General features: G+C 34.7%; 1 protein-coding gene across 2 annotated transcripts; it reads left to right on the top strand.

Moving 5' to 3' along the window:
• The first annotated feature begins 25,019 nt into the window (after positions 1–25,019).
• Spase12 (Signal peptidase complex subunit Spase12) lies at positions 25,020–50,387 on the top strand. 2 transcript variants are annotated; one of them, XM_089093818.1, is made up of 4 exons: positions 25,020–25,095; positions 37,796–37,855; positions 42,861–42,947; positions 50,191–50,387. In XM_089093818.1, exons 1-4 carry the CDS (start codon positions 25,072–25,074, stop codon positions 50,326–50,328), a joined length of 309 nt encoding a protein of 102 aa, XP_088949944.1. In that variant the 5' UTR covers positions 25,020–25,071; the 3' UTR covers positions 50,329–50,387. The 2 variants fall into 2 exon arrangements, with proteins under 2 accessions (XP_088949944.1, XP_088949953.1); XM_089093827.1 differs by lacking the exon at positions 25,020–25,095 and adding an exon at positions 30,917–30,958.
• The last annotated feature ends 21,702 nt before the right edge of the window (positions 50,388–72,089 follow it).

Here is a 72,089-nt window from a genome sequence, read left to right on the forward strand (position 1 = left end):
TTCCAGACAAAGCCGTGATCCTTTCGTGATTTCCACCGCAATATTTGGTGCTCTTGTATTATTATCATCAACTCCACTATCAACTTCTAATAGGGTAGACATTCCACTCGCCATCAACAAAAATATATATCCAAATGAGTAAAGTCAAAACTGTTCTTCTCACTCCTTTGAATTCTATTCACAGACTAATAAAAACTATAGCAAAAATCCTTTCCTTATATTCACTCCGCCGCTAATATGTAAGCAAGCCCTCTGATTGGCTGAGAAGGAAACACGTGATCTAACTGTTTCCTATTTCTAGAAACTCATAACATTTGCCTCGAGCATACACTTACAACAACAACAACAACAAATACTGTTTCCTATTTCTGGATCATAACATTTGCCTCGAGCATGCACTTACAACAACAAATACTGTTTCCTATTTCTGGATCATAACATTCTCCCCTAGCGGGCAATTGGCCAAAAACAACAACACCCCTGGAGAAACAGGTCATTGACTCTGTCCCTGTTAGACATAAACTATGTAAAAAAGTTGTAGGTGGCAGCAGGGTGTTCTCGTGGGAGTATTACCTCCCTCTCTACTAACATATGTGAACTGTAAATACCAGTAACAATTTTCTATTAAGTCATTGATCTCTGAAATCCATTAATAATATTTAAAAACAAAAACAAATATTGTTTGCGGTTTCTATACAAGTAAATTAAATAGACAAATTCAACCTATAAGTACGGGGTAATATCAGAACTTAAAACAAATAAGAACTAAACTAAACAAGTAAATTTAAACTTAAATTAAGGGATTTTTGACGACAATTGAGACATTATTGGTTTTTCAGGCTGCTTCTAAGGACTTAGGTGTTTACCCCCCCCCCCCCAAAAAAGAAAAATAAAATCCTCCCACGGATAAACGGAAAATACCCCACCCCTCCTCAAAAAAATATACCCTACAGAAAATGCTCCCATTCTGAAAATACTCGCCACGGAAAGTACCCCCGCGGAAAATATCCATCGTGAAAAATACCCTCAGAAAATACCCACCCCCGTGCGGAAAATACCCCTTAGGAACATAGATTTTTTTTCATTGTTCATTTCTACTATGCTTTCCTTTCCTTTGGTTACCTCATAATTACTATAGAGTCACCAATTAGCCCCCAACCCTCTCACCAACCCCGCGGCCATTCATTTTCCAAATATAATACTTATTGCAGTCTCATTTTTATATCAGCCCATCTAATGCCTGGACATGATAGCTGTAGGCTACAAATCTTATAAAATTTACTAGTTCTTTTACTTCGCACTAGCATTATTTGGCATTATTTACCCTTTCAGACCTGAACCAAGAAGGAGTTGCGTAAAAATTCTGAAAACAGCAGAGAGTGATCCTGGAGGTTCAACTAGAACATATTTATTAAAAAAAAAATTATTTCATTCCAAATCCAAACTGTGAATGCTTACCATATGGTCACGTCAGGTATATACAGATGCTATTCTAGGTGAAAATTTGTGAAACAGTTGCGATCTGAGTTCAAACACTGTCAAACTTTGCATTTCGAACACATGATTCGACTGGTTCCACCCCTAACGCACTTCTCATAGCGACACCTTCCCTTTTCAGTCGTATCAGGAAAATGCGAGGTCTGGTCAAACCTCATTGATTCCGAAGGCATCCCGTCTCGCGAGGTAGACGTATTGCGCTTCGTCACTAATAAGGATGGTCTTCCAACTCGAGGACTTTGAGATACACCAGTAAGAACCAACCCACGAGCAATGTCCATTTTGAAGTACAGTAGAGACATATGCTGAACATTGGTCGGCTTACACTGTCGGCGGTGTATCAGCCAGGTGTTGTTCACAGCCATGTCAAAGAAGTAGTACACAATCCTCATATACCATTTCTTCGAGAAAATGTCAGTCCTGTAACACTCCAGGAACATGTCAGCAAGATCTACACCCCCCATTGATTTGTTGTAGTCAAGCACGATTCCGAGGCAATCAGCTTTGACGTATTTCCATGTTGTGTCATCCTATTCCTGACACTTATCAATTGGGGTGACTGCACAGTATGACGAAGCCAAATTGACTGGTTTGTTGTCATACCATTTTACTACTGATACTTCTGAATGTATTTCAAAACGGGAGTCTACTGACCCTCGTCCATTCTTCTTCATGTTGACGTCAGTATCTAGAACAGCGCCCCTCATTCTGTTGTTGCGTATCGTACCACATGACTCGATGCCATATTCAACCCGAAGCTTGTGAATGAGATCGATGCCAGTATAGAAGTTATCAAAGAACAGCTTGAAGTTCATGAACCTTGGCAGATTTTCTACAAGCCGAAGGAAAACGTCAGTACCTTGGCCAAGTTCAGAAATTTCAACAGATCCTTTTCCTGTATATATCTATATGTCAAACACTATTCCGCTGATGCCGGCTCTCGTGAAAACCTTTACACCCCACGAGTGGGGCATGTCCTTCAAGTACTATCGAAATCCAATTCTTCCTTTGAACGGGATCATCTGTTCATCAATACTTTGGATCTATTCAGGGTCTATTTTTTTTCAGATTCTCCCTGAATGCGTCGTATAGTCTTCTGATCTTGAACAGTTTATCATGACCACTCTCCCCTTTCGGTATCATTAAGGTGTCATCGCAAATGTGGAAGAAAGATCTCAAGCTGATGAACCTATCTCTGCTCATGGTATCAGCCACCGGGGAATATCGTATTCTATTCTCCCAGTACATTCTCATAGCCGGAAGTTTGACAATGCTCATAAGCATTTGAACTCCAAGAAATCTGTGCAGCTCTTCAAGAGAAAGTTTCAGAACAAGGTTCTTCTTTCTCATGGCATTCAGGCTCGTTTGGTCCACAATGCTTGAAAAAATGTCTTCTGTGATAAACATTCGGAAGAGATCAAGGGGCGTTTGTACCTCGTCATAGTTTGGCATAGAACCATTCCAGGTAATATCTCGAGGTTCGGGCTCCGTTTTTATCCACTTGTATTGCTTTGCCTCCTTTGCTACTGGTTTTACCGTGACCTGAGGAGCATCAGTTGGAGTTAATAGACCGGCCACTGCTTGGGAAGGAGCATTTTTCATAGCTATTGTAAGGACAAAGGGTTCAGCAGGTGCAATAACTGTTGCTGACTGCATTGCAGAAGAAGTTGTCACTGGTGCTGATGATGTGCTTGAAGAACTGTTTGACGCTGCTGTGTCATTCAAGCCCGGGAGAGGCAAATCGAATTGATCTGTGTCATCACCATTGTCTAACTCGAACCTGCCAAGCATTGATAAAGGGATGTCGTCTGTGTGGTCAATATCCTCTCCATTACTTCTGTCTTCATTGCCATAACAGTTGAGAGAACGTAGAGGTTGAAATTCTTGATCTGGATTGTCTGTTTCCCAGTTTGGGTCGTCGTCGTCGGACGAGATATCGAGATCTGAATCACAATCAGGTATGAATAAAAGCCTTCCTGCTTCTTCTGCAGTCATTTTCTTGGTAGCTCTTCTACTTCTTTCCTTGATCAGTCTCTCTTCCAAGGGCTTAGGACCATGACCTCTCATGGAGTCAGAGCTCGTGCTTGGGCCAGCTGAAATGAAATTCAAGGTAAGTGCATCACTTAATAATAATAATATAATGCAATAAAATAGGCCATTGGCCTCTACACCTGCTTGAGGCATCACACAAATTAGCTCTTTTACCCTTGTTACCAGTAAAAAGGAGGAACAGAAAGAAAATGTGCCTATTCCTGATCATAAGAAGGACTTGCTGCCTCGTTTGCTGTACAAATCTGCCCAGGTGTGGTTTGGCAATGAATGCCTGACGTCAACTTTTGGTAACCAAGCGTTGGGAATCCTGTTTGGGTATAAACTACAGTTAATAATTATACTTGATATATCGCGTTCGAAATATTAAATTCTTAGGTACAAAATAATATCATAATTCGGATCTGACCGGGCAAGACACATCAAGGTCCTCGAGTTCAAAATCTCTACCTTTCCGCTTTTTCGACATTTTATGTTTTGTCTAAACTTGGACGCTCGCTCGACCGCTCGGGTAAAGCCTTGAGGGATAATAAATTCAAACACGATAGAGCCAAGCAACGCTATCTAGTGGAAAAGAAAATCACGGTTGTAACTTTGACGAGTCGAGAGAAAAAAAAATAGCGGGCGAGGGGTATCCGTATGGTGACCACAGGCATGAAAGGGTTAACCAACTGTTTATGATAAATATGTCCGAAAATATTTAAAACTTGACAAGAAGACAATATGAGCCTAATACCCAAATTTTTACTTTAAGCTGTGTTGTAAATTTTCTTATGGATAATATTTTTGGGGTTACTTCCGTTTGAATCCTCTATTCCTCGACCTTTACATAGTCTGTAGCTAACTTTGGTCTCAATAGAAGGGGGAGGGAGTTTTGCATTTTTTGAAAAATTATGGTATGTAAAGTAATGTTTGCTAGGGATAGTCACTAGGGGTGAAACCGTAGTTGAGTGATTTTCGGGGATTCGGGGAAGCATAAAATTTTTCGGGGAGACACCTAGATTTTCGGAGAAATCCCCGAAAATTCGGGGACAGTGGAAGCCCTGGTTTGATTATTTTGCGTTTAACCCGAAAAGAGATAACTGTCTTCCGGCTACTACTTCGTTCGTCGCGAAGATCTGGCCTCTTTCGCGACTAGCCAATCAGGAGAATCTTCCTTCGGGCTGTTCTTTCCAGATTCTTGTGTACCGGGTTTTTAACCAGGGTTGCCACCGGTGACACTTTACTGTCACTTTTGACACTTTTTTTTTAAATGGCACTTTTCGGGACACCTGAAACTATTAGGACACTTTTTAGCAAAAGTGGCACTTTTTTTCTAAGTAGCACTATTTTACAAATAAAAAAAATTTCAGACAAAAAACCGGAAGGAAAACTGTCAATATAGATATGCATTGATATCCTTTTTCTGTCAGTTAAGATTCTTATCTTAACTTCGCGTTCGGCAATTGTTGGATGCATGAATTTTTCTACGCGGTCAAAAACGTAAACGTGTTTGTCTCTATCTGTGTGTGAGAAATTTTTATATTCTTATTCTCATCACTGATAAGCAAAGATCATCCAATGATCTTAGGTTCGAAATACTTGGCAATGAAGAGGACAGAGATAGACATTTAACTGCAATGTGGTGGAGAAGCCTTCAGTTGTTTAGTTCAACTATTTTGTGTTGTTGCAATAATTTGTAGGCTCATAAACGATAAGTCAGTCAAGCAGTTTGCAATTCTTGAGTGGGTCCGAATTCAATTTTTATGTTTTATTAGTTGAGGGTTGACTACAATTCAAAGAAGAAAAGAGCAAGAAAAGCTAAGAGTGTGTTTTTGCGCCACTATGTTAATAGATGTTACTATGTTAACCAGTCACTGGGCCAGTGACTGCTTAACTCTGTGCATCTTCACATCGATTTCCGCGACTGGAGCTCTTGAAGCCCAGTGACTGAAAAACTCACTGGTGACATTACATAACGACTCAGCCACGCAAAAACATCCACCGAGCTCACTGGTGTCCCACAAGAATATCTAGCGACCTCTTCAGTGACTGGGCCAGTGACGCAAAAATGCGCTCTAACATTTCCGTTCATATTTTTCATATTTTTTCTTTGAACTCTTGGCAATGGACAAATGAATATTCATACATAACCATCATTCTGAAAAAAATTTATACCAAAACTTCCATTATCTTTAATCCTACGCAATCATTAGCAAAATCACAATCTAATTTCACTTTTTTTCTTACTTAAATTTATGTTACATCATTACATAAATTGAACTTGGACGCACTTCCTAATTTTAGTTATTTTATTCCCACTGATATTTGATTGTAAATGTGCTTTCACGCTGATACACTAAATGCTCGTTTTTTATTATAAAGGTGCTTTCATATTGACACCTAAAATGCTATTTGACTGTTCCTATGCACTTGTCCCTGGAGACATCGTAAAGAAAAATTTACTGGGAGTGGCGAGAGTTCTCGTGAAACTTATTCTATTCAAGTTGTGATAAATAGATTAGATGATACGGCTGTCTTATTGTTTTTTCACTAGTTTTTGCCAAATAAATTATTTGGAAGAGTTAGAGTCTGAACCACTGTTAGTTGTGTTTATCATAGGGCCATCAATAGCTACGATCTATGTTCGTGGCATTCTCTTCAGCATTTTCGGAGAAAAGAAAAGATTCAAGCACCTGAATGCACTGTAATAATCCAGATAATCCATTTTATGGAAAAACTGGATGAAAAACTCTAAATGTAAACGAATATTGCTGTCCCTTTTTTCTGTTTTCTCAAAAGAAAAAAAAACTGACGGTTTTTCCTCTTTTCTTTTTTCGTTCCTTTTTCACGATAAGAATAAAGACTGCTCAGAAAAAAAAGAGAAGGAAATACTCTTTGGGACAAGTTCCCATTTTATACAGTAAGCACCATTTGCCTTTTAGTGGGTTTTTAGGAGGGGGGCTGAAAAGTTGACAAGAGTGGAAGTGCTGCGTAAAGCCGAAAATCAGCACCGACTAAGTAAAATCAAAATTTCTTTTTTATAGTTGATAGATGGCAACCACACGGGGATGATCCCAAGCGGATTGGCAAATATTTTCAATATTAAAAGTTTTAAAAGTTTGTTGGTATGAGCGCAAGTGACGCGAAGCGTCGCGAGCGGCAAGTTTTTGCAAAATGACACTTTTTATACAAAATTGACACTATTTTGCCACCCAGAGTGGCACCAAAAAAACCGGCCGAGTGGCAACCCTGTTTTTAACTTCCGTCTCTTTGAAGCAATTTATTGTTTTGTAGGGAAATTAAACGAAAGTTAAAAAAAATAGACATGTTTGTCCGCACAAGTTCCCTTAATCATTTGCGAATGTTTAAAAACTGTTACCAAAGCTACAGTTTAGTTTTCCAGTTACGAGACATGAAGGGGTATATTTACTAGAACTCGTGTTTTGGAAATCCAAGTTACAATATGTCTGGACTTCGATAACTAATCTATGTATTTTGCATGAATAATATGCGACTGGTTTCTAAATTGCAAGCAATACATGACGAAACAATTTTATTTAAGGGGCGAAAGCAGTCCTCATTTTACCACCAGGCACTCATTTTACACCAAGATACCAAGGGGGCAGCCTCTCGTCAAGATTTTGTTTCCACATCTACATGATTGAATGCCCAAAGCAAAGTTCTTGGGCTACTGCCCAAAGTTGGGCTTTAGCCCCTCTTCCCCTCCGCCAAGTTGAAACGTATAGGTAGTTTCCAGTTTTAGACACATGTCAATTCAGAAATTTTTCAAGGAATCGTTTTCAGAATAATTTTATTTAAGGGGCGAAAGCAGTCCTCATTTTACCACCAGGCACTCATTTTACACCAAGATACCAAGCGGGCAAATTTGTTCAATTCAGAACAATTTTATTTAAGGGGCGAAAGCAGTCCTCATTTTACCACCAGGCACTCATTTTACACCAAGATACCAAGCGGGCAAGATTGTTCAATTCAGAACAATTTTATTTAAGGGGCGAAAAAAGTCCTCATTTTACCACCAGGCACTCATTTTACACCAAGATACGAAGAGGGCAAAATTGTTCAATTCAGAACAATTTTATTTAAGGGGCGAAAGCAGTCCTCATTTTACCACCAGGCACTCATTTTACACCAAGATACCAAGAGGGCAAGATTGTTCAATTCAGAACAATTTTATTTAAGAGGCGAAAGCAGTCCTCATTTTACCACCAGGCACTCATTTTTACAACAAGCAATACATGACGAAACAATTTTATTTAAGGGAGGTGTCACACTTGACTTAATAGGTGTGTGTGCTGATTATGAATTTCGCCGAAAATTTTTTTTCGAAAATGAAGGAATTGCTAGGCTAATATAAGAAAATTTCTTGCTGCTCTTATCCTCTCAAGGCTAATTTTCTTCTTATTTCCAGTTACGCAATTTGCTTTTGATCGTTACAATTTGTTTTAAGAAAAATTTTAGGTAATTTTTTCGTTGATACTATTGACAGGTTTTCTGACGGCTATTTTGCCTTCTGCCTATCGGCTTTATGCCTCTTCCCGCCTTAGCCAATCAGAGCTTGTGCCTTGCGGCTCAAGGGTCAAAGCGTTTGCTACCAATTTAGTCTACGGTACAATCTTTCTCCCTTTGCCAGTCTAAACATATTTTTTGTAGAGTGAGTAATTAAAAGTCGAAAAATTGGCCGACATTTCTTATTTTATGTTATTTTATTATTTTATGACCATACCTGTCAGTCTTTATGAGAAATGGCATCCTGATTTTACATTGAAAGACGCAAAAATAGATTGATAGATTTGTCCTTAGTTTTTTGTGAGTGATCGGCACGTATAGTAAAACCATTGGTATAAAATAGTTTCACTGCACTGGCATTTCACACAGGGCCAATTGAACGGCATGAATAATTTATGAAGTTGAAAGCAAAAGAAAATTGTATTATCTTAGGAAAAGATTTGCTGGTTTTTCTTTAGGCTTAAAGTAACTTGTAGGGGTTTTCCTAATACCTGAATTTATTTTAAATCTAAAAGAGTACTTTCAGTTCCCGTCGATTTATTCCTTTTATTTTACTGGGAAAGTTGTTTTATTATTTACTCAACCGCAGTCTTATTTTTATTGGTACAACAATGACTTGTATATATTTTTGTCAAATAAATACTATAGGTTGTTTAGTATTTTAAAAATTTTTACAGAACGTCTGTGCACCTGTTTTTGGTTATCTTTTCGGTAAAAAAAATGAGGATGCTTTATTATTAGAATATCGGACGTTAGGAATATCTCCTCCATTGTAACTCGAATTTTTTGCATTTCTGAGGAAAATGAATACAAGCTAAGTGTTAAAGAAAAGGGCTTTCAACGCTTTGGAAGATTGTGACTACTAGCTTAGAGTGATTAAGGGGGAAATTCTCGGACGGGATCTATTAGGGACGCCTTTTTTGGAAATGCTGCAAAACAGAAATATTTAAGGGAGATATTTCGTATTTCCTGCTCCTTGTGTTTTATTAAGGGCCAATTCGTATGCTATCACGCATAGCGAATATCAAGGCAAGGAAATACTACCATATTCTTAGAAACATTTGTTACGTTAAAGGTATTTTTGACTTAATTGGTTCGAGCGTACGATTCCTGAGAAAATTGTATAAAAATACATAGAAGTCAGGAAGTTTTAACCAATTTTTATAATGACAATTACCACTTGAACAACTGTATGTAATTCCTTTTTATATAATAATAATATTTTGCAGACTCTGGTCTACTCTCAGTCAATTATATTTACTTTTAAGGTACTTTTTTTGAAAATTAGGGTTTATTCGCTATTCAATGCAGCATTTTTTGGACAAATTATCCACAACTAGCAAAGTTTCTTTTGTGTAGTTTAACGTGTTTCCGCACGACTTATTTTATTACCGTTATATATATTTTTTGCACAGTTCATTACACTCTGGTTAAGAAAAATTTTTTTAACAGGTTAAATATTAAGCCATAAATTTTACCTTTTTAGGCTCTAAGTGCTAGTGCTGTAACAGTCTTGCTTTGGGCGTTTCGTGTTGTGGAGTAAATTATAAGGAGCGTTGGTCATTTAGATTGTTTATTTGAGTAGTGGGGCATTCGATTTTGGATTGTGCAAACTTGTATTAGGCATTATTTGAAGAACTTTTAATTATTTAGTGTCTAGACGTTTTTCCATTTGTCTGGTTTCTTAACTAACCTACCAGACTTTGTGGTAATTTATTCTTCTATTTTTTGATGTTTATTCCTTTTAGGCTTTGCCATCGATATTAGATCAAACTTTTTGTATTGTTTTAATACGAATTTTCGACCCTTCACTTTAGCCTTTTTAGCGTGTGCCGCTGCTGAAGTAGGTTCAATTTTTATTCTGCCTTGGGGCCTTCTTGGTCTGGATCACTGTCAGATCCTTTGGAGCTGGTCTGGGATGACTCATCATTGGGGCATTTGGGGGTGGTATTCTATGATTGTGGGTGTCGCCAGCCTTTCCTTCATATATTTCTTCTTTTCTTGAAGTGGAAGGTTTATTTTCCGACTCCTGTTGTTGAATCCTTGACTCGGGAGAGTTAAAAGATTTTTGAGAACTTTAGGAAGAATCAATCGTTTTCACGGGGGGCCTCCCTTGTTTAAATGACATGTCCTCCGGGGGATGGGTTATTTTCTGCATCATGGTCTCTCTCCACAAGGACCATTCTTTGGGCTTAACTTTGGGCACTGTTATGTCTTGATATTGTCCTGTATTGACGTCTTCGGAGGTCTTTGGGTTCCACGGCAATGTGCTTTGCCGCGTTTTTATAGGAAAGTTTATTATATCCATAGCTTCTCTCAAGTTTTTTTTTGTTTGGCTCCTTGGGCGGAGTTTACTTTATTTTGTTACCAGGGGTTTATATGGCTCTATTTAATTCATTCTGTAATGACAGAGGTCTCTCTATTAGGGTTGATGGTAATACCGTGTCATCTGGGAATCTCTTAGGAAGACAAGGGGTGGAAATCCTATCTGGGAAAAATTGAGTATTTGGGGATAGGGTATAGGCTAATTCCTCCGAACTTTCTGATGACGAACCCTTGGGGATCCTGGACGTTTGTATCCCAACTGGTATGCAGGATGCTCTTTTGGGGACAAATAGGTTTTTCATAGCTAGGAATTCATAGAAGTTTTCTTCATCACTATCATCCTCAAAATGTCCCTGTTTGAAACTGAAAAGTTTTAATTCTGCTAATCTCGACTTAGGGGGCTTCTTTTCCGCGTCTGACGAAGCAGCGTGCGGGTTGCGACACCCATCTTTCTGGAAATTTCACTTGTTTCAACCGGCTAACTTGAGCTTTATAATTTTTTCCAGTATTTGGGCTTGTCATCTTAAAAGTAAAGCCATTATAATATTTTTTAATTATTCTGTACGGACCGGTATATTTGTTGGATAGTTTCTTGCCTTCGGCTTTTACTTCGTTTTTTAGGTACTCACAATCTCCTATCTTGAAATCCATATCTCCCTTAACAAGGGGTAAGTCTTTCTGCTCTTGGTTCATTTTAGATTTTTCTAATTCCTGCTTAACCATCTTATAAGTCTTTCTAATTCTATTTATAAATTCGTGTTTTTAGTCCTCTCTGTTATTGTAATACTTTCTTGATTCGATAATCTCTTCATAGGGTATTTTAAAGTTGCTGCAGAATAATAAATAAAAAAGACTTTCCTTGGTTATCTGTGAATATCGGGTGTTATTCACGTTGATTAAGTACGGTAAGAACTGGGCCCAATCATTCCTATTATATCTTGTGTATATGGTCAAGACATTCGAGAATTTGTTATGGTGATTTTCTATTTTGCCATTCACCTGTAGGTGATAGGGGTATGAAACTAACTTATCTATGTTAAGAAAGCTCATCAAATCCTTAGTTACTTTGGAAAAAAATTGCTTCATTTATCACTTAATATCGTATTTGGTATCCCAAAATTTAAAAATAATTTCGCCAATGCCTTGCTTGTCGCATACGCAATTTGTTTCTTTAATGCTTTTGCAAAAGTGAATCCTGAAAAATGGTCACTTACGCTTAGCACACACGTGTGTCCTCTGTTGGAAACGGGTAAACCTCTGCTGGTTCCTTATAAATCACAAGAAATAATATCGAATGGGAATCTTGCTATTGGGATTTTTCCCATTGGGGCGTGGGGATATGTTTTGGGACTTTTTCTCAGGTTGCATGACTCGCATCCATTTATAAAGTCTTTAAGTCTAGTTAAGGCTGATGGAACGAAAAAATATTTGTTTAACTTGTGAAAAGTTTTCGTTACTCCCAACTTTCCACCTGTATCTGAATGAAAGAATTCGAAAGCGGGTATTACTAAATTTTGAGGTAATACGGGGATAGTTGTAGTTTGATTTCTATTAGTTTCGTTTGTGATGATCCTGCAAAGAATTTCTTCGTCTAAATCATAGTAAAAATTATCTTTCTCTTCTGAGCGATTTGAATTTATCCGGTAGTCCATGGTCATTAACAAAATAATTTATAAGCGCCAGACACATTTCGTGTTTATTTTAGTTCATTTTATATTTGCTAATCATAGAGGACAATTATTAATTTCGTTTTCTCCTATTCTAATCTTAGGTTTATTCTTTTTATGTTTTCTTTTACTGGGTTGACGGTATTTTTTTCTTCATTTTCATTATTTGAAGGGATATTCTCGGGGAACCTACTCAAGTAATCAAAGGGGGCGTTTTGTTTACCCTTCAAATGTTCAAATTCTCAATCCAGGTCTTGGATTTTCATTATCCAGCTAGCTAGAATTCCCATGGGGTTTTTGAAAATGTGCAAATATTGCAAACTTTTATGGTCCGATCGCCACTTAAATTTTCGACCAACTAAATAATGCATAAATTTGTCCAAGTGGTGAATTATGGATGGTAATTCCAATTGTGTTGCAGGATAACTACTTTCGCCTTTCGAAAAGGTCCTGCTTAAGTAGCATATAACTCTCTCTTGATCCTGACCCTCTACAGGAATTATTTGAGAAAGGATTGCCCCAATACCCTTGGCAGAGGCGTCTGTCGTGACTACAAATTGTCCGTTTTCAAAGTCAGGTAGCGATAGTATAGGTTCATAAGTGAGTGTCTTCTTGAGAAGATCTAAAGAAGTTTGTGCTTTTTGGACCAGGTAATATTTGGTGGTTTCCCTTTAGTTAATTCCGTTAGCGGTTTTTCAATTTGGGCGTAATGAATTTTCTAAAGTAACCCGTTTATATAAGGATTTTTCGTAATTATTTTATAGTTTGTGGGGCCAAAGATTTTCTACACATTTTATCTTCTCCAGATATGGGGAAATTTGACCTTGGGTCACTACTACTTCCAAGACTTTTATTTTTGGTTGAAATAAATTCATTTTTTCGGGCCGGCATTTCAAATTGCCGTCTCTAAATTTCTCAAAAACTTTAGTTAATGTTATTAAGCGATCTTTTATGTTTTCTACCACGCATATTACATTGTCCACAAAGTGAATGATATTGTCTGAGCCTTGTAATAAGTGCGACAGAGGTCTGCATAACGCGTTTGAACTTGTTTTAAGCCCAAATGGTACTCTTAAATATTTTCAAGATCCACTTTCAGTTGTTGAAAACGCTGTCTTATAAACTTCATCATCTGCTATCTTAACTTGGTGATACTCTTGGGTAAGATCAAGGGAGGTAAAAATTTTATTTTTGTTTGAGATATAAACAAGAACTTCGTCGATTCGGGGCAGGGGAAAATTATCACTAACTACCTGTTTATTTAGGGCTCTGTAGTCTACTACGAGCATAAGATCATTGCTCTTTTTTGGAATTAATATGACGGGGACCGAATACGGGCTTATACGTGGGCGTATAATGTTGTTTCTTTCTAATTCATGGATTTTGTTTTTTAACCAATTTTTGTATTGGTGGGGAATACGGTAGGGCTGTTTGGCCACAGGCAACCCTGTAGTTTGGACAGAGTGTTCATAGAACGATATTAATCCAACATTTTCTTCAGAAGTGGAGAATACATCTTTAAAATTCCACAGTAATTCGCATAATTTTTGTTTTAACTCCGCTTCGTGGATATGGTCCATATTAAACTTTTCCAAAAATCGGGATAATGTTAAGGGGTACTTACCGCTTGGAGTATTAATACTGTTAACTAAGTTTTGCTCGGAATTTTCCCACATATTTAAATTGCGGTCAGAAATAACTTGTATTTCAACGAGACACGTTCCCTTTTTTATTGTAATCGTATCATTTTCGTGGGTATTTGTTAATAAAATAAAATCTTCTCCTTTTTCATAGGATATGATCTGTTCTTCACATAACAGGTCCTCATGGATTTCTTCTGACGGAGACACATACCAAATTTCCGATTTATAATTTACTGGTTCGATCATTTGTGAGTTCTGAACTCTTTGCGGTGTTTTTGGGGGGAAATTTGTCTTACGTAGGGTAAACCCATAAAATTTTTCTTCCAGTTCATTCTCTATTACATACTGATTGGAGTTTTGTTGAGTTAAACCTTCCTCTGTTGAAGTAGGTTGCGAGTGAACCACGTTGAGAGTTATTACCTTGTTCCATAACTCTGATATTTTTTAATTTCTATTTGCCTATATTTCTGCATATCTCTTATCTTTGCCTTTATAGACTCAATCCATTTCCCACTAGAATTTGATCTTCTACAAGACGAAAAACGGGGTAAAAAAGACTTTATTATATTCACTATTGCGTCCCCTTTCTCGAAACGTCGGGGAATTGGATCGGCTGGGTATATGAGTCTGTCATTGGCTACGTCTAATAGCACTTAATTAGATTTTAAAAAGTTAGCACCGATTATGGCCTCACACTGAAAATTCTTGCATATTATGACGTTAGTAGGGAAAATCCTGTTATCTTTCGTCAAATCTAGGCATATTGAGCCTTTTGCTTCTAATCTGTGCCCTGTGACGCTAGTTAAACTGGGAATACGGAAATTTTTTCTTCGCTTAATATATGCCGGTAACTTATTAAACACATTTGAGCTTATTATATCGACTGTCACACCAGAATCTACTAGTGCTTTAAAATAAACATTTGCAACACCAAAATCATTAAATATAGGTAATATATTGTTATTATCACTTAAGGAGGGTACTATAAATGGGTGGGACCTATAAAAAATACTGGCCCCCAGAGTCCCAGTTAATTGTCTTTGGGGCCTTACGTTCCCTATAGGTGGTGGTATGTCAGTGTTTGCAATAGAGGTTCGTTGGACACTACCCTTGCTAGCTGATTGACATTTGACTGTCGAGGTTGCCATGTATTGTTGCGCGGGTTGTGATTTCTTGTGCAGATGACCCGCGTTATTTATTTATTTCGCAGTGACGTGAAGTTTCCCGACGTAGAAAAATTTCCGCTATTTTTACCTGTATTCCTATTAAATCTAGTAGGATATTTTGTCCTTGCACTATACTGGTATGCGCTTTGCCGAGTATTTGGGTTGGGAAAACGATAACTACTTCATCTGTTGGGGCTAGGGCTTGACGTATACAAGGGATGGCATGGGTTGCAGGGTAATCCTCTATAACTTCCTGTCCCATTGGCGTTTAAGTTTGTTCTCCCTAACAAAAGGTTATTATAATTAGGGGTTGCTGGGGCATAGTTTTTCTTAGAACGGCACTCACTGGCAATATAGCCAGGTCATTATCTAGCTATTGAAGAGTGAACTCCTATAATTGGATTACTTTTTCAAATTAAAAGGATTAAATTTGATATTGTTTTGAACTTTGCCATTGCGTAATTTCATGCAAGTTTAGACTTCAACGTGCGGATTGTAGCATTCATTAAGGCTTCCCCTCCAGCAAAATTTGATGAAGGAATGAAACAGCTTCAGGCGTTGCTGGATGAAATATTAGCAGATCAGAAAAGTTTTTCTGTTTCAATAATTTCCCTTCAAGATGAAGTTTGGCAAATATCAGCTGAAAATGCAAATCTACGAGAGGAATCTAAAAAGCTTCGAAATGATCTAGAGCAAAAAAACTGCGGAATAACGATTTTGAGAGTAAGTTTTTGGACATCGACTTGAGAGAAAGAAAGTTGAATTTGATTGTTCATGGTTTGCCTGCTGAAAAGCATAATCAATCAGTGACTAGCAACGTAAAGTCTCTTCTTTCTGACAAATTACAAGTTACCGAGGACATTCCTCTTACCAAGTGTTATCGCCTTGCGAGAAATAGCAGTTTCAACATCACTAGTAGGAAAACTAGTGTTCGACCGGCCCCTTTTTTATATCGCTAGACACAGATCATATCATTCAGGAGATTCTCAGTGAGGTGAATAAGTTAAAGGGTAGTGGAATTCGCATTTGCTCTGATCTCCCACCAAAGCTAAATTTCCTACGGAATGAGCTATTGTCTAAGTGAAAGGACATGCGTGATTCGGGTTAGGTTCATCTTACGCGTATTAAACAAAAAGGGAGTAAATTATGGCTTGAGTGCAAAAAGTCTCCGTCTTCACAATGGGTTAAGATTGACTAGTTACGGTGATTAATAATGACATTCGTTTGGTGAGATTATTTTTATTAATTTATGTAATGTTTCTCTGTTCATAAGAACTATTATTTTTATTTCTTGTGAGGTTTTTTGTCCCTCTGTAGACTTATTATAAGTTTACTTTCTGTCTTTTTTGTGAGTTTCTATTATTTTTACTTCTTGTGAGGCTTTTTGTCCCTCTGTAGCTTATTATAAGTTTATTTTCTGTCTTTTTTGTGTGTTTCTATTTATATGAAGTAATTGAGTACAATAATTTTTTCTGTATCGGCATTTCATCTTACAATGAATAAGGTCCATTTCTTTCTCTTCTTTCTATTTATTTTCAAGCAGTTTCTTTTTCTTTATCCTTATTTTCGATTTCTCGCTTGCTCAGTTGTTTTTGCTAAGTTAAGACTCAGACGGTGTGCATTTTGCGAAAGTTTCTGATAGTCCTGATCATAATTCTGATTATTTACATTGGATGATAATTGTATTGGGGGTAGACTGAGAGACCTAGAGTCTAACCCTTTTGACTTTTACATTTTCCAGAACCATGATAATTTTTTTGGAAATGAGATAAATGATAGTGGGGTAATTAATTTTCCAAAATGTAAATATAAATTACTTTCAGAAGTTTTTGATCTTCCCAGTACTGCTGTAGAGAGAACAGGATTTATAAATTGTAGAGTTTTTTTAGTTCATAGGATGATCTTGTCGATGTAGTTCATAAGCTATCTTGTCATGTTGTTGGATTCTGTGAGACTTTTCTTATAGACCCGGCTCCTCTTGTTGCTTTTCCTGGATATCAATTTACTTTCAAAAATCGACTGACAAGGCGCCAAGGTTGTTTGGCAGTATTATTTAAAGAAGGGATCTCTTTTCGACACCTAGCAAATCTAGAAGGTTCTCATAAGGAAATACTTTTTGAAGTAATGGTGACTGAAATTATTCTTGGAAGAAATATATAGTTTTTTGAGTAGTATACCGACCTCCTTCTTCTCCAGTCAAGTCTTTCCTCTCTAAACTCCATGATTTTTTGCATCAACCTCATTTTCAAAACAACGATGTTATCCTCTCTGGAGATTTCAACATTGACCTTCTAGAAGCTTCAAATGAAGCTTCTGTTGATTTATTGTCTTCTTGCTTTTCTGCATATCTGCTTCCTACTCGCCTGATACCTACAAGAATTTCACCTAGTTCTGCTTCTCTCATTGATAATTTTTTACATCCTTACCAATTAAAGCAAGTTTTGCTGTTTTAAGTGATATATCGGATCATTTCCTGCTGGTTTCAGATTTAGCTTTTACTTATAAAATACCACAGGTAGGTAACGTCAAGTACGGTTAATAAATAAAATAACAATAAAGCACCTGAGTGAAAGCCTTGGTCTGTTGGATTAGCAGGATGTAATATCCACGGAGGATACAGATGTGGCAACTGATACTTTCCTAAGAAATTTCAATTGCTGCCTTGATTCTAGTTGCCCATTTGCTACGAAGAAAACTTGCAGAGAAAAATTTCCTATAAGGCCGTGGATAACGTCTGGAATTTTGATTTCAGTTAAGAAAAAAAACTGTTATTTAAAAAGCAGTTAAAGAATCCAACTGAATATAATATTAAAAATTTTAAAATTTTAAAAAATAAATTAACTGCACTGATACGATTGTCGAAACATAGGTATTATAAAGAGTCTTTCGAACAAGCTCAAAATTCTCCTCGTAAAACGTCGTCTTTAATTAATTATATTATAAAAAAAAGGAATTCCAAGTTTCAGTTAGTTTAGTGAAGTTAACCTAACTTCAGGAAACTTGGAATTCCTTTTTTTATAATAGAATTAATTAAAGACGACGTTTTGCGAGGAGAATTTTGAGCTTGTTCGAAAGACTCTTTATAATACCTATGTTTCGACAATCGTATCAGTGCAGTTAATTTATTTTTTAAAATTTTAAAATTTTTAATATTATATTCAGTTGGATTCTTTAACTGCTTTTTAAATAACAGTTTTTTTTCTTAACTGAAATCAAAATTCCAGACGTTATCCACGGCCTTATAGGAAATTTTTCTCTGCAAGTTTTCTTCGTAGCAAATGGGCAACTAGAATCAAGGCAGCAATTGAAATTTCTTAGGAAAGTATCAGTTGCCACATCTGTATCCTCCGTGGATATTACATCCTGCTAATCCAACAGACCAAGGCTTTCACTCAGGTGCTTTATTGTTATTTTATTTATTAACCGTACTTGACGTTACCTACCTGTGGTATTTTATAAGTAAAAGCTAAATCTGAAACCAGCAGGAAATGATCCGATATATCACTTAAAACAGCAAAACTTGCTTTAATTGGTAAGGATGTAAAAAATTATCAATGAGAGAAGCAGAACTAGGTGAAATTCTTGTAGGTATCAGGCGAGTAGGAAGCAGATATGCAGAAAAGCAAGAAGACAATAAATCAACAGAAGCTTCATTTAAAGCCTCTGGAAAGTTAATTTTGAAATCTCCGGAAATGACAATATCTTTGTTTTAAAAATGAGGTTCGTGCAAAAAATCATAGAGTTTTAGAGAGGAAAGACTTGGCTGAAGGAGAAGAAGGTTGGTTTACTACGCAAAAAACTATATATTTCTTCCAAGAATAATTTCAGTCACCATTACTTCAAAAAGTATTTCCTTATGAGAACCTTCTAGATTTGCTAGGTGTCGAAAAGAGATCCCTTCTTTAAATAATACTGCCAAACAACCTTGGCGCCTTGTCAGTCGATTTTTGAAAGTAAATTGATATCCAGGAAAAGCAACAAGAGGAGCCGGGTCTATAAGAAAAGTCTCACAGAATCCAACAACATGACAAGATAGCTTATGAACTACATCGACAAGATCATCCTATGAACTAAAAAAAACTCTACAATTTATAAATCCTGTTCTCTCTACAGCAGTACTGGGAAGAGCAAAAACTTCGGAAGGTAATTTATATTTACATTTTGGAAAATTAATTAGCCCATCATTATTTATCTCATTTCCAAAAAAATTATCATGGCTCTGGAGAATGGAAAAGTCCAATGGGTTAGACTCTACGTCTCTCAGTCTAACCCCAGTACAATTATCATCCAATATAAATAATCAGAATTATGATCAGGACTAGCAGAAACTTTCGCAAAATTCAAACCGTCTAAGTCTTAACGTAGCAAAAACAACTGAGCAAGCGAGAAATCGAAAATAAGGATGAAAAAAAGAAACTGCTTGAAAATAAATAGAAACAAGAGAAAGAAATGGAATTTATTCATTGTAAAATGAAATGCGGATAAAGAAAAAATTATTGTACTCAATTACTTCATATAAATAGAAACACACAAAAAAGACAGAAAATAAACTGATAATAAGCTACAGAGGGACAAAAAGCCTCACAAGAAGTAAAAATAATAGAAACTCACAAAAAAGACAGAAAGTAAACTTATAATAAGTCTACAGAGGGACAAAAAACCTCACAAGAAATAAAAATAATAGTTCTTATGAACAGAGAAACATTACATAAATTAATAAAAATAATCTCACCAAACGAATGTCATTATTAATCACCGTAACTAGTCAATCTTAACCCATTGTGAAGACGGAGACTTTTTGCACTCAAGCCATAATTTACTCCCTTTTTGTTTAATACGCGTAAGATGAACCTAACCCGAATCACGCATGTCCTTTCACTTAGACAATAGCTCATTCCGTAGGAAATTTAGCTTTGGTGGGAGATCAGAGCAAATGCGAATTCCACTACCCTTTAACTTATTCACCTCACTGAGAATCTCCTGAATGCTATGATCTGTGTCTAGCGATATAAAAAAGGGGCCGGTCGAACACTAGTTTTCCTACTAGTGATGTTGAAACTGCTATTTCTCGCAAGGCGATAACACTTGGTAAGAGGAATGTCCTCGGTAACTTGTAATTTGTCAGAAAGAAGAGACTTTACGTTGCTAGTCACTGATTGATTATGCTTTTCAGCAGGCAAACCATGAACAATCAAATTCAACTTTCTTTCTCTCAAGTCGATGTCCAAAAACTTACTCTCAAAATCGTTATTCCGCAGTTTTTTTGCTCTAGATCATTTCGAAGCTTTTTAGATTCCTCTCGTAGATTTGCATTTTCAGCTGATATTTGCCAAACTTCATCATGAAGGGAAATTATTGAAACAGAAAAACTTTTCTGATCTGCTAATATTTCATCCAGCAACGCCTGAAGCCGTTTCATTCCTTCATCAAGTTTTGCTGGAGGGGAAGCCTTAATGATTGCTACAATCCGCACGTTGAAGTCTAAACTTGCATGAAATTACGCAATGGCAAAGTTCAAAACAATATCAAATTTAATCCTTTTAATTTGAAAAAGTAATCCAATTATAGGAGTTCACTCTTCAATAGCTAGATAATGACCTGGCTATATTGCCAGTGAGTGCCGTTCTAAGAAAAACTATCCCCCAGCAACCCCCATTATAATAACCATTTGTTTGGGAGAACAAACTTAAACGCCAATGGGACAGGAAGTTATAGAGGATTACCCTGCAACCCATGCCATCCCTTGTATACGTCAAGCCCTAGCCCCAACAGATGAAGTAGTTATCGTTTTCCCAACCCAAATACTCGGCAAAACACATACCAGTATGTGAGTATAGTGCAAGGACAATATATCCTACTATATTTAATAGGAATACAGGTAAAAATAGCGGAAATTTTTCTACGTCGGGAAACTTCACGTCACTGCGAAATAAATAAATAACGCGGGTCATCTGCACAAGAAATCACAACCCGCGCAACAATACATGGCAACCTCGACAGTCAAATGTCAATCAGCTAGCAAGGGAAGTGTCCAACGAACCTCTATTGCAAACACTGACATACCACCACCCACAGGGAACGTAAGGCCCCAAAGACAATTAACTGGGACTCTGGGGGCCAGTATTTTTTATAGGTCCCACCCATTTATAGTACCCTCCTTAAGTGATAATAACAATATATTACCTATATTTAATGATTTTGGTGTTGCAAATGTTTATTTTAAAGCACTAGTAGATTCTGGTGTGACAGTCGATATAATAAGCTCAAATGTGTTTAATAAGTTACCGGCATATATTAAGCGAAGAAAAAATTTCCGTATTCCCAGTTTAACTAGCGTCACAGGGCATAGATTAGAAGCAAAAGGCTCAATATGCCTAGATTTGACGAAAGATAACAGGATTTTCCCTACTAACGTCATAATATGCAAGAATTTTCAGTGTGAGGCCATAATCGGTGCTAACTTTTTAAAATCTAATTAAGTGCTATTAGACGTAGCCAATGACAGACTCATATACCCAGCCGATCCAATTCCCCGACGTTTCGAGAAAGGGGACGCAATAGTGAATATAATAAAGTCTTTTTTACCCCGTTTTTCGTCTTGTAGAAGATCAAATTCTAGTGGGAAATGGATTGAGTCTATAAAGGCAAAGATAAGAGATATGCAGAAATATAGGCAAATAGAAATTAAAAAATATCAGAGTTATGGAACAAGGTAATAACTCTCAACGTGGTTCACTCGCAACCTACTTCAACAGAGGAAGGTTTAACTCAACAAAACTCCAATCAGTATGTAATAGAAAATGAACTGGAAGAAAAATTTTATGGGTTTACCCTACGTAAGACAAATTTCCCCCCAAAAACACCGCAAAGAGTTCAGAACTCACAAATGATCGAACCAGTAAATTATAAATCGGAAATTTGGTATGTGTCTCCGTCAGAAGAAATCCATGAGGACCTGTTATGTGAAGAACAGATCATATCCTATGAAAAAGGAGAAGATTTTATTTTATTAACAAATACCCACGAAAATGATACGATTACAATAAAAAAGGGAAGTGTCTCGTTGAAATACAAGTTATTTCTGACCGCAATTTAAATATGTGGGAAAATTCCGAGCAAAACTTAGTTAACTACAAGCCTCAGGTCATTGTTCTTTTTTGGAAATAATATTACGGGGGCCGAATACGGGCTTATACTTTGGCGTATAATGTTGTTTCTTTCTAATTCACGGATTTTGTTTTTTCTGCACAAATTTCGTACAATAAGAATTTTTCAAATTTGGTTGAAAAACTGAAAAAAGTAGAAATTTCTTCGAGTTCTTTGCTTTAAGGCTTCGACATTATATGAATGTACATGAACATTAATGTAGAAGCAGCCGAAACTCTTCTAGAAAGAAAGCTGTTAAGAAATTTGGATCTAATTAGTGGCAAAACAGATTTGGAAGTTTCTGTAATTATGTATGTAGTAAGGTTGTGCAATAAGTTCTCTTATTTTTTTCCATTCAGAGGGGAGTATTTCGAACAAATAAATGATTTACCTATGGGGGCCCCTTTATTATTTTTATTAGCTAATATTTTTGTGGACAATTTTGAAACAATTGCGTTAGATTCATATTTTTTGAAACATATTTTTTTGGGCCGGTATATAGATGACATAATTACAATATGGGATTATGGGAAGGAGGATTCAAAGCAATATTCTTGAATAAGGTTTTTTTAGTTTAAGAGTTTCACAAAAATTTTGATTTAAACACCGATCCTTACAAGTCAAAGAGACATTCTCGAACAAAATAAAATGGTCTGGAAAACTGAAAATATGTTCTGAAAGGGCTGAAGTGAAATCTTCAGACTTAGAATGCTGTTTTAAAGCCGAAGAAATAGAATCTTTATTCTGTAATAGTTGCATTTCCAAACTCTGGTTAGTACGTCCCACATATGAGCCTCCGCAAGTACATGGGATCTGATAAACCCTACTTTGTTGCCCCAATGAAGTTAGATCCTTCTAAGAATTTAGATAACTACCTAAAGTATTATTACTCTTTAAAGCTACCCTTAGACCATTACTCTGTAAAATTCTCTTAAGTTTTTCACTTAGCCCGGGTACAAATGGTAAGGAACAAAAAACATCCTTCTCCCGAGTTGTCTCCAAGACTATCTATGATATCTAGACTATCTATGAAGCTATCTATGATAATTTATTGAAATCTGACAGAGTAAAATTCAATCGCCCAATGTAGTTGACCTTTATCCAAATATTATATCCTTGAACGCAAATGAACCGAATCCAAGAAGGTCAAAGAGGCTAGCTTCTGCCTTTGCTTTGAAAAGAGTTAGAGAATTAAACAATATGTAATTTCATTTCATTTTGTATATACACTTTCGTTTTAATTTTGTTTTAGTTTAGTTTTACTACTGATGACAGTCACTGTATATGTGACCGAAATATATGGTATTTTTGTTAATTTATATACACTGTCTATTAAAAATGATTTTATCCCTATTTTGAACTTTTATTTTATAGAAAGAGAGAGAGAGAGAGAGAGAGAGAGAGAGAGAGAGAGAGAGAGAGAGAGAGAGAGAGAGAGAGAGAGAGAAATACATACAAACACCTAGAGTCAGACACACAAACACACAAAGACAGACATAGAAACAAGCAAACACGTTGGATTAACTGATATTTCATACCTTGCTTATCATGATGATAATCTTCTATTTTTAAAGAAAATTTTCTAACAGTAACTTTTTAAATAGCGGAAGCTAGTATATTACCCAAGTAGATATAAGTCAAATTTATTTGGAAATAAATAGTTTGATATATTTATCAAAGATTAATTAATCTGGGGGAGAGGGAGGGCAGAGGTACTTCGAATTTTTTTCAGGCAGTGGACAAAGAGGACCAGTGCAAGTTTTCTCTCCGAAATATTAGCTTGTCAAAAAATCGGTTTACAAAAATTGCCGAAATCTTTTTCCGAATATTTTGTAACTTATCTCCGTAAAATCCCCGGTTGGTAGACATTAAGACTGACTAAACAAAAGTCTCCATGGTCCTCTAAATGAAAACAAAGAAAAAAATTAGTTTATTAATTTTTGACATAAGCCATAATTATCAAAGTGAATCTTCTGCCTCATGTCTAAAACCCTCAAAGAAACAAGTTAGTGCCAGCCAGTAACCGTTAACTGACTTCTCTGTTATCCACAAACTTAATAAACCGTTCATCACATAACTTTACTGACGATATGCTGTCGGAACAAAAGATGAACTTTATTTATCATTTTAAGAAAGTTCGCAAAGTTCAGTCAATGGCAGAAGACTTGTGAAAAATTTCAATTATACTAAACATTATTTAAATTATTTAAATATTTCCCTTGGTTACAGATTAAGGCTTTTCTCAGCTCCATGTTTGATTTACTCTGCTATTTGCTATGGAAAGTTTCTGTAAAGTCAAGAAAGTTGAATTCTTGTGCATGCGGGACAAACTTAACGGTGCGCAATATCATTAAAAGCCTCATTAACTTTGCCGACGCCCAAGGCCCTACCCAGGATTTTTTTCTGAGGGGGTTTTAATCAAATATTTTTTAGGGGGGGGGGGCACAAAAACATCAAAAAACGCATACAAAATTTGTTTATATCCATTTTGTTACATTTTAAGAGTCAAAAAAACATTTCTGGAGGGGTTGAAACCCCCCTAACCCCTCCTCTGGGTACGGCCTTGCCGACGCCGTAGGAACCCTGCATAACTTTCCCAGATATAATTTGTAAAAGATAAAAAAAAAATTGTCTGGTGGCCTGCAAAAAGAAAGCTCCGGAAAAATATACAAACAACAATATTAATCACTTGTACAAAACTGTAAACATAGCTGATATACAGATCTCTGGGGATGTACTACACGTCATAATCAATACCCCGTTTTATGTTCTCTATATAAATCAGTTTATTTGTCCCAATTATCTTATTTCAAAAATTTGATCCAATTATGCTGCATATTCCGGGGCTTGAAGGTGTAACGACTAGTCCAGACCGTTTCAAGTGGATGTCTTCCTAACCTCAGTCGCCATTTACGTCTCACAAAATGCTTTGGGTAAGTCGTCGGGCTTGTTGGATAATCTTTGTAAGCCCGAACGCAGTCGATATAATGGTAATAACTAATGGTAGTAGAAGAGGCAGAAGAAAAAATTAAACATCATAAAAAATTCAGGACCTAAACTTTCTTAAAGATGGACTTTCTAAAATGGGAGATGGTAAACTTCTACTTGGGTGTTAAATAAATAGTCTTTTGAAGGCTAATTTTCTTTTTCAGTGTTAGAATTGGTCTGAGCAATTTTATCAATAGGCCTAGGGAATGGGGAAAACTAGGCCTACCTCTTGTCAAAGCCCACGGGACTAGGCTTGGGCAAGATACCCAGCAGTCAGGCAGAAAACCACCATAAAATCTATAATATACTACATTGAAATTAGATTATTTCAGGTTTGAATGGTGAAATATGTGTACTCCTTTCTCAGTTTCCAAAGGAAACCTATAGGCCTATACTCTTTTCTTTATCTTTGGCCACCCTAATATTTCCAGAGCTATAAATGATCAAAAAGACTACAAGGCCACCTACCACACTATTTTGACCTAGCGGTTATTGCTATCAAATAAATTTGTATAGGGTAAAAAACCAGTAGCCTATCCGATTGAGTAAAGTTATGTAAGACTAAAACCCTCACATTTCGTTACAAAAGAAGTATTGAAAAGAACTGTCTAAATTAGAGAAAATCTAATAATTTAAGCTATATATTAATATGGTTTTATTAAAATTAGCCTATTTAAGATCAAACACTTGAAATTATTAGTTTAGGCTATTGACCTATCTACAATGACCTCTTTTTAGAAATACCAATTATCCTATTTTGATGTATATATCCCTTTAGTGTTTCAGATTTATTGACATATTAACCAAAAGCTAATTTTCTTCTGATTCTAAAAATGTAACTTTTATTGCTTGATATCTATTCTATAAATCAGAAATATGAGATATAATTTTTTTCTTTTCAATTGCTTGTCAAAACAGAGACCACATTTTTAATGTCTGCTGACAAATTATTGGTGAAAGTTTGACCAAGAAGGTGGAGTTCTTGTTGCTGCCCTCAGATTGCATCATGCTGTAGTAAAATAGGGGTGGTGCAAAAACCCATTGCTATTTCTCTAGAATACCAAAGAAAAGTGGTCTATCCCAAAAAGAGGTCTTTTACCCTAGGCCTAATGACATTTAGACAAAAGTTATCCCTGAAGCCTAGCATATTTAAATACAATTGATCTGCTTTGTAACACCTTTGTTAACTTAAATCTGTCAAACAATGAATCTATCTGTGATTTAGATAGGATACTTTAAGATCTTGTGTCTAAGATTGGGTACCATTTCATAAGATTAAGCCTTAAATGAGTGTAGCCTTGGCTATAAACTAGACCTATCAGTATATTTGGTATAAGCCTAGGACACTAGTTAAACATAAGTTAAATAGTTAAACTAGTTAAACATATTATTTCTTCTTTTATTGTTTTATAGCAAATGCTAATCAATCAACTAGAAGAAGTAGTGAGGCTATTCTAATAAATATTTTGGGGTGTATACTAATCCATCAGGGAGGGAGGGGGTAAATGAAATTATGCACTTGTATTATTTGTATAAGTAAGTATTTATGATTATATTAAAGTAGTTTTCAGAATTTTTGGTAACCATTTTCTACTGGTCAATAATGATGACAAGGAACAAGGTATCACTTTATTGGTCCCTTCAAGGGCTCAAAATTAAATTTTGAAATGGAAGCAATTAGCATATTTAGAAACAAAACAAAAAATGTGTCTAGTGGTGTGTTCATATCCTAGCTGAATGTGTTTCACTGGAGTTTAGTAAAAAAAAAAACTCCAAGTTTGCTGGAATGCTTATTTCCTACATGACAAGAATCTTATTTCTTCATTTCTATTATGAAAAAACGAGGCAAAGGCTGCTTAAAATCCTTAGATTTTTGTTGGGCTCAAAATTAGTGTTAGTAGATAATAATTGGTCTTAGATACCAATTAGAAAAATCTCTATAATGGTCTTAGATACCTTTTAAGGGCCAAATAAAATGTTATTCTTTTGTTTAGTAGAATATGCCATTTTTGAATATTTGCAACCCTGTTGAAGCCAGTTCACAACATTTCAGTGAAATGCAGCTGAAGTTACTAAATCATCAATTTTAAACATATCTAGGGCAGATCTAATTTGTTTCTGTTTTATTTGTGGCCATTGTATAGAGAAGCAGAATACATGAAATCAGAAATTTATTGTTTTTATTGCTCACTGTATCCCTTTGTTGAATTGCTGATGTAATATGCACAAAGAGAAAGTAAAACTAGAGCCTATTTTTAATTCTACTCTTTACTTTAAATCTAAAAACTATTTGTTTTTAAATTTAAATTGGTTCAAGTCAGCAATTTCATCTATATGAGCAAGAGCTACTTTTATGGTATTTATGAAATTTTTCTGGATTTAATTAGTCAAAATTTGCTTGGAATCATCAAAATACTGATATTTATTGGTGATTGTGAGATCTGATATGTGATTAATTAAAAAAAACTTTTTCCACAAAATAAGTTTTTCAAAGTAAAGTAAAGAACTCTATTAAACAAAAAATGAGCAAAAATAAAATTAAATAATCTACCAAGCATGAAACTACCACAAGTCAGCATTGATAAATAAATGAAACCCAAAACAAACAGAAATTACAATAAATAACCGGGTCAAACTTAAAATGAGCATATATTAACATAAGTTGGGTGCAAAACCCCTATGCCTTCCCAAGGCCAGAACAAAATTTGCACTTTACTGAAAATATACAAATGAATGTGCTTTGTCAGTTTAACATACATATGCTGATATTTAGTAATCAAAATGTTAATATTATTTGATTTATTAAATTTATAAAAGTAAAAACGTTTGTATTTTTTCAGTAAAGTGCAAATTTTGTTCTGGCCTTGGGAAGGCATAGGGGTTTTGCACCCAGCTTATGTTAATTTCTGCTAGTTTTAAGTTTGACTCAGTTATTTATTGTAATTTCTGTTTATTTTGGGTTTCATTTATTTATCAATGCTGATTTGTGGTAGTTTCACGCTTGGTAGATTGTTTGATTTTATTTTTGCTCATTTTTTGTTTAATAGAGTTTTTTACTTTACTTTGAAAAACTAATTTTGTGGTAAAAGTTTTTTTAATTTCTGTTTGTTTTATATTGACAGTCTTTTCAGGGAAAAAGAAAATAACACATTAAATCTTTTCGTTTTTTAAGACTTTATTGTTTGGCCTTCTATTTATATGCTGGAGAAAAATTTTCTGGAATTTTTAACAACAAACAACCTTTTAAAAATCAGGACACAAATAGTACTGTTTAATTTAGTTTCATACCTCCTCTAGTTGATCTGAAATGGAAAACTTGATACCATTTGCAAAAAAATCTGTTTACTTTCTTTGATAGTATGGATACACTTACGCTATTTTGATTTGGTTAAATTTTAAGAGTGGAAGTAGCCCTGAAAGTTTGAACATAATAACCTTAGTTGTTCTTGGGATACTGCTGAGATGCCTTATTTGGAATTAGCAATATCAAAGTGCATTTTTATTTAATTTTAAGGCAACATTTAGTTTTTAAACATAATGGACAAATGGCAGCATGGGCATGGGAGGGTGGGAGTGGAAAGGGGATTAGTTGCCCTCCAATCACTTTTGACTATTAAAAAGCACATCAGCCCTTTCTATTTTCAATTGACTGAACCCCTTTCAAAGTTCCCCAAACAACTCCTTCAATACAAAGTGCCCTGGTCTAAACAACAACAACAACAAAAATATCACTAATCACTTTCAACTATTAAAAAGGGTACTAGCCCTTTGAATTTCAAATCAAATGAGCCCTTTTTCAAGTTTCTACAAAAAACTTTTCAATAAAATTCTTAAATAGCCCCAGGGCATAACTTATAACCCTTGCCCTGAGGGCTGTGGGGGAGTGTCCTCCTCAAAAACAGATTTTCTATCTGGAAATCAACTATGCTGAACAAAATGGCTATTTCAAAATTTTGATTGGATGTGTTTGGGGGAAGGTTGGGTGGGGGGGGGGGCTTGTTGCCCTCCAATCACTTTTGACTATTGAAAAGGGCACTAGCCCTTTCAATTTCCAATTGAATGAGCTTTTTTCGAAGTTTCTACAACAACGCCTTCTATAAAAACCTTATATGCCCCCAGGGCATAACTTAAAACCCTTGCCCTGAGGGCTGTGGGGGAGTTTCCTCCTCAAAAACAAATTTCCTATCTGGGAATCAACTACGCTGAACAAAATGGCTATCTCAAAATTTTGATTGAATGTGTTTGGGGGAATAATGGGGATGTGGGGGGGGGCTAGTTGCCCTCCAATCACCTTTGACTATGAAAATGGGTACTAGCCCTTTGAATTTCTAATCAAATGAGCCTGTTTTGAAGTTTATACATACAAAACTTCCAGAAATGGAAATGTCACCCAAATAAGGGGCTAATAAAGTATTTTTTAAAAATTACTAAAGCACTCCTCTTCTAAATCAGCTAGAATAATAACACAATTCAGACCCTAGGCTGAGGCAATACAATAAATATAACTCATTAATAGAATAATTCCTTTAATTTTTGCATGAAAATTGAAAGAATTATTCTTATGGAAATTTAAGCAGTTTTCTTATGGTTTCAAAGTTCACTTTTCTTCATTCATATTGAACATACCTAGCTTTTAAAAAGTTTTTACATAAAAAATACTTTGTGCAGTTATTATAAATAAAAAAAACTCTATGATTATGTGAGTAAATTAGACTAAAATAAATGCAAATTCTATAGAATTCAATGACAATGAGGATTATAGAGGATATAGAAATTCTGTGAAAAAACAACAACAAAGAAACTTTTGTCTAAATTAAAGATACTAATTAAAGAATATTTACTAGACTTAGAGTTAAACTGATAAGAATTAAGTTGTCTTTACAAATAACACAGGATAGTATGATCTTTAGAAGCAGTGAGTGATGAAACGATTATTACTAATAAATTTGCTGAGTTCTTTTCAAGTATTGGTCAAAATGTGCAGGCGGAAGGGTTAGTGAATTTTAATAATGATTCCTTGGAGGACAAATTTTTTGATGAAAGAGGAATTGGAAATGAAATTGAATTTCAACCGTGTACTGGAGATGAAATTCTGAAGGTTGTGAAAACAATCAAATCTAATTCAGCAGGGAGAGATGGAATTAATTTGAAGACTTTTAAATCAGTGATGTGTTATTTAATACCATGTCTCGTCCACATAATCAATCTTTCCATGGAAACTGGGGTATTCCCCAATGCGCTTAAAAGGGTAAAAGTCATCCCTCTCCATAAAGGTGGGTCTAAACTAGATATCGAAAATTACAGACCTATATCAATCCTTCCCCTGTTTTCAAAAATATTTGAAAAAATTGTGCATAAAAGGCTATATGATTACCTTACAAAAACAGGGATGTTAGGTGAAACTCAGTTCAGCTTTAGGAAAGGTCACTCAACATTGGACGCTGTGCATTCTCTTTGTGATATTGTAAATAGATGCTTTGAACGTGGTGAAATCCCTTTGACTGTTTTTATTGATTTTAGAAAGGTGTTTGATACAGTGGATTTTAAAATTTTACTCAAACGTCTACAGTCCCTTGGAGTTCGTGGTAATTGTCTGAAATGGTTTGATAGTTTTTTAAGTGGAAGATCTATTCAAGTTGTTTTAAATGATGCATTTTCTTCTCCCTATCAAGTGAAGTCTGGTGTACCTCAGGGATCTGTCTTGGGACCACTTCTGTACCTTGTGTATGTTGATTCAATGCGTTTTTACTTACCAGAGTGTTTTATCACGACTTTTGCGGATGATACTACTTTAACTATGTCTAGTTGAATGATTGATGATCTACTGTTGAAAGTAAATAGGGTTTTAAAGTCATTTTATGTATTTACAAGTTTCAGCCTTTTGTCAGTGAATGTTAAAAAACTAATTTTATGATTTTTAGGAGAGTTGGTAAGCCTCCGATTGTTGATGGAGAGATATTTTTTAATGGTAAGCCTTTGTCACAGGTGCATGAGGTGCGTTATTTGGGCTTCCAGCTAGATTGTAATTTGTCTTGGAAGCACCATAGTGATTTTGTTGCAACTAAAGTTGCTAGAGGTCTGGGAATTTTGCGTCGTTTGAAGCATTTTTTACCATTGTCAGTTCTTTTATTATTGTATCATAGTATTGTTGTGCCTTATATTTCTTATGGTTGTGTCATTTGGTCTAGCAATTTTTATGCAAATTTCAAAAGAGTGCAGATTTTACAAAATAAAACAGTACGTCTTCTTGGGAATTATATAGAAAATGTGAATGATACCGTGTCATGTTTTAAAGAATTAAGAGTGCTTAACATTGGTCAGATTTGCGATTACCAAGCTGCTATTTTTGCCTATAGATGTTGGAATGATGTATGTCCTCCAGTTTTTACAAATGTTTTTTGCGTAAATAGTTCACTCCACAGGTATGCAACTAGAGAGGCGGAAAATTTTACAGTTGAGTATCGAGACACCACACGTGCAGGTTTCGAGATTCGGTATTTGGCTCCGGCTATTTGGAATGATATCCCTGTTGGCGTTCAGGAAGCTGAACACATTGGGTCGTTTAAAGTAAAAATAAAAAAACATTTATTGGAAGAGGGGAGGTAATTTATTATTATTGTCATCATTAATGTCTTAATTTTTTTTTTCTTCTTTCTTCTTTTCTTCATAGTTTTTGGTATTATTGTTTAATTGAGAGAAAGTGTTCAGGTCTTTTTTTTTTTTTTGAGAATTAGAATTTTGAGAGGTTGAGAATTAGAGGATTGCAGCCGTGTTTCATCAGGCTTTTTGAGCCTTCCCTGGGCGTTTGCTTGTATATAGTTTATTTTGTAATTAGTAGTAAATAAAGCAAGTCAAGTCAAGTAATGAGAGGTATTTTTTTGGAATAACACAAAAATCAGATAGGAAAAAAGAAATATACCATTCAGTTACCCATTCAAAGCTCTTGCAAAGTATGACCATTGCTGGAGTTACAACTATATCCCCGCCCCCCCCCCCCTCTCCCTCCTTAATGCTTGGGAATAGCCTTAAGATATATACAAAAGTTTTCCTGTTTTTGTGGTTCATATATTATTTTTAAACCTTTTTCTCCTCAATGGCTGGTTGACCTTTCCAAACAACAAAAAAGCTGCAATGTCATGAATGTAGCCTATGGCCTAATCCAGAAATTAAAGGGGGACTAGGGTATAGTTGCAAAAGTAGTAATTGTTACATTTGTAATTTGTGTTGAATGGGGAATATCAAACAGTATATTACTTCTTTTTCTGACTATCTGCTTTCTGTGCTATGTCAAGTTTTGCCTTACCAGATTACTGTATTTTCAGTCAATTTGAATTGCCTTAATTCACAAATTGCTGAATAAGGAGTTTGTCATCCTGAGACTCATTCTGTGTTGCCAGCAGCATAAAAATTGCACTTGTTTGGCTCTTTAACATTCAAATGGATGAGTCAAGTGCTTCCCACTCAGCTTTATGTGGCTTGTTGGACCAATCATTGTCTAATTACAATGGGCTGTGGTTTGTTCTTTACTAGATTGCAGCTGTCACTGCAACCATGATCATCTTGAACAGGTCCTACAGTGATGATATTTTTTTAAATGCTATTTCACAAGTTAATTATATTGACTTCAAAGACATTATCATAGGGTCTTGTAGTGGCATATGGTTTGAGGACTGACTTGGTATGCCCCCTAGTATCTTTCTTCCTTTTTAAGGAAGAAAGATACCTGCCTTGATACCTTGATGCCTTGCTCAACAAGGCAAGGTTTTTTACTCTTACAATCTTTTCATGATTGAAAAAACAATTTGTTGACTGACCTTTTAGCATCAAAGCCATATTGACTGTGAATACATCATAACTGTTAAATTTATTATGGGCTGTATCATTTTGTATGTAATGTATGTTACAATGATAGGCCCCTAATTATTAGGGAGGGATTGATTGTTGTTTTTTAAAGCAGAGATATTTGCTTCTTTTTTTTCAAATCCAAGTAAATAACTCTATCCTCTCCTTAGTTGTATTATCTGGAAGAATATAGAAAAGCAGATTCGAACATTTGAGGTTAACTTTTAGTTCAACACTGGAATTATGATGCTAGAGTCTACAGTACAAGAAAACGAAATTGTGTAAAATTGTAGATAATGGTTTTTTTTTTCTATCCTGGGCAGCAGCTTAAATAGGTAAACAAAACTTTCAGGAATGTAGCAAGAGCCTAAATTATACCCTAACCCCATGTTTTCAAGCTCCTACATCTGCTCCTTCTCTATTCATGTCACTTAAATTTTACACAGAAGACTTTGTTTTAACTTTGGCAGTAACATTTTTTCCTTAATTTTTTTTTATTTTAATTATATTTGACTCTAGGCTTTGAAAATGCAGTTCTAATGATTTGTGTGGTATTTTAATTCATTTTTTTTTTTTTTATCTAAGGCATACTTTTACAAATTCCTTAAAACATTATGATTTGAATTTAACAAAAACTTGAGGCTCAAAACAAGTTTTTGGTACCTTATTTGTAGATCAGATTAATTTCTGAAAGTTTTTCTATCATACCACAAGGTTTTTAAAGTTTATCAAAAGTCAGTGCCCTTAAAAAAAGCAGACATAGAAATTGATTTTTCAAAAAAAAATTCAGCTATTTTTAAGACAGGTAAAAATCTATAATGTAGAATTTTATTCGTTATTTGCATGTGTGCATTAAAAATAAACAAAATAGTTCTTATAAATAAAGACCAAAAAATAGAAAAAATTCTACTGCCAATTCTAAACTTGCCAAAATTTGAAATTTTCAAATATTGTTATCACAAAACAGCTTTCATTAACTTGAAAACTGTCAAACTACACAATCAAAGATGTCTTTGGTTGATCTATAAGGCTCAGGAAAGTATTTTCAAGCTCATATCTTTACTTCTTTGGTACTTTTAGATCTTCAAAGTTCTATGAAAGCCTATATAGTGTTTGATCTAAGGCTTGTATTAGTGCCTGGTGAAAATTTGGGCATGGGCTCACCTTTGACTAAGAGCATGCCTACAGGAGAAATAGGAACAAGAACCAAAAGTGTTTCCTGAAAAAATCCGATCCAGTATTACCAAGATGGCAGTGTTGTCCTTGCCAAGATGGCAAATGGCAGTGCTGTCAAGTTTGCCTATTAAACAAGCCTGATTACTTACCCCTAGCATTCCAGGCAACGTAAATTACACCTCCTAACCCCAGAAAAAGCAAGATAAGTAAGAATAAGTTGCATTATATCTAAACCAAAAATTTGGTCATTTCAAAAATGGAATAAATTTTTGAGATTGTTAAAAGAGAGAGCAGTTGTGAAATGTGGTGTACAATCAGGGATTTGTCAAGACATGTTTACAGTAGAGTATATATGGTTAATGTTGTTATTCATCTAGTTGTGCATAGTGTTACAATTTACAAGTTGTCAAATCATTATTTGTTGTTATCTTTTAGAAATTCCATCTGGAGAAGTCAGTCTTGATCAGATAATTTTGATGAGGGATGTTTTGTCTTTTGACCTCTTTGTCTTATTTTTTTGTCTTTTGACCTCTCCCCTATCTCTCGAAAATCCTCTTATACCTTCTATAGACTTTGAACCTATGATATGATGTGATATTTATTAATGGTGTAATAACACCTTAAAACAACATAAAATTAAAAATAAAGACAGGCCCTTAAAACCAAATTGATTGATAAATAGATTACAGAAAGTGGACCCTAAGTATCATACCTGTTCCCATAAACTTTCCCAATCTCAATCCCAACAAACTACTATAACTACTACCACAAAAAATACGACCCATTTCTCTCTTGTATACCACCCCAGAAAAATTTCCTCCCTTGGACCATTTATATCCTTAGAAAAACTAAAAAATTAAATCAAGCCATCCTCCTCATGTCCACTCACTGGGCAAAAGTAACAAAATAACTTTGACCTCACCTTTTCCAAATACTATCTCTTGTCACCAAATGGTAAAAATTTTCCCTTGCTCATATTCTCCACTTTAGTTCCTCCTTGGTTAAGCCTTGCCTTAGAATAAAGTTCCTCTTCCAGTGTTTATTTTTTTTAAATTTTAGCATACACGGAGAGAGATATTAACACTGTTATATTACAATAACCTTTGTGGATTTCCTGGTTCTCTAAATAATCCCTAACTGTTTGGATACAACACCCTGTTGTAGTGGCTGGTATCCAATGCATTTACATCCTTAATTAAAAGCAAATGTATTACTGTCCATGTTGTAGAGCTCCTCGATAAAATAAAGAAAAACAAAAATAAAAACCAAATTATCAAGCTCAAGATTCATCAATTCACTTGAGCCTTAGCTAAATTTTGGTTGTCAATAAATATGGTCAATTTAAAATTTTCAAAACAAACTTAATGTAAATATAATAGAAGCTAAATATACTCAAAACTAAACATAATCTAAAAATATAATCAAAACTAAGCACAATCAATATAAAGCATACACGGAGAGAGATATGAACACTGTTATATTACAATAACCTTTATGGATTTCCTGGTTCTCTAAATAATCCTTAACTGTTTGGATACAACACCCTGTTGTAGTGGGTGGTATCCAATGCATTTACATCCTTAATTAAAAGCAAATGTATTACTGTCCATGTTGTAGAGCTACCTTGAGACTTTAGAACACAATTTCAAGCATAATGTTTATATTTTTGTAGTTTAGGGAACTTGAATTAATCCTTTGCATTGAAATTTTTGTTGTATTGTTATCAACTAACTTGTAACTAGCAATTAATTCCTATTCATCTTGGTTTATTTTGTCTTATAAGTTGACCAAAACTCTTTTCTGATGTTTTCAACCATTGTTATGGGATAGGCTTGTTCCATACAGCTTTAGAATGCATTGGAATTGAAATATACGAATTTATTTTTTAGAGTTCAGCAAGGTCAATTGGGAGTTGTTTGGCTTAAAGATAAGATTAGCTATTTATTTAAAAAAAATTCGATTGCGAGCACCAAAGGGCCAAATTTGAATTTCTGAGTCAATAAATAAAAAACAGGACAAGTAAAGAATCATTAAAGCATGAAAACTAAAAAAAAATATGGCAAAAGAATACCAAAATTATTATTATCAGAATGAAAATCCATTCATTAGTCATTAAACTGAGATTGATCATAACATGTTAAAAAGATAAAAATAGGTAAAATTCAACTAAAAATACATATATTAAAAAAAACTAGAAGGAAAGAAACAAAAGAAGAGCACAAATAATACAAAACACTGGCTGTGCCCATACCAATTAATAGGAAGAGGGAAACTAGCTGTATGTTTTGTTTATTTTTTCTGTAATGTAGGGGGCAAAGGTTCTATTACATCTGGACGTATATCAGCAAACAGAAGACGAGCAGGAACAGCTGGAAAACAGCCCAAAGAAGACAGGATCTGAGTGTTGAGCGTTTTTTTGTTGGAAAAATGTGTTCTACTCAAGTGTTTCTAAAATGAATACATATTAACAAATGAGTTCGATTGCGTGTCCTTACTTTTGCTTCCATCTCTTACTCTCTTGGTTCTTACTGATGCAACTCTTGAGAAAATTAACTGTTTCTATAGACACTCCAGTCTTTGGGAATCAGTCCCATTAATTAGCGATAAACTAAGAACAATATTTATTGTCGTGATTTTGACAGACGAGCTTACCTTTTACCTTTTCAGAGGAAAGTTTACCTCTTTCCTTAAATATGATTGTTTCTGCAGTCACTGCAGTCTTTGAAAGCCAGTTCCATTTGTCAGTGCCAAACTAAGAACGACATTAATTGTCATTATTTTGACAGTCGATCTTATCTTTGTGGTTATATTTTTCTCTTGCCTTTTTAGAGGAAAAGCTTACCTTTTCTTCTTTTTTTTTTCTAATAGGTCCATATGGAGTTATCGTGCTTCCGATTATACTTTCATGAATCCTAAATTTAAAATAGGAAATATATTCGCCTCAATGCTCTTTTGCTAAAAGCCAGTCTCCATTTACTTGATTCTGCAAATCTGCCAACTTGCAGAAGAAGCAACGTCGAAGGTTGCAGTATCTGCAAACTGCCAATACGGAGCCGGAAAAGAAGTCTCCATTGAAATAAAATTTGCAGATTGGCGGTGCATATTTGCAGAATCTGCCAAATGGAGACTGGCTTTAAGCAAGAACAAACCCAACTCCAATTTCCACCCAAGCCAATGTTTATTTGCAACAGAGAAATCATTTCAAGTAGAATGTTAGTAGGCTGCTCTAATGCCAGCTGCTGCTGCTATATTTTAAACAGTTCAGAATTATATATACAGAATGGCATAATGTCACAGAGTCTGGTCCCTATACCCAGCTGAATCATTCAAAAAAAGACCATTTTTTATAGCTTATGATCCTTAAGGGTCATCATGATCTGTTAGGCAGTAATAAATGCCAAAAATCAGAAATGTTCTTTATCAAATCTAAGTACAGGACTACAGGAAGACTCCTTGACCATGAAAAATCAATTGGCAATTGTATGCAACCTATCTTTTAGCTCTTAACTATCCCTCAATTTGCTGTGTCTTATAGATCTCTAGTAGTATATCTACGTGCTAGAGGCAATAGGAAACAGCTTCTATGTCAAAATTCGAAATAAATGAATCCCCCCCTCCAACGGATAACTTGATATTAAAACTTAATGTTTAATTTAAATTCTATATAGTTAATATAAGGTTAATATTTAAATCAAAAACTATTGTAGAATGGAATGTTATGTTTTATATATTCAGAAGTGAATTAGCGTTGGATTTTCATTTTTTTTCAAGATTTCTTGTATTCCAGGACTTCATTGGACAGAAAACAGCAGAGAGGTTGTCTCAAGTTATCATAGTCCTTTTTTCTGTAAGTATTTTATACACATGTTGCTATTTAAACATCTGTGCACTAAGAGAGGCAATCCTACCAGCTGGCTCGAATAGATCTTTGAGTCATGTTTAAAATTTTCACAGATGTTTTGTCTAGCTCTAGATGTCTTGTAAGCAGAAAAAAAAAACAAATTTTCTCAGGACGGTAATCTGTGCCATGTTGTTGGTTGGTGCCATGTCATGAACCAATCTTGTTGCAAGATCGTTTCTACCGTTTCCTTTATGTTAGTAATAAGGAGACAAATTTGAGCCTGGGAGTTTGCAATCAAATAAACCTTAACTTTAAGGACTTTAACTTCAAGGACTTACTTTTACAAAACAATAATAAAAATGTTTACCAAGATGCATTGCATTAAACCTTTTGACAACTTACAAATAGCAGTGCTGAGCATCTACCCTGAGACACAAGCGGTAAGAAAGCCTTCCAAATCAATCAAAGTACGGTGTTTTGTCCATAGTGTTGCTGGTTTGTCCATAGTGTTGCCGGTGTTTTATCCATAGTGTTTTGTCGGTGTTTTGTCCATAGTGTTGCCACAGTTCAGGTCCTAGTGTTGCTGGTTATTTGGTTTCAAACAGGGGTCACCAATTTGACTCTTTTTAAGCTTAGCCAGAGTCGACCCAGCTCCAAAAGGGTAGCTGGAGGAATCGGGGGGAAAACACGACAAGCATCAGATGATTTGCTCCCAACCATGCGCTGCACTCCTGGCCAAAGGCAGAGAATCAGCAGGTCGATAGCAGACCGTTGGTCAGCATGCGAAAATATTTTTCTCTATTATATGGTCTGTGAAAAGCCTCAAGTTTCTAGAGCCTATGGAAGGCTGGGCTACGAAAAAGTTGTCTAAAAGAAATGATCATAGTATGGGGCCTTTTTCAAGTCCCTTTCTTATGAGATATTGCTTTTCAGTTAAAAAAATTCATGGTTGAATTGAAAAAAAAAACATCATGGTTATCTTATTCACAGCTATACTGGCAGCAAATCTAAAAATCTTGGTCAATATCCACTATGTTTGAGCAACCACTGCTAAATCACCCTTTAGAAGAAAATACACATAATTTTTGTGTCATAGTATGGTGATTTTTTCAATTATCTTTTTTTTTCTAATGAGTTGCTTTCCAGTTAAAAAAAAAAAAAAAAATCACTTGAAACATTACCCTTTAGAAGAAATTACATACAATTTTTTATATCACAATAAGGTGCCTTTTTTTCATGTATCTTGTTTTCTAAGGAATTGCTTTCCAGTTAAAAAATTTAAAACTTCAGTTGAAAAATTACCCTTTAAAACAAAGTACATATAATTTTTTGTGTCATAGCATAGTGCCTTTTTCGGGTATCTTTTTTTCTAAGGAGTTGCTTTTCAGTTATAAAAGAAATCATCAAACTTATACTATTCACAGCTATACTGGTACAAAATCAAAAATCTTAGTTATTATTCTCTATGTTAGAACAGCCACTACTAAATATCACTTTAGAAGAAAATCCATAAAAATTTGTGTTGTCTGTCCCATAAAACATTCTTATAAGCTGGATGTTCTATGTTTAAAATATCTCAAAAAACGTCTTAGCCAATTTACCTTCTGCTGCTTCCAACTTAATTTTGGTTCTGGCAAGTCTTTTGCACTCATGAAAAAGCGCTTTAATAATTGAAATATTTTGGAAGATCTGCTTTGCAAATATCTAGAGATCTTAATGTAATCGAGCAAAATAGCAAAGGGAGAATCTTGAGAACCTTTATATTCAGATTTCCAGTTACTGTGGTCATTTGTTCCGTGCGGTGGCGTATAGCTTTCTAAAGTTCCATAGAGTCGAAACTAAATAAATAGTTACTATTGTATACACAGCTATGTTTAAGCTCCATTTAATTGAGTTTACAAATTTAAGGTTTCGTAAAATTTAATCAAAATGGTGTGAATTAATATTAGTAAATTAGATGCAACAATTTATATCATAAAAGTGACTCAGTTGAACTTACCTGAGACTAAATGCTTTGAGTATTGCTAAGTCTATGCCCTCTTTTGTTTGTTTTCTTACCCACATGATGGGCTGACAAATTCCACACAACCTCCATCTTGTTGTTACTATTGTTGCGTCTAGTAGCTCAAATAGTTTGAATAAATATAAATGCGGTAGATTCTTCCAAAAAAGATGTTTTTTTCTTTCTGGTTAGGTTGGCTTCAGCAGATTTGCGTACAATAAGATTAGCGGCCTATTTCTTACTTAATTTAGTGCAGTAAGGTTCCTAAATACCGTTTACAGTATCAGTATCACAATATCAGTATCACAATACTGATATTGTGACTTTCAACTCTTAGGAAGATAAACAAAATTCCAATGAAAACCCCAAAAATAAGATAAGATCAATATAAGATCCTGCTTTTGCATTTTCATTCCACCATCTGTTATTCAAATCCCTTGTCATGTGGAAATCTCTGAGTCGTTAGTGAAAGCTAGGTGACGAATACTACCAGCCACTACTGATTTAGTCTGTTTATACTTTCTTTTAGAGCCTTTCTCATTTTTTTAGAGCCACTACTCATTTGGTCTGTTTATACTTTTTTTAGAGCCTTTTTAGAGCCTTTATACTTATCACCAATGCATTCTTAATATAAACTTAGTTTTGATCTTCTGTCCCCCCCCCCCAGAAAAAAAGAAAATAGATGGCTTTGGTACGTCATAGGAAATAACCAACCCAAATAATACATGAAACTGATAAAAGAGGGAACTCCAGGATTTTAACTTGGGTCTATTATGAAAACTAAAAACGCCGCTGGCGGTACTGCAAGATCCCATCAAACTGAATAAAACCATAATTTTGATTTAAAAATTTTTTTAGTACAAATTAGAAGGTGTCAAATGCAAACGCAAAGTAAAAAAGAGAATGGGGAGGATATGTTGGGTATTGCTAGCATTTAAAAGAAAAAGTTAAAAATTCATTTGGATAGTTAGAATAGTAGTGGAAAAGATAGTGTAATCTGAGTCACAGCTGGGGCAACAGCTAGTTGAAGAAATCTGTTGTACTGCAAAACACATAGAAAAAAAAATTTGTAGGCCAAAGGGGTTCAGAGCCTTCTTGAGAACTCCTCTTGAAGAGTAAACAGGGAAAGAGACAGAGCGCTTTTGTCACCATTATGTATAAAATTTGTATATCAGTACTTTTCAAAAAACAAGAGAAAGTTAGTCAATTGTTGAGAATTATGAACTTTTTTACCTCAACTTTAGCCTTTTATTTAATTTTTGCTTTACGTTTTTGTACAATACTGCTAATAATTTTGTTGTTGCTCATGTTGAAAATATTGTATGATAGAATGAAAAAAGGAAGGAAAGCAAGCAAATATGCTTTCCTGAAGGAAAGGGTGCAAAAGAGGAAATTTGCAGCGCAATTAGGAAGAGCTAATAATTTTGTTGTTGCTCATGTTGAAAATATTGTATGATAGAATGAAAAAAGGAAGGAAAGCAAGCAAATATGCTTTCCTGAAGGAAAGGGTGCAAAAGAGGAAATTTGCAGCGCAATTAGGAAGAGCTAATAATTTTGTTGTTGCTCATGTTGAAAATATTGTATGATAGAATGAAAAAAGGAAGGAAAGCAAGCAAATATGCTTTCCTGAAGGAAAGGGTGCAAAAGAGGAAATTTGCAGTGCAATTAGGAAGAGCTAATAATTTTGTTGTTGCTCATGTTGAAAATATTGTATGATAGAATAAACAAAATATATATATAAAGAAGAAAAAACGAGGATAATTCCAGCCAGTGAAAAAAGGAAGGAAAGTAAGCAAATATGCTTACTTGAAGGAAAGCATATCAAAAGAAGGAAAGTATGCATATATTTTAGTCAAGACCTCTGCTCAATCGTCCTCAGTGCAAAAGAGGAAATTTTTCTATTTTTCTTTTTTCACTGGCTGGAATTATCCTCCTTGTTTCTTTTTTACAATTTTTTTTATTCTGTCATGCTTAGCCAGTGTGCCCTTAAAAATTATTTAAAATCTTGTATGGATTAGTCTATGTTATATAGTCAATGAATAGTTTCTTCTCGTCAAATTAATACGTAGAAATAGAAAGCAAAATTAAACTGGCTGTCAAATTTGCCACTGAAGTTAGATGCTGTTTCCTTGCTACTTTTTTTTAGTCTAAATTTTATTTTAAAGAAACAGCTCTACTTGGATCAAAAATGTTTTTTCATATATTTTAATTAGTTGATTTGTACAAAATATTCATTTGTTTTTCTTTCATAATCATTTTACTCATAATAATTATTTGACTATCTATTGTTTTTTATATAAAAGGTGAATTATTACTGCTTTATAAGCATGTTGTCTTTACTTCTTATTTTATGTTTTATTTTACTATTAAAGATATTATTTAGCATTGTTCTATTTTTCGGTTAAACTTATGTGTTATTTTGCAGTAAAAAGTTGCTTTTGATATAAGTCTTTTATTGTACTTTTCTCCTAATTGATCAATGTCTCCACTTCGTACGTTTTTTTGTTTGTCTTGGGTGTCAGGGTGCTTGGGGAGTATGACCCCCCCCCCCCCCGAAAAAATTGTCCGACTCATAAAACATAACAAAATGCATATAAAGAAAGTTTTGATGCATTTTAAATGTTTTTTTTACCCCCCCCCCCCTCCTCCCCCGAAAAAAAAAATTGGATACGGCTTTGAACAGAAACAGGAAAGAAAGCTGAAGAAGTGGATAAACTGCTGTTTTTAGTTTTATCATAACAAAAATTGCGTAATCATTTTCAGTAATTCTTTCATTTCTAAGGAATTATTAGTCAGGTGACAGGGGCACCTTTTGGGGAAGGATGGGTGACTGCACCCATCCCCTAAAATAGTTTTCTGAATTTTCACTTTTAAAAAATCCAAAAAAGCATTTCTCACTCCCTCCAATTTTGAAGAATACTTTTTTTTGTATTTTCATTTATAAAATGGGGAAGAAAATCCGTGCCACGTTTTTTTCTCTTGGTATACAATTTTTCTTACCTCTTACAGGCAATTGGATGGATCTATGGGTATATGGTTCAAAAGTATTCAATGACGGTTTATATTGGTGGTGCTGGATATGTCTTAGCATTGTTGGTAAGCGTGTTAGATACCATGTAGCTTAATATAATTAAGACATTATTTAGTGATGAATAAGTAATATAATTACAATATAAACTTTCGTTTAAGAAATAAAATTATATTTTACGATTGTTCGTAAGTACACTAGATAACTAGCATCTTAGTATAACTAAGACAATATATAATTAACTAAGACCCAAGGGCGGATCCAGGATTTTTTTTAGGGGGAGGGCGCAAAATAGGTTGATCCGATGAACTTGCATTAATTAATTAAATTACACTACTTTAGACTACGTTAGGGGGGCGCGCGTCTCCTGGATCCGCCACTGCTAAGACTTATTAACTAACTAACTAATTAGCTCTAAGCAACTAATTAAGTTAATAGAGCTAAGACAATATGTAATATATAGTGTTTGAACAATCAATTGAAATCAGGATGATTGGGGATTTTCCTAGAACTGGAAAATCCAGTTCTGAGTAGAAAAAAAAACTCGTAAAAAAATTGTCAGTTCTGAGAAATATCTCTACCAACTTTATTTTAAAATGACATTGTATTATCCCATTCTACGTTAGCAAGATGAAAAATTGTTTAGTTATTAATTGGGTTATTAATAACTAGTTATTAGTTTATTTTGTTATTATCTTATAAATTTTACTCTATTATTACTAATTATTATTTTGTTTTATACTATTAAATTTATTTTCAGTTTGTGTTCGTTTTATGTTTTACATTATTATATGATAATATCTCTGCTTGTCTTAGATTTTTTCATGGCTCTTTAGTTTTTTTGTTTTTTTTTGAAGAACTTAATTTATGGAAAACGTATTTAAACTAATCAATATCCAACAATTGCAACAGTATGTCTAGTTTTACATTTTATTTTTGTCACTGTATTACAGCTTTACTGTAGTTTTTAGTTATTTTGATTATTATTTAGCTATTGAAATTTATTAATCTGGATCAGTAGGGATTTATCCATTTATCAGAATCCAATGCAAATGCTTTGTCGTTTATTAGGCTATTATTATTTTTTTATTCCGATATTCATGGTGCCAGGTACTTAAAGGTATCTGATAAGCCGCTATTCAGTTACCTCGTTTTGAAACCTTGAGGTTTAAATGTCTGTTGAACCTTTTTATGAAGGAGTCAACAGAGAGTTTTGCAGGAATAACATCCCCAGGAAGATCGTTCCAGATAGAAGTTAAGCGCCGGATGAAGCTCTTCCTCAAGTACTCGGTTCTTTGTGTACCCTCCTTTAGATAATTGGACCGAACTCTGTGCCTTCGTGTCTGCTTTGTCGGTTGTACAACGGGGGGGGGGACAATACGAGAGAGCTCGTTTGAGGGAGGTGAATTCATGTACTTGTTAGAAAACAGAATGATTATAAATCAAACCTATCGTTTAGTGGCTGGAGCGAGTCTTATGTAGAGGTGCAGCCCACCCTCTTTGCATTGTTCTGGATCTTCTGGAGTGGTACTAACAGCGTTTTCGTAGCACCAGCATATAACGGGCATCCATATTCAGCTATGGGTCTGATACAGGACTTGTAAAGTGGGATAATCGAGCTGGATGGAAGAAGGTTTCTGCAGCGAAGAGTAACTGAGTTTTCTTGCGCAATAGGTTCTCACCCTATCAAGGTGGTTATTCCAAGAGAGATCGGTGGAGAAGTGAATCCTCAGTAGACGCAGCTCATCGACTCTCTTTACAGTTTCATTTTAAAAATTAAACTAGGGTCTTTACGGTGCACCTTTGATCGGTTAATAAGAAGCTTCTTTTTTTTCGATGCATTAAAGTTGATCATTCATGTATCAGATAATTTTTCGATTTTATAAAGGTCCATCTGTAGGGAAAAGGCGGCTTGTTTTGTGATGGCTAAGTGTGTCGTGGTATTGTCGGCAAAGTGATACAGAAAGCTTGCAAGGTTGTCTCCCATGTCATTTATGTAGATAAGGAAGAATCTAGGTCCCAACACTGCCCTGGCGAACCACTGCTTTCACTGAATGTTCACGGGAAATAAACCCGTCGAGAACAACCCGCATTGAACGATCTGAAAGAAAGCTCTCAATCACTCTTAACAGACATCCACCAACACCGTACGCATGGAATTTCTTTAGCAGGCCACGGTGCCATACTCTGTCGAAAGCTTTGGCAATGTCGGAATCACAATAGCCTAATGTCGTACACCCTTGGCAGAAGTTCGATCCACTCCTGATGCTGGGTCGCTAGGCAGTCTAATGTTGAACGTTTCCTCAGGAAACATCCACACTGCTATCGCCTTGAAGATCATTTGATTCCAGGAACTATTGAAATGTTTTATTAGAGATGCTTTCCTAGACTTTGCCAACGCAGTAGAGGAGGCTGATAGGCCTATAGGACCCCACGCTCGTTGGATCGCAATCTCGCTTTAGGAAGGTATAACATGGGTGGATTTCCATGTTTGAGGGAATGTTCCGGAGTGAAACGGAAAAGCAATGACAATGGTCGAGCTAGTTCGGCGCTGCAGGATTTAGGGCAACATTTGGTATATTGTCAGGACCTGTGGCTTTCGTCACATCAAGATGCCGAAAAATGCGAATGATCTTAGGAGCATACAAATTCACTCGGTCCAGGACAGTACAGGTTTGGTCCGAGAAACTTGACACTTTTCTACCGTCTTCATCCAGATTCGAGAATTCAACAAAAGCTTTAGCAAGAGCTTCAGCCTTTTCCTGTGGATCTTGCACTACAGTTCCGTTAATCTGTAGAGAAGGTATTGAAATCCCCTTGGATGACGGTAATGCCTCTTTGACAATTCTCCACCAACTTTTTGCCGAAGCATAATGAACCTTGGTGGCAAGTTCCTCCTTATACTGGACCTGGGACTGCCAAATCGCATGAACTGCTTCTTTGCGCGTGTTGATGTATGAAATCCTGTCCTCTTCGCTCTTTGAAAGTAGCCATCGCTTGTGTGCCTTTTGCTTTGCTTGGATTGCTTTTTATAAGGGGTGTTGAACTAAGGTTCGTCCTTACTGGATACCTGGATTCGTTTTGATGGGATATGGTTTTCAACAGAGTCAACTATGGCCTGCTGGTACTTCTTTGCAGCTTTCTCTGGGCCTTCAAGGAGAAAGGCTCTCCACTACTGAGAACAAAGAGTGTTTCTCAAACCAGCCCAGTTACCTCTTTTGTGTAACTAGTGTGGGTATACAAAAGCTTCGTGCTGCAGTGAATTGTTAGCAGTAGTAGTAGTAGTAGTAGTAGTAGTTAGTATTTTTCCTAAAAAGCGTAAATTCTACTGTTTCTGAAAAAATCCCAGTATCAACTTTTATTTTTAAAATAAAATTGTATTTGTATTCCTGGTAAAACAATAAGATAAGGTATAAACTATTATGGCTGAAAAATTATTTAGTGGTGGGACACATAGTTGGAATCGGAAATCTAATGAGTAATAAAATGGCATGGGAAATAAAACCTTTGAATTTATAGGCGTGCTGTGAATGCCAACTCTTTTTTGTAGAAAAAGAAGCAAGAATCAAAGTAATAAAAACCACAGTTTTGGGAGCACTAACCTAACAAAAGCATGTTACGAATCAAAGTATATAAATTGACTCTGATCGCTTCATTTTTAGTCCTATGTTATTTATATTTACGCATCGTTTGTTATTTGGTGGGTTGTCGAAACCTTTTTCAAAGTCTATATAAACAAAAAAGAAGCCAAATTGAAGCTACAATTTGGATGATAACCTGAAAAGTGGAAACCTTGACGTGGATTTAAAAAAAATTCTTTTAAACTGCAGAGCCCAAACATCTAGACTGTATTCTCATCGGATTCATCAATTGAAGCTACTTGCCAAACTTTTGAAAAACCAAATATGGCCTAGATTCTAGATATCTCAACGTGAATTTAAAAAAAAAACGCTCAAACTACATAGCCCGAAAGCTCTGGCTGCATATTTCACCATATTTTCTTCAGATTCGTCAGTTAAAGCTACTTGCATATAATATTTACTTTGATATCCCTTTGGGATGACCGTGCTTTAAACTCCAAATTTACAACATCACAAATTCTTGGAACTTCTTTTTTTAACTGGTGATTGGTTCATTAAAATCAAAATTAGCACCAAGTATTATGTTCTGATTTTATTCACTGCTTATTTTATTGACATGATTGATAGTGGCATAAATTCAGAAAAATACTGGGAGGGGGCGGGGCAAATTCCATGTCTCAATAGCCAAATTGAGGTGTTCAAATACATAAACATAAGTAAAAAAAGTTAATATTTTTTGGGACTTTAATTAAAAGTTGAAGTTCTATGACTCAAGTACAAGTGAAGAGGCTCTATTCTAATGGGAAAATGTCATTGCACAAAGACACCCAACTTTCGACGGCAATATTATAGTCGATGTCTTAGGCTTTTCCTGGTTAGGCTGCAACACAGTTTATATAATATACCAGTAAGTTTACCGCAGATGATTTCTGGCTCTTCATTCTCGGTGCGAACAAAAAGCTCCTCCCACTTATTTGTGCACTTATTGTCCACTTATTGGTGAGCTGGCCAAGTGGTTTTGTCAGTACTTGTTCCGTAGGTGATTATTCTTTGTCTACCCGTGGAAAGATCTAATGCCGCTTATGTTTATATCTGCAAAAATGTTCTCTGGAGCACTTGCACCTCGGTCCGGGTTTTTATAATGGGTGAGACAGGGAAAGATCATACTGGATAATTATATAGACTGTGGGCTGCAATGACTGATGGATCGCTAAGTCGTTCATCGGTCATAGTTGTTCCAAGACACATTTTAACCGCTTTAAGCGTTGAAAAAATTTTCATTTGAGGTAGGTGAAATGGGGGAGCGTTTTAGCGATTTCAAAGGCATCCGAGATGATAGCAAAGTCATCTTTGTTCACGTAAACAGGAGTCCGTTCGTGGTAAAAATTTTTATTTAATACGTATTTACTTCAAATTTAATACAAATTAACAGCGAACCTGGAACGGTTTATTAACTAATTCCTTAATACGTAGTATAATGATTATTAAAATGTGAATATTTTTTATGAGTGATAAATATGAAAAGTATGAGTGTTGGTGCCTTAATACTTATTAATTCTCAGTAGGTCGGTCATTTGCCTTCATTTCTTCCAATTTGATGATGACTGTGTAGAGTCTAATTCACTAAATACGCTAGTTAACCGTATTCACAAAAATTAATACTAGTTTAATTTTGAGTCATTTCAGCTGTTATTTTGCTCTCACCTGGAACGGAAAAAGTTATTTTTATTGAATATTAACAACTTTTTTTCGCACCTGGAGCACGCTCAAGGTAAGCAGGAACTTTTGACAGGCATTGTGGCCTCGTACTCTGCAAATAAGTTTTCCAGTCTTAGTTTTGACTCAAAGTTCAAATGGTTGACTGATAATGCGGAAATTCGTGTACAAAGTATTCTAATAGGCGTGCATTCAAAAACTTTGGTGAGCTTGGGTCAAAGGCTTCTAAGCCGTGAATTGCCGAAAAGTTTTCTCCAAACCTTTGTCTCAGCTCCGATGTTAGTCGGTTGACTGAAGTGTAGAATATCTGAATTATAAGTTTGAAGAATGTCGCAATTCTCGTCCGTCCAATTTCTTGCTCTGGCGCCGACAGTGGATTCAACATAAAAATTGAGGACCTATTGTTCGACTACCTGGAGCAGAGAGTGACCGCTGAAAGTAATTGGCTCTCGGACTGGAATTGTTTGGATGCAATATCTACCAGACAAAGGATACCGCTCATTATTTCGGGACCAAACAAGGACTGGACAAACAAGGATCGGAACGCCAGCAACCCAGAAGCTTCAGCGCAGTCCTCTATTGAATTGCTTTGGTCTGATAACTCTAAGGGTTTCTTGAATAGCACCTAAACATAATCGGATCATCTGAACAGATGGAAACCAATACAACCATCGTTTGCAGCTAGCCGTTCGAGACCAATCCTCTATCTCCGTGTACTTATAGGGTTCTATTGAAAAGTTCATGAGGCTGTGCGTTTCGACTACGAAACTTATGCATGGATGAAGAAAAGAAGTTTTGCATCTCCAGACATCTTGATTACTGTACTGACACTAGATTTGAACGATGGGCGTCACAATGAATGTGCTTAGCTTATGGTGCAACCTCTTTAAGCATTCCTTGAACACCGTTGCGTGCTCTGCTTAATTTTCAACTTATGTGTAATATATCCGAAATGGCTTGAATGACGGAGAAAATATTAAGGGGAGTTGGGGGGGGGAGGGGGGGTAGAGGACATTACATTTGAACGTGAAGGAGGAGGCAGAGGTAATCCAAAGGAAATAACGTATATCCAGGTCATCAAAATAACATCCGCAGCGTCTACAGAAAGGGGTGGTAGGTTGGCAAGGTGACTTCAAAATTCGTATCGAGGGAAAGAGCTAAACAATTTTTGTCTCAGACCAATTAAAACGTAAATGAATCCTTAAATGCCCCATTTGGTGGGAATCTGTTAAATTGTTAACCTGTTAAAATAAATTTTAATTGGAAAAATAGCTAATTTGTTCTATAGTTTAATCTATGATTTTAAAATTCTTTATTGCAATTTTTCTCTCAGATTTGTCATCAACAAGCTAAGAAACACTTCAATATTTCAATAATGTGTTGGAAATCAAACAACATTTAAGAAATAATGTACTTGGTTTGTTTGTGACAACTTTGAAGTAGTCTCTTATGGGTCATAACTAGAAAGATGATGTGCAACATTCGGTTGAGAGATATGTTTGTGGGGTAACGGGCCGTATGACCTGAATTTGTTTCCTCCGATCATAGATTGAAAATCCTTGCCACACTCGGGTTTAAGCATCTTACATAACCGTCATTTGTGGAATATCTATTTAGTATTTTTTTTTTTTTTTTTTTTTTTTGGACGTATATGTTTCATAAATATAGGCTGAATTAGACGCACAGGCCCAAGGACCAAAAGTTTAGTACTTAACAGATGCTTTTTTTATAATTTTGTATGGCTGACTTTTACAAACGGAAATTAGTCTACCTTAATACAAAGAAAACAAAATTCTACGTAGCTTGATGGCTACGATTTACCAACAATTACGAATTTACCAACAAGATACTAACAATTAGTTAGATTTTACATCATCAAGCTAAAAAAAAATCTCAAATTTTCTTTGTATGATTGTCCTTATGCATAGTTGTCATTATGCATAGATCTTGGTTTGGTCCAGATTTTCTTCCAATCATGGATACTATTGTCTACCTAATTTATATCATGTTTTAGTTGTGTTCCGTTCCATGGCCTATGTATCAAAAGAATCCTGTTAAATGGAGGAAGCCTGAAGTAGTATCTACTGCAGGTGTTGATACCGTTGATACCCCCAAAGGGAAGAAGAAGAAAGCCGCTGGAAAGGATAAATAGATAATAATTATTTTTTGCATTTTTAAATGGTATTTGGAATAATGAAAATTTTCAAGGAACGCCATCTTCGTTTTTTGTTAATTTTTTAGACGTTTTATTTTCAGATTTCAGTGTATTCTAGTGAGACAGACAAAGGGGTTTTTAAGAACGTACTTGAAATTGAAAATATTAAGGAATATTAAAAATAGTTTAAGATAAAGAGTATGTTTTGTCCTAATTACACCGAATTATAAATTTAAGTTCTTCTTTTCTTTTGAGTCATGAATGCTAATGTTTGACTATTTTATTTCCGTGGTCTGATTTCAAAAACGTAACATAATTTTGTCTGTGAGTTTTGGAAAAATTAACCTTGTTAATTAAGTTTAACTTTAGTTATTTTAATTTTTTTTTTATTTATGCTACTGGATTTTTTTATTTATTTAACTGGACTTGGCCCAGTTAAAGATAGGAATGGGGTCGCAATTAGCGATAAGGAAAAAACTAAAGAGAGACGGGCCGAACATTTTGAGAATTTGCTTAACCGAGATAGAGTTGCAGGAAAAATATAGAGGAAAATGAAAAAGTTTGGGATACCTTGGATATGAAGGAAGATTTGTTTTGTGAGGAGGAATTAGCAACAGTACTAAAAGGATTAAAGAATAATAAGGTTCCATGTGCTGATAGGGTGGTAAACGATTTTCTTAAATATGGTCAAACCGAGACTAGAAATAAGTAACTGAACATTAGGAATATGATTTCTGAAAAAGGGGAAGCTCCAAACGATCTTAAGAAAACCTTAATAAAGTCACTGTATAAGGAAGGTAATAAATGTGAATTTTGTTATTATAGAGGCATTAGTCTGGTAGCTGTAGGTAGTAAATTACTTAGTAATATGATACTTTTTAGACTGAGAGATGCAGTAGACAAAGTTTTAAGAGAAGAGCAGTGTGGTTTTAGAAAAGGTAGAGGATGTGTCGACCAAATTTTCACTCATAGGCTAATAATTGAGAAGTACCTGAGTTTTCAAACACCTTTGGTCCTCAGTTTTATAGATTATGAGCAAGCGTTCGATTCTGTTGATAGAAGCGCTTTAGTAAAGGTTTTGTTCTTGTATGGTAAACCATACAAACACATTGAAGTTATTAGTGCTATGTACGGGAATAACACTGATGCGGTTCGGTTAGGAAATGAGGTTAGTAGCTGGATTTGTATTAAATCATGAGTTAAGCAGGTTTATGTTCTATTCCCCTTTATATGGATTATTTTGATGGACTTCGTTTTAAGGAGCACAGGAAAGGCAATGGGAGACCACGGAATCAAATGGAGAGGAAAAATTCTCCTGGACTTGGATTATGCTGATGATTTAAGCATCCTAGATGAAAGTATGGGCAAAATGAATGAACTTTTAGATGTTTTGTGAGTTCAGGGTGCTAGAATAGGTTTGAAAAATATAGCTATGACGACTAAGTTACTAAGGTTGGGAATAAGGGAATATAAAAAGGTGATGTTGGGTAGGGAAGAGATTGATGAGGTTAACAGCTTCCCTTACCTTGGTAATGTAATTAGTAGATATGATGGGAGCAGTGAAGATGTTAAAAATAGAATAGCCAAGGCCTAGGGTGTTTTTTTACAGTTAAAAAAAGTTTGAAAGAATAAGAAAATAAGTCTGCAAACCAAGATTAGAATATTACAAGCTACAGTAATGACAGTGGTCAAATATGGCTCTGAAGCATGAGCGCTCAGAAAAGCAGATGAAGATTTGCTAGATGTTTTCCAGAGAAATTGCTTAAGGATTGTTCTGGGTACCCTGGCTGACTGACCGTATTTCAAACAATGGGCTATACGAAAAATGTGGTTCAGTACCGCTCTCTAGGGCTATAATGAATGAAAGGTTGAGGTGGCTAGGGCACGTTGTGCGGATGAAGGATGATAGATTGCCAAAAATTTTTCTTTTTGGCGAGCCGTCTAGGGCTCAACGGAAAGCAGGTCGTCCCCGCTTGGGGTGGGAGGACGTCATAAAGAAAGATTTAAAGGAAATGGGAACTTCGTGGGCGGGTGTAAAAAGGGAGGCTTTGAATAGATTGGGGTGGAGGAGGAGCGTGCGTATCTGTGTTGGCCTCAGGCGGCTTGGTGCTGCGGTGAGTTGTTAGTAGTAGTAGTAGTATGCTACTGCTTTATCTCTTCTCTGATGCGAAACCATTTAAATAGATGCGATGCCTTAGAAAATGTTTTGCAAGCCTCTGCGTCGGCTGACCCTCTCAAAGACAAATGCGTTAGTGAATCCTCCAAGAGGACTAGTTATCATTGAAAGTTATCAAGAATTTGTGGTTTGACTAAAGAGACAGTCAAATTCTACTTCCCTTCTATCACCGATTACGTCAATCAAAGTGTTTGGCACCACAGGGTACTCCAAAAGCGGCTAAATTACTCAACCACTCCTTTGAAGTTATTTTTGGCAATTTTCGAAAAAGTATGCAGGACTTTTTTAGGGACTGCCCTCTCTTGAATTTAAAGGAAAAAATATTCTGCTCCGTGTAATCGAAAGACTAAATTCCAACTGTCTGATGATGTAAGTTTCATTAAAACTGAATATATCGGGGGGGGGGGGGGGGTAAACTGACACAATACTGAACTGGTGAAACTGAATATCTGGTACGAAACGGCAGAAGTTGAATGGTTTTCTAAGATTTTTTTGGAAAGTAAATGTCGACTTTTAGTTTTCTGTCGTTTATTCGGATCGTTTATTCAAGCTCTATAAGCTATGGCAAGACTGCCCAATCAATTATAAATAGTTTGGCCGCACAAACTAAACAAGTCTATAAACGAGGTAGGGTGATTCTTTAAGGCAGGGTATCGCCTTCAAATTTTCGACCTTATTTTTTTATAGCAAACAATTTCTTCTAATAATTTCAAAATCAAGTCTTATTTGGGGTAATTGTGATACTTTTTGAGGGATTTTTAGTAAGCACATTTCATACCTGTTTAAACCATTGATTACTCTCCTGGTGCATCCTTAAGTCCTCAAATAAAAAATGGAGTGAGATTCGAATATTCCTCGTAGTTGACATGTGATGGAGGTTTCGAAATGTGCTAATCACTGAATACGAATGACTTCATTATTAACACCATCTATTGATATTATTTTCAGCTGCATTCACCTACCCGGGACTAGTATTTCCAGAACCGTATCCGTGATGTGTTACGTCCAAACAAAGAAATTAGGTGAGTCCTGAGTTGGGTTTATACAAGTTGGCCAAAAAATGCAAGTATACAAAATTGTACAAAACCCATTTGAATCTGAACCAATATACAAAACTTGCATGGTATATTGTTTATAGCTTCTACCTCAATTAGGGTTCTACCCCAAAAATAACATTGGAAACGTTATATTATGCAGAAGGTGGTGGAATAAATTACGCAAGGGAGCATATACAAAAAGTCCCTAAAACAGTAATCCATAAATTCAATAAAAACCCTATAAATTGCAGCACTCATGGTAGGATTCAGATCCTCCTCCAGCAACTACATCAGAAATGATTTAATAAATACCTCATGTTACTAAATTCTAGCTGAGGGTAAAGTACGTTGTGAAACATGGGCTCCACTCTAAAACTATGCTGAAAACGATGCAGCATAGGAGAGATGGGAAAGTTCACTGCAGAAAGAGGATATACAAAAAAAAAAATTCTAAAACGGCAAGTAAAATATAAATTTGATATAAAACTTTTCAGTTATGGCAGGTATGCCGTATGTTTGAAATCAATTGCTTTGGGTAAAACTATATTTAGAAACCTGGCCTATGCTTCAAAAATTAAACTGGCAACAATATAATATAAGGAAGATGATAAAGTAAAAATGAACTCTAGCCCATAGTAAATATATTTAAAAAAAACGTTAAATGAGGAAGAACTGCAATTTGAAGATGATCCAAGAATGGGAAATTAATCTTATTGGTAAAAATTTATTGCGAAAACATATTTATGCTAACTTCGAAAAATAGTCTGGAAGCTCTCGAAAATGGTGTCGGACCGAAGTGAAGACTGCACCATTGAAATTATCATACCGAAACCTGCGTATAGGAGATTTACAGTCCTTCATCTTGAGCCTTGAAATATAAGTTACATCAAAACCTTACAAGCTGCAGCACTTATGATCATGAGTGCTGTACTGTTATGATCCAGCAGTATTACACTGCTGCTACATCAAAACCTTACAAGCTGCAGCACTTATGATCGTGAGTTTTGTTCTGTTATGATCCAGCATACTGCTGTATCCTTGCATTAAACTGCTGCTACATCAAAACCTTATAAGCTGCAGCCCTTATGATCATTAGTTTTGCACTGCTGTATCTTTTGATTACACTGCTGCTACATTAAAACCTTACAAGCTGCAGCACTTATGATCATGAGTGCTGTACTGTTATGATCCAGCAGCATTACACTGCTGCTACATCAAAACCTTACAAGCTGCAGCACTTATGATCGTGAGTTTTGTTCTGTTATGATCCAGCACACTGCTGTATCCTTGCATTAAACTGCTGCTACATCAAAACCTTATAAGCTGCAGCACTTATGATCATTAGTTTTGCACTGCTGTATCCTTTTGATTACACTGCTGCTACATCAAAACCTTACAAGCTGCAGCACTTATGATCATGAGTTTTGCACTGTTATGATTCTGCTGCAGCACTTAATATTACGAGTGGTGCACTGTTATGATTCAGCGCACTGCTATAGCCTTGCATTACACTGCTGTGACATCCAAACCTTACACGCTGAAGCATTTATGATCATAAGTGATGCATATTGTGATGCAGCACACTTCAGCGCTGCACACTGAGTAATGATGTAGCGCTTTAGATCGTAACACCATCAGAATTGATATAACACTGAACTAAATGCCTTATTTTGATAAATTTCAGCTGTGGATAAAATGAAATTGACGAACCTGAAATGATTTAGATTCCCTGTAAACCGAAATTTTCTCACACTTGCAATTGTATTTTCCCTGAGGCTTATGAGCCCCCTATTGTTCCTACGTGTTCTTAATTCTGTCTACATAGGTTGAATTCTGCCCGCAAAGAAAAGAGGTATGAAAGGATGAAAAGTCGAATAAAAAAAAGAAGGCTTAAAAAAAAGAAGGAAAAAAAAAACAAAGGTTGCTCTAAATAGCGTTGTTTGGTGTCTGCAGTATTTTTTAACTTTTGCAATTGACAGATTCAAATTAAGTGCTGACTAGTATTACCTTTTTTTTTTTTTAATTAAAAAAATTTATAAGAAAGAAATAACCCCGTTCGACTAAGATGTGGTCAAATAGATATTTGACTGAGAAGTCTAATGCCAAAATATTAATTTATTTGATTTATTAGACAATTATTTTGTTAGAGATTCTTAGCGAAGGGCCTAAGTATACTTAGTTGCTGAAAACACCTATTTACTTTTTTAAATCGAGTTAGACAATACAATAGCTGGTAATTTTTTCAACATGATTTTTTAATGAATATTTCGATTGGGGTACGCATGGCCCTGAAGTATGGGTACCTTGAAAGACTGAAAGACAAATACCTTGAAAGTATTTGGACAGTGCGAATTTAGAAAACGATTCTTACTACATGACATGCAGAATAATTGTACCTAACATATTAGGCATGCAGACCCGCTATACTTTATCCCCTCCCCTCCCCCCCCCCCCCTACTGTGCAAATATATAGCCCAAACTTGTTTCTAAACCACTATGTTTTTATCAAACATATTACATATTAATATTAGACATGTATTTGAATTAATGTATAGACATGTATTAAATATTAATATTAATATTTTAAACATATTAGACATGGGCGTAGTACTTAGCTTCTTCTCTAGGGGGGGGGGAGCAGCCGATTCTGTGATGAAGGGTGGGGGTTTTGTGGTAGGACATCTCAATTAAAGAAGCTTTCATGGGGGAAGGGGCACTGCTATGAAGGGGATGTCGGACTTGCCAGCATTATTTAAAAAAGATCAGAAATTGAATATATAACAACAAGTTTTTCAACTGAAAGTAAGCAGCAACATCAAAACTTAAAACGAACAGAAATATTACGTATATGATTGGTTTCACTAGGTATGCTAAGTTTCTTCCAGAGGAAGAATGGCTCCAGGAAATAAATTTGAATTTTTTTCTTAAATACTCTGAATTATTATATAAAGCTAGTGCGCCACCTTTATCAACTTAACTCCCTCACCCCCTACCAAACAAAACTGACACGACTCATTTTTCTGTAATGTTCACAATAAAAGGACGCATCTCAATTCTTATGAATTTAGTGCAGAAGAATCCCATTACAGTTGTTAAGTTTTTGGCTATGGGTAGTTTTTATTTAATGATTCAAATTGTAATGAATCTGTAAAAAATATATTTAATCTCAATCAGTAAAAAAACATAAAGAAATACAATATATAAAAATCTACTATTTTTCTTCAAAAATATGTACATTATCCGAAAATTTGGAATAGTTGATATTACTGTTAAAATGGATCAACAATGCCATCGATTTCTCAGACGATCTAGAGAATATAGAATCAATTTTCTTCTTAACTGTCTTGTTTGAGGATAAAGAGTTTAGTCACCTTAGCTTTAATAAAACTGAGTTATTTATTATGAGTGTTATAACACTCATATGAGCGTCATAACCCATATAAATGGGTTACACTAAAAAATTCATAATACATAACACTTATGTGTTATGTATTATGAATGTTTTAGTGATATGTACCATCGAGCTATATAATCGTGATATGTACCATCGAGCTAGTATAAGCTGTTTATTATATATTCATGAGTTATTATGGGTATTATAAGCTGTTTACACTTCCATTCACACAAATTTACAGCTTGATCTTCATTATTAGTTTTTGGTGTATAAAAGTGTAGATAATAAAGAAGTAAATTTCATATTTTGTTGTCGTTTTTCGTCTAGATAATATATATTAAGAGCAGGAACAGAGCTTGGATTTTAAGTTTGGAGCGGGGATATAGAGAATGCGCCAACAAAATCGTCCAGCGTGCTGACAAATGCGGAAACATGAGCTAAATTAAACTAAAAACATAAGCTAAATTCCAAGGTATTGGAAAATTAAGGGGAGGGGGATCAGTGATTTGGGTCTGCTTGTGACCCGTACCTGGCCCTGCCCTATTTAGTTTGCTTTGAAACCAACTCACTAATCTGCTCTGCTTTCTCTGGTAACTATTCTGTTACCCGCTTTGTAGCATCCACCATAGCTCTAATTTAGAAAGTTGATGTTTACTCTTATATAGGAGAACTGGTTAAAGTAATCAGCTTTTTGATAGTAGAAAGTACGAAAACCCAATTTTATGGAAGAGAGTAATTAATGATTTTGAAAAGGAAGTTAAATGATAAAAGACAGTTTATTTACTTGAATATAAGGTTTAGAAGAAGGCTGGATTTACAAATAATGGATATATTGCAAAAGTACAAGTCTAGATGTATTTTTAGTGTTGCTACAAAATTTGCCGTAGTTTTCGTCTCCGTCGTTCATTTTTGCGAACCTTCTATTTAATCTCGAATGAGCCTTTTTTCATTTGGAGTTTTGTAGATGAAACTCCACAGTTAATCAGTCAGTTGAAAACCCTGTTTCCTGTGTTTTGTTGAACATTTTTCGTTTTTATTTTATGGTTGATTAGCTATCCAATTTGTCTGTAAAATGACAAATGAACAGAGAATTTAAATATATGCGGATACTTATTATTTCAGTTTTCGTTCACCCGTTTTACTCTTATGTGTCTCCGTCCGGTGAAGCAAAGTGCCTTTTTCATTTGGCGCCCCATGGAACAAAAAGCAAATTTTTTTCGGCATTTTATTGGTTGATTAGATCTCCACCTTTTCTGTGAGATATTAAATGAAGACAAAATTTAAAAATACGTGGATGCTTATGTATTTCTATTTCTTTTCATGGTTTTTATTCTTATGTGGTCTCGTTAACTATAAAGTAAAGATTGTTTTCATTTGGCGCTCTATGAACAAAAAGCCAATGAATCAGCCAGTAGAAAAACCCGTTTTCTTATGCTATTACTTAAAAAAAAAATTTCCGAAAAATAATTTTTTCAAAGAAAAGTAAAGATCATTTTAGACTTAAGCTCAGCAGATACAAATACCTGTCAAAGTTCAAACTCAAAACGACCAGAAATTACTATTAAAGAATAAATGAAACCCAAAACGAACAGAAATTAAATAAACAATCATAGACAAAAACATACAACAAGTAATAATATAAATGAATAAATAGATCTTAAAGTTAGTAATGCTTAGTTTGAGCATAAAAATCAAGCTTAAAATGAAAAAAAAAAAAATGTTTTGCTATTAAAGCATAAATGAAACTTAAAACGAACAGAATCTAAAACGAATAAACAATCAATGCAAACAAACATACAATAGATATTAATGTAAATGAATAAATAGATCTTAAAACGAGTGAAACTTAAATTGAATATGCAAATCAATCTTGAAACGAATAAAAATCACTACAAACAAGAGTTTGGGTATCGCCTCTTTCTCTCACTGTAAAAGTCTAAAACTTAATGCGTCATTGGCGCTTTACTGAAAACCAATTTTGTTACAAATATTTTCTTTTGCACTTAATATTGAAAATAAATATTAAAATTATAGTAAAATTTTGAACTGATGAGCTTTCAGCAATTAATATTATTATACATCAAATATTCAGTTTAATCTATTAGTTCTTTCTAAAGTTGTTCAAGACGAATATAGTTTCACTACAAACAAGAGTTTGGATACTGCCCATTATCTTAACTGTAAATAAAAACTACAAGCATACTAAGTGATTGGCGTTTCACTGAAAAAGAATTATATAACAAGTATTTTCTTTTTCAATTCTTACAATGTTGAAAGTAAAAATAAAATTAGAGTGAAATAAATTCTTGAACTTATGGATCCTTCAACAACTAATATCATTATATATCAAATATTCAATTTGATGTTGTTTTTACTTTCCAAGACTGTTCAAGACGCATGTAGTTTTCAGTAAACCGCCAATGACGCAGTAGGATTAAGACATTTACAGTGAGAGAAGGAGGCGATACCAAAACTCTGGTTTGTAGTGATTTTTGTTTGTTTCAAGCTTGATTTGCATATTTAAGTTTCACTCGTTTTAAGATTTATTTATTCCTTTACATTAACATTTAGTGTATGTTTATTTGCAATGATTGTTTATTTAATTTCTGTTCGTTTTAAGTTTCATTTATACTTCAATAGCAAAATATTTTTTTTTCGTTTGAAGCTTGATTTTCATTACTCGCTTTAAGATATATTTATTCATTTATATTATTACTGGTTGTATGTTTTTCCTATGATTGTTTATTTAATGTCTGTTCGTTTTGGGTTTCATTTATTCTTTAATAGTAATTTCTGTCGTTTTGAGTTTTAATTTTAACTGGTATTTGTATCTGCTGAGCTTCAGTTTAAAATGGCCTTTACTTTTCTTTGAAAAACTTCTTTTTCGGAAAGTTTTTTTTTTTTAATTAGTATCTGTTCGTTTTTATTACAAAAAGTTTTAAGTTTTAAAAAATTCCTTATTTCAAAATCAAACTTAAAAAAAAAATCAAATCTTCATCAAAGTATAAAAACTGATATCAAAGTAACAATATCAAAGCGAAAAAAGCTTGCCCTCTTTGAAGTTTATGCGACGACCACTTATATATGAAGTGCGTCTGGGGAAAAAATAAATGAAGTGTGGGGGGAGGCTAGCTGCCATCCCATCAGTTTTTATTCTTAAAAAGTGAATTACAACTTTCAATTTCCAATCAAATGAGCCCTCTATGAAGTTTATACGACCATCACTTCCATAACAACCATATATGCCCCCAGGGCATAACTTACGACGCCTACCCTAGGACCCTGGGAGTCTGTGTTGACACCGGAGTTTTTTATCTGAACTCTGAATTATTTTTAACAAAATGTTATCTGATGCATTTAGGGCGTGGAAAGGGTGGGGGGGGGGGGCTAATTGCCCTCCAATTTCTTTTGAATTTTAAAAAGCGAACGAGAACTTTCAATTTCCTATCAGATGAACCCTCTCCGAAGTTTATACAAGCATCCCTTACATAAAAATTATATATGCCCCCCAGAGCATTACTTACAACGCCTACCTCCGGGCCATGGGGGGTTGCCTAGACCCAGGAGTTTTTCTTATATGACCTTTGAATTATTTTTAATGAAATGGTTATTTTAAAAGTTTTATCGGATAGGCTTGGGGAAAAAAGAGTGGGGGGCGGGGCTAGTTGCCCCGGGATATCTTTTGACTCTTAAAGAGTGAACTAGAAATTTCAATTTCCTATCAAATGAGCCCTCTCTGAAGTTTATACAAACATCCCTTTCATAAGAGCCATACACGCCCTCAGGATAACACTTACAACGCCTACCCCCTGGGGGGTTGTGTTGACACCTAAGTTTTTGTTATATGACTTTTGAACAATTTTTAACTTAATGGCTATCTCAAAATTTTTTTCGGATACATTCGGAAAAAAGGGGTGGGGGGAGGGGTGTAAAGTGTGACTTCGTCTCTTTGGAGTCTTATGGTAGCGTTGGCCTATTATCTTGGTTTGACCGCTGGAGGTTTGCCTAGAATCTCTAACCATCACAAAGTTTATGTTTAGAGTATAAAATGTTTATTTATACATATAATACAGTAAATGTACATGTGACGAGGACAGATACAGAATTCGAACGGACTCAAGTAATCTAAACTCTAAAGTGGTAACTTATATTCAGCGCAACATGCAGATACATATCAGGACATTTTACAGAACTGCCCTATATTAGTCTGTCAACTTATAGGAATTATAGCAAATGCTCAGAATTAATATAGTCGTCAAGGAAATGGACTTTATGACTGATCCTTAGAATTTAATTATAGGCCTAACCCGGAAAAACCTACTTTCACTTACGTTTACAGAACTGCCCTATTTTAGTCTGTCAACTTGTAGGAATTATAGCAAATACTCAGAATTAATATAGTCATCAAGGAAATGGGTTTTATCTAGGAAATGGACTGTTTGATAGATCCTTAGAATTTAATTATAGGTCTAACCAGGAAAACCCTACTTTCACTAAAGTTTACTGCGGGGGAGACTAGTTGCCCTCCAATCTCTTTTGACTCTCAAAAATTTAACTAGAACTTTCAGTTTCCAATCGAATTAGCCCTCTCTGAAGTTTTTACGAGCATCCCTTCCATAAGAGCCATATATTCACCCAGGACATAACTGACAAGGCTTGCCTTCGGGCCCTGGGGGTTGTGTCGACCCCGGAGTTTTTGTTATATGATCTTTGAACTATTTTTAACAAAATAGCTATCTCAAAATTTGTATCGGATGCATTTAGGAAAAAAAGGGCGTGGGGGGGGGCTGGTTACCCTCCAATATCTTTTGACGCTTAAAAAGTGAACTAGAATTTTCAATTTCCAATCAAATGAGCCCTCTCTGAAGTTTATACGATTATTTCTTCCATAAGAACCGTATATGCCCCCAGGGCATAACTTATAACCCTTGCCTTGAAGACCTTAGGGGGGGAGTGTCTTGCTCAAAAATATAATTTCCAGAAGGTTCAAATACGTTGAAAAAAATAGCTATATCAAAATTTTGATTGGATGTGTTTGGGGAAATGGTAGACATGGTAGACAACTTTCTAATTCTTTTCAAAGCAAAGGCGGAAGCTAGCCTCTTTGAACTTCTTGGATTCGGTTCATTAGCGTTCAAAGGTATAAATTTGGATAGAGGTCAACTATATTGGGTAAATTGAACTTTACACTGTCAGATTTTAATAAATTGTCGTAGATAGAGTTCAGTCCAAATTCACCTGTGTCCCGATTCAAAGCTTTATTCTTGAATAAGATTTTCTTTATTTCAAGAGTTTCACGAAAATTTGGCTTTAAACCCCGGTCCCCTAGAAATCAAAGAGACATTCTCGAACAAAATAAAATCGTCTGAAAAATCTTGCTTTAATGCCGAAGAAATAGAATCTTTATGTTGTAATAATCTCATCTCCAAACTCTGGTTAGTACGTCCCACATATGAGCTTCCGCAAGTACCTGGGATCTGATAAACCCCACTTTGTTGCCCCAATGAAGTTAGATCCTTCCCAGAATTTAGAAAACTACCCAAAGTATTATTACTCTTTAAAGCTACCCTTAAACCATAACTCTGTAAAATTCTTCTAATTTTTTCACTTAGCCCGGGTACATATGGTAAGGAACAAAAACATCCTTCTCCCGAGTTGTCTTCAAGACTTCCTTAGAAATCTCTAGAAACCCTTTTTCTTCTTTTTGAAAAAGTCTGGTTAATTAGCCACTCTGGATACATGTTGCTTATTAGTATTTTCCTTAGAAAAGACAACTCCTCAAAAAATTTTTGTAGAGCAAATGCTAAATATCCGGCCTGTTAAAGAAATAATCAAACAAATTTTTAATTGGCGAGCGTGACCGGAACTAAAAGACAAAAATCTATTGTTATTTGTCGGTTTTCTGTAAATTTCAAAATCCAGACTATTTTCATTTTTCAAAAGAAGAACATTGAGAAAAGGAAGTTACCCATTCTCTTCTAATTCAGCATTTAAATTTAAATCCCTCCCCAAACATTAAAATGTTCCAAAAATCCTTTTAATTCCTCCTCTTCATAATCCCATACTGAAATTATGTCATCCGTATACCGGCCCCAAAAAATATGTTTTAAAAAATATGAATCTAACGCAATTGTGTCAATATTCTGCACAAAAATATAAGCTAATAAATTGGATAAAGAGGCCCCCATAGGTAAACCATTTATTTGTTCGAAAACTCCCCTCTGAATTGAAAAAAATAAGAGAAGTTGTTGCACAACCTTACTAAATACATAATATACATAATATAATATGCATACAGAAACTTCCAAATCTGTTTTGCCACTAATCAAATCCAAATTTCTTAACAGCTTTCTTTCTAGAAGAGTTTCGGCTGCTTCAACATCAATATTTGTGTACATTGATATAATGTCGAAGCTTGAAAGCAAAGAACTTGAAGAAATTTCTACTTTTTTCAGTTACTCAACTAAATTCGAAGATTTCTTATTGTACGAAATTTGTGTAGACAAAAGTGATTTACAGATTGACACTAACCACTTGCTCAAAACACTTGTTGGTGACCTTGTACTTGACACAATTGGTCATAATGGTAGGTTAGGCTTATGAATTTTGGGAAGTCCATATAATTTAGGGCACAAGGAACTGGGTGGTAAGTTTTTGTAATAAAGTTGAGGTTTAAGTTTTCCTTCATCCTTTAAACGCTTTAATTCGTTCTTAAACTTCTTCGTAAAAGAGTCTGTTGGATTATACGATAGCTTCTATCATGTTATTTCATAATTTAGTAAACTTCTTAATTTTGATTCGTAGTCCTCAGTATTCATGACAACTAAAGTGTTAGAATTTTAAAAGGATTTTAAAATTTACAGAAAACCGACAAATAAAAATAGATTTATAGTTCCGGTCACGCTCGCCAAGTAAAAATTGGTTTGATCATTTCTTTAACTGAGCGGATATTTTGTATTTTCTCTCCAAAATTTTTTTGAGGAGGACTTGTCTTTTCTAAGGAAAATACTAATAAGCAACATATATCCAGAGTGGCTAATTAACCAGACTTTTTCAAAAAGAAGAAAAAGGTTTCTAGAGAGTTCTAAGGAAGTTTTGAAGGCAACTCGGGAGGAGGAGGTTTTTGTTCCTTACTATATCTACCCGGGCTAAGTGAAAAACTTAAAAGAATTTTACAGAGTAATGGTCTAAGGGTAGCTTTAAAGAATAATAATACTTTGATTAGTTTTACAAATTCTGGGAAGGATCTAACTTCATTGGGGCAACAAAGTGGGGTTTATCAGATCCCATGTACTTGCGGAAGCTCATAAATGGGACGTACTAACCAGAGTTTGGAAATGAGATTATTACAACATAAAGATTCTATTTCTTCCGCTTTAAAGCAAGATTCTAAGTCTGAAGATTTTACTTCAGCTCTTTCAGAACATATTTTCAATGTTCCAGACATTGGGTATATTTGGTGTTCTATGAACAAAAAGCCAAAGAATCAGCCAATCGAAAAACCAGTTTTCTTATGCCATTATGGGAATTTCCAGAATTTTCAGTGAATCCAGAACCTCATGTAAAGGCATTGTGGTCTCCAAAATTTTCTTCAAGGCTGTGGGGGGGGGGGTATCATCCTCAAAGACCTAATTTCCAGAATTTTCAACCACGTTGAACAAAATGGCTATCTCAAAATTTGGATTGGATGTGCGTGGGGACAAGGTAAGCGTGAGAGGGGGGTTATTTGCCCCCAATCACTTTTGACTATTTAAAATGGAACTAGCCCTTTAAATTTCCAATCGAATGAGCCCTTTTTCAAGTTTCTACGACAAAGCTTTCTATAAAAGGCTTATATGCCCTCAGGGCATAGCTTACAATCTTTGCCCTGAGGGCTGTGGGGGAGTGTTCTCCTCGAAAACATAATTTCTATATGGAAATCAACTACGTAGAACAAAATTGCTATCTCAAAATTTTGATTGACTGTGTTTGGGGAAATGGTGGGCGTGGAAGGGGTGTTCATTGCTTCCAATAGCTTTTGACCCTTAGAAAGGGCACTAGAAATCTTGATATCCAATCGAATGAGCCCCCTTTGAAGTTTTTACGACGACCCCTTCTATATGAAGTGCCTTTGGGAAAAAATTAATAATAAATAATAAGACATCGGAGCCATATGGCCTTTACTATATGCAACGCTATAGTGCTATAACTTTATTCGTAAAATGTCAACTGAAAACATGATTTAAATATACGTGGATACTTATGTATTTCTATTTCTTTTCATGGTTATCATTCTTATGTGTTCCCGTTAACTGTAAAGTAAAGATTGTTTTCATTTGGCGTCCTATGAACAAACAGCCAATGAATCAGCCAATCGAAAAACCCGTTTTCTTATGCTATTTTGGGAAACCAATTTTGGCTTTTTTTTCTAGCTGAGTAACTTCTAATCTTATTCGTAAAATCGCAACTTAAAATAGTATTTAAAAATATATGGATTCTTGTGTATTTATATTTCTTTTCGTGGTTTTTATTCTTATATGTTCCCGTTAACTGTAAAGCAAAGATTGTTTTCATTTGGTGTTCTATAAACAAACAGCCAGTAAATCAGCCAATCAAAAAACCCGTTTTCTTATGCTATTTTGGGAAACAAATTTTGGATTTTGTTTCTATTTGAGTAACTGCTAATTTTTTTTCGTAAAATGTCAACTGAAAACAGGATTTAAATATACGTGGATGATTATGTATTTCTATTTCTTTTCATGGCTTTTATTCTTATGTGTTCCCGGTAACTGTCGAGTGAAGATTGTTTTCATTTGGCGTTCTATGAACAAAAATCCAATGAATCAGCCAATAGAAAAACCTGTTTTCTTATGCTATTTTGGGAAACAAATTTTGGCTTTTTTTTCTAGCTGAGTAACTTCTAATTTTATTCGTAAAATGTCAACTTAAAACAGTATTTAAATATACATGGCTAATTGTGTATTTCTATTTCTTTTCATGGTTTTATTTTCATGTGTTCCCGTTAAATGTTGAGTAAAGATTGTTTTCATTTGGCGTTCTATGAACAAAAATCCAATGAATCAGCCAATAGAAAAACCCGTTTTCTTATACTATTTTGGGAAACAAATTTTGGCTTTTTTCTAGCTGAGTAACTTCTAATTTTATTCGTAAAATGGCAACCTAAAACAGTATTTAAAAATATGGGGATGCCTGTGTTTTTATATTTCTTTTCATGGTTTTTATTCTTATGCGTTCCCGTTAACTGTAAAGCAAAGATTGTTTTTATTTGATGTTCTATGAACAAACAGCCAATGAATCAGCCAATCGAAAAACCCGTTTTCTTATGCTACTTTGGGAAACAAATTTTGGGTTTTGTTTCTATTTGAGTAACTGCTAATTTTTTTTCGTAAAATGTCAACTGAAAACAGGATTTAAATATACGTGGATGATTATGTATTTCTATTTCTTTTCATGGCTTTTATTCTTATGTGTTCCCGGTAACTGTCGAGTGAAGATTGTTTTCATTTGGCGTTCTATGAACAAAAATCCAATGAATCAGCCAATAGAAAAACCTGTTTTCTTATGCTATTTTGGGAAACAAATTTTGGCTTTTTTTTCTAGCTGAGTAACTTCTAATTTTATTCGTAAAATGTCAACTTAAAACAGTATTTAAATATACATGGCTGCTTGTGTATTTGTATTTCTTTTCATGGTTTTTATTCTTATGTGTTCCCATTAACTGTAAAGTAAAGATTGTTTTCATTTGGTGTTCTATGAACAAAAAGCCAAAGAATCAGCCAATCTAAAAACCAGTTTTCTTATGCCATTATGGGAAAAAAATTTGGGCTTTTTTTTCTAGTTGAGTAACTACTAATTTTTTTTCGTAAAATGTCAACTAAAACCAGGATTTAAATATATGTGGATGCTTATGTATTTCTATTTCTTTTCATTATTTTTATTCTTATGTGTTCCCGTTAACTGTAGAGTAAAGATTGTTTTCATTTGGCGTTCTATGAACAAAAATCCAATGAATCAGCCAATGGAAAAACCCGTTTTCTTATACTATTTTGGGAAACAAATTTTGGCTTTTTTTCTAGCTGAGTAACATCTAATTTTATTCGTAAAATGGCAACCTAAAACAGTATTTAAAAATATGGGGATGCCTGTGTTTTTATATTTCTTTTCATGGTTTTTATTCTTATGTGTTCCCGTTAATTGTAAAGCAAAGATTGTTTTCATTTGGTCTTCTATGAACAAAAAGCCAATGAATCAGCCAATCGAAAAACCCATTTTCTTATGCTGCTTTGGGAAACAAATTTTGGTTTTTGTTTCTATTTGAGTAACTGCTAATTTTTTTTCGTAAAATGTCAACTAAAACAGGATTTAAATATACCTGGATGCTTATGTATTTCTATTTCTTTTCATGGTTTTATTCTCATGTGTTCCCGTTAAATGTCGAGAAAAGATTGTTTTCATTTGGCGTTCTATGAACAAAAATCCAATGAATCAGCCAATAGAAAAACCCGTTTTCTTATACTATTTTGGAAAACAAATTTTGGCTTTTTGCTCTAGCTGAGTAACTTCTAATTTTATTCGTAAAATGGCAATCTAAAACAGTATTTAAAAACATGGGGATGCCTGTTTTTTATATTTCTTTTCAAGGTTTTTATTCTTATGTGTTCGCGTTAACTGTAAAGCAAAGATTGTTTTCATTTGGTGTTCTATGAACAAACAGCCAATGAATCAGCCAATCGAAAAAGCCGTTTTCATATGCTACTTTGGGAAACAAATTTTGGTTTTTGTTTCTATTTGAGTAACTGCTAATTTTTTTTCGTAAAATGTCAACTAAAACAGGATTTAAATATACGTGGATGCTTATGTATTTCTATTTCTTTTCATGGTTTTATTCTCATGTGTTCCCGTTAATTGTCGAGTAAAGATTGTTTTCATTTGGCGTTCTATGAACAAAATCCAATGAATCAGCCAATAGAAAAACCTATTTTCTTATGATATTTTGGGAAACAAATTTTGGCTTTTTTAGCTGAGTAACTTCTAATTTTATTCGTAAAATTTCAACTTAAAACAGTATTTAAATATACATGGCTGCTTGTGTATTTGTATTTCTTTTCATGGTTTTTATTCTTATGTATTCCCGTTAACTGTAAAGTAAAGATTGTTTTCACTTGGTGTTCTATGAATAAACAGCCAATGAATCAGCCAATCGAAAAATCAGTTTTCTTATGCCATTATGGGAAAAAAATTTTGGTTTTTTTTTCTAGCTGAGTAACTACTAATTTTTTTCGTAAAATGGCAACCTAAAACAGTATTTAAAAATATGGGGATGCCTGTGTTTTTATATATCTTTTCATGGTTTTTATTCTTATGTGTTCCCGTTAATCGTAAAGCAAAGATTGTTTTCATTTGGTGTTCTATGAACAAACAGCCAATGAATCAGCCAATCGAAAAACCCGTTTTCTTATGCTACTTTGGGAAACAAATTTTGGCTTTTGTTTCTATTTGAGTAACTGCTAATTTTTTTCGTAAAATGTCAACTAAAACAGGATTTAAATATACGTGGATGTTTATGTATTTCTATTTCTTTTCATGGTTTTATTTTCATGTGTTCCCGTTAAATGTTGAGTAAAGATTGTTTTCATTTGGCGTTCTATGAACAAAAATCCAATGAATCAGCCAATAGAAAAACCCGTTTTCTTATACTATTTTGGGAAACAAATTTTGGCTTTTTTCTAGCTGAGTAACTTCTAATTTTATTCGTAAAATGGCGTTCGTAAAACAGTATTTAAAAATATGGGGATGCCTGTGTTTTTATATTTCTTTTCATGGTTTTTATTCTTATGCGTTCCCGTTAACTGTAAAGCAAAGATTGTTTTTATTTGATGTTATATGAACAATCAGCCAATGAATCAGCCAATCGAAAAACCCGTTTTCTTATGCTACTTTGGGAAACAAATTTTGGCTTTTGTTTCTATTTGAGTAACTGCTAATTTTTTTCGTAAAATGTCAACTAAAACAGGATTTAAATATACGTGGATGCTTATGTATTTCTATTTCTTTTCATAGTTTTATTCTCATGTGTTCCCGTTAAATGTCGAGTAAAGATTGTTTTCATTTGGTGTTCTATGAACAAAAATTCAATGAATCAGCCAATCGAAAAACTTGTTTTCTTATGATATTTTGGGAAACAAATTTTGGCTTTTTTTCTAGCTGAGTAACTTCTAATTTTATTCGTAAAATGTCAACTTAAAACAGTATTTAAATATACATGGCTGCTTGTGTATTTGTATTTCTTTTCATGGTTTTTATTCTTATGTATTCCCGTTAACTGTAAAGTTAACGGGATTTTTTTTTAATTTTTTTTTATGTTTGTTTGTGATCCCATCACCTTTATGCAGGCTGATTTCTTTCATATTTTTGTCATTTCAGCATAATTGCAGCTCATATAATTTTGACTGGTTCCACATTATACTTGGGGCCAATATTTTGATGAATATGTGCCATGCCACTATTATTCCCTTATCTGGGTTAGTGATCCTATCACCTTCCCGTAACCTGAATTCTATCATATTTTTTTCATGTCAGCACACATGCAACTTGCATAATTTTCACTGGTCCCTTATTATATTTTTGGTCATTATTTTGAATAATATATGCCATCTCATTGATATTTCTTTATCCTATTTTTTGATGCTATTACCTTTGTGTACCCTGAATTCAATCAAATTTTTGTCATGTCAGTATATATGCAGCTCTCATAATTTTTTACTACCCATAGTATACTCTGGGCTAATATTTGGAATAATATGTGTCATTCCATTGATATTCATTTATATTTGTTTGTGATCCTATCACCTTCAGGTAGGCTGACTACTATTATATTATTTTTTTCTCTCTTTCTTTCTCATGTCAGTTACAGCTTACATAATTTTCTGGTCCCATATTATAAATTGGGCCAATACTTTGATTCTACTTTCATTTTACTGATATCTCATTATGCTTTTTGTGATCCTCTCACCTTCATGTAGCCTAACTTCTATTATTTTTTTGTCAGTCCAGCACACTTGCAGCTCATGAAATAGCAACTGGTGTCACATTATACTTTGGTCCAGTACTTTGGATAATTTGTGCCATCCCACTTATATTTCTATGTGTATATTTATTATTTGTGATAATTATGGGTGATTTCTCTTTTCTTTTGAATTCTTCTATTCTTAATTCAGTTATATTTGATCAACCAATTAGGGCTGGTAAGCAGGAGACTCATACGCTTGACCCTCTCCTTGAATTTATGGTTAATTCTAGCTGTAATTATCACACTACCATTGATTATTGTGATAAAATTATACCCTCACTGTCTTTAAATAGTAGCTTTAATGTATTTTGTTTGAATGTGCGTGGGGTAAGAGATAAATGGGATAGTCTGAAATCGTATTTGTGATCTGATAATTCTTGCCCTTTTGATGTAATTGGTTTAACAGAAACATGGTTATCTGATGATGAAAATTTTACAGCCTATGATATGCATGGTTTTGTTGCTGTCCATATCCCCAGAATGGTAACAAAGTGCTCAGAAGGTATTTCTTTATTTATAAAGTCTGATATTGAGTTTAGAAGAAGGTCTGACCTTGAATCCTTGTTTACATCAGTAGTGTCAAATAGTAGGACAGTTTATTCTCTTGTTATTGATCTGAAAAGCCAGTTTGCATGTGACACTGTTTGTTTGTTTTATAAGCCCCCTCCTTTTCCAACGCATTTGTTCTGTGATTTGCTTGATCAACTTTCTTGTGTGGGGTCTTTCTCTAATAAACGTATTTGTGTTTTGGGAGATTTTAATTGTAATATGTTAAATATTGGATCAAGTGATGAATGTGACCATCTCTTTGATGTGCTTTCTTCTTCTGGTCTACTTCCTTCAATTTTTTTTCCTTCTCGTGTTGACCCTACTAGAAATTCTGCCACTTTAATAGACAATATTTTCATTTCTCATTCTTCGAATTTCATGTTTACTTCTGGTCTTGTTTTAACTGATCTTTCTGATCACTTCCCTATTTATGTTTCACTTTTTGTGCCTCAAACTGAGATTGTTGTGGATGAGCAGGGTGAGTTTTCTTTTAGAACTTCCACAGATAAAGAAATTTCTAATTTAATACATAGTCTTCAGAGTAATGATTGGTCTAGTGTTCTTGAAGCTAATGATGTTGATAGTGCAACGAGTTTATTTTTGTGTCGTATGGGAGCTCTGTTGGATAAGCATTTTTCTCTTAGAAAGAGGCCAAGGAATTCCATACCTAAATGTCCATGGATGTCTAGAGGTCTGATCAATGCTACACATATGAAGGCGTCTCTGTTTAAGGCTGCATGTAAAAGTAAGACACAGGATGATCTTTTGAAGTATAAACTTTATAAAAAATGTGCTTACTTTTTCAGTACGTGCAGCCAAAGAGCTCTATTTTTCGCGTCGAATTGATGAGTGTAAGGGGAATTTGCGAAAGGTTTGGACTGTAGTTAATGATGCTCTTTCCCGCAAGAGACTAAAACAGTCCCTTCCTTGTCACTACAAGAAAGCTGATGGATCTTCCGTGGACAAAAATTCTTCAGCAAGCGCCTTCAATTCGTATTTCACCTCACTTCCTTCAGTTCCTAATCCACCCTACAGCAGAGTAAGTAGTTTTCCCTTAGCAGAAAAGTCATTTTTCCTTTTTCCATGCAGTGATAACGAAATTTCTAACATTATTTCTCATCTTTCAAGTAGCCGTACAGTTGATGGTTTTGGTTTGAGCTGTAATGTTCTTAAAAAAATTGGTCAGTTTGTTTCTAACCCCATCTCACACATAACTAACCTCTCTCTTTCTTCTGGTGTTTTTCCTCATTTATTTAAGGTTGCTAATGTTGTACCTTTGTTTAAAAAAGGTGATTCATCTCTAATTTCAAACTATAGACATATTTCTCTCCTTCCTGTAATCTCTAAGGTTGTTGAAAAAGTAGTGTAATGTAGACTCTCTTCATTTGTATTTAGTACTAATACGACTGCAGGTAATTCTCTCATAACTAACCATCAGTATGGCTTTCGTCCCAGTTTCTCTACCTTGCATGCACTTTCAGATGCAACAGAGTTTGTGCGTGTTAATCTTGACAAGGGCTTGTGTGTTTTGGG

Source organism: Artemia sp. Qi Xiang Cuo, chromosome 1 (genome assembly GCF_049724085.1).
Source record: "Artemia sp. Qi Xiang Cuo chromosome 1, ASM4972408v1, whole genome shotgun sequence".
Taxonomy (NCBI): Eukaryota; Metazoa; Arthropoda; class Branchiopoda; order Anostraca; family Artemiidae; genus Artemia; species Artemia sp. Qi Xiang Cuo.

Excerpts from the sequence above, each read along its gene's own strand:
- Spase12 (XM_089093818.1), top strand. The coding sequence starts at position 25,072 with ATGGACTTTCTAAAATGGGAGATG. Across the intron at positions 25,096-37,795 it reads ACTTTCTAAAATGGGAGATG|GACTTCATTGGACAGAAAAC; the intron begins GTAAACTTCTAC and ends CTTGTATTCCAG. Across the intron at positions 37,856-42,860 it reads TTATCATAGTCCTTTTTTCT|GCAATTGGATGGATCTATGG; the intron begins GTAAGTATTTTA and ends TACCTCTTACAG.